Here is a 69,417-nt window from a genome sequence, read left to right on the forward strand (position 1 = left end):
GAAATAGTCACCGCCGGCTCAGTGAAAGATTCAGTAAATATGGCACTGACAGCCGGCGGAGATGTCATCACAGTTGGAACAGTTGGCTCAACTGGGTGAGCAACTGAACCAACTGAAGCAGGCGCAGCCGCCTGGGTCATCGCCTCAGGTAGGTTGACCAAGCCTACCGTCATGGGTCCGGAGGTTCTCCTCCCCGCTCCACCCTGGAATGCGGCAGCATCCACGCCTGTACAAAGAAGATATAAGTATATTGGCGGAAAGATAAGAAGTTAAAAAGTAAAGGAAGTTTGTACTTACGGGTTTTCTTGAGCCTAAAAGTGCGAACAGGCGGGGACGAACCCGATGGAGCCGGCCTCTTCACGCCGCTCACCGTAGTTGTCCTGGGCTGCTCGGAGGTGACGGTCGTCTCAGCCTCCGGAGCAGTGGTCTTATCACCACCAGGGTTCCCCGCCACTTCCTCGCTTTCGGTCTCTGAATCAGACCGATGCACTGGATCGGCAGTGGAGGCAACCTTCGCCTTCCCCTTCCCGCCGGCAGCCTTCTTTTTCCGCACCAACGGAGGACCATCTGCGGATTCCTCATCAGAAGACAAGATTAGAGGAATTCCAGCAGAGGTTTCAGCATTGAGAGGTCGAGGGTTGAATAACTCCTTACCTGGCCGCCTGGCGCTCAGGATCTCGTGGCCTGGCGGGTAGACCTCCACGAACCGATCCGCCGTCTGTTCAAGGATGGGCAACTCGTTCTCATCTAGAGCACGAGTACCCATCCGAGCGGGACCATCACTCTCCCGCGGCTGCAGGAGAGACTGCAAGTCGTTCCCCTCTGAAATAAAAAAGAAACAGTTAGAAGAAAAACCTATATCAACAAAGAAGACAGAGCATACCGTAAGGGACAGAGTTCAAATCGTATTCGAGGACGATGGGAATCTGGGACGCCTCCTTCCACACCCGGCTCATCCCAAGCATCACCATCCCAGACTCCGCAAAGCGGTACACCGGAGTCTGGATCCGGGAGATCTTGGCGAACCATTCCGCCTCTTGGTAGTTTGGGGCGTGAAGGGCGGGGAGTGCTCTCCCATTCTTAAACGTCATCGCTATCGGGACGACGCGAGCGGAGATATAAAAGAACTCCCGCTTCCACGAACGAAGACTGCGCTCGGTTGCGCAGATCTTCAACCCCTTGATCCGATTGACCAAGGTATACCACCCCTGGATGCACCTCCAAGAATAGAAGGTCATCAGGCGGTCAACATGGGGCTCCACGCCCAGAATGAGGCACACCCACTCAAAGTGGCGGATCTTGGCGATCGCCATCGGGTGTACCTCCGTCAGATGCACACCGTGCCTCTCCAAGACACGGTATACAAACTTCGTCAAAGGGAACCTGAGATTTCCATAAACGAAGAATGCAGCGTACACCCCTATCTTGCCCTTCGGGGCATCGTACACCGTCTGGTGTGGCTCCGGAAACTCTGGCTCGAACGGCTCGAGCATGAACTTCCGGACGATGTACTGAAAAAGCTCGGCAGGAAGAGCGCACTGGCACTCGCCAGCAGTGCTCTTGTCGTCCTTATCAGAAGTGGACGACGGATTCTCGACGAGCACGTCAGACTCCTCGGCAAAAGAAGACATGTTTGGATGAACAGAAAAACGATTTCAGAAGAATGCTCGACGGAATAGTGAGTATTCGCCGGAAATCGTTTAGAAGATGAAGAGAGAAGTGAAAGTGTGGATTGCAAAGGACCCTCTCCCCCTTTATATACTCATCGCAATTAATGCGATGAATTTAATGCGAAAGAGAGAGAAATCGCAGGTGCAATGAAACTATGACACGTGGCAAAGAGCAAGCTGGCAACAGCTGTTGAAAGGATGCGTGCCATTAATTTCGCGGCCACGCGCCCGAAAAATCGCGCCCACGCGCCTGAAAAAGCGTCTGGAATGACCATGTACTGTCACGTCACCATAACTTCCTGCACGTCCTGACACAGTCAGAAGAAACCGTCGGACGACGTTTCAACAGTTTCGACTGTTCTTATCCTTTCACCAACTCTTCGAATTTCAAAACTTCAAAAAGATTCAAAAGTAAGCGGGAAAATACCCCTTACCTTGGCAACCAAGAAACTATAAGACAGGTGCGAGTACAGTGTTAAGGCAAAACCCTTCACATACTTAGCACCTGCAGGGAATTGAAGCCAAGAATACCTAGGCAACCAAGTAACCATAAGACGGGTGTGAGTACAGTGTCAAGGCAAAACCCTTCACATACTTAGCACCCGCAGGGAATTGAAGCCAGGAATACCTTGGAAGTAAAGTAACTATAAGACGAGTGCGGGTACAGTGTCAAGGCAAAACCTTTCACATACCTAGCACTCCGCAGGAAATTGAAACCAAGAAGGATCTTCTGGGCAGTACTTGCGGAAACGGGAATAACATTCCCGCATAGCGGGAACGTCGAGAACTAGATTGTTTGAACCTCCAAGATGGAATTGGTTTAAACATAATTGATCACTATGTTCAAAACTACCAAAACCTCATGGAGAATCTACACAAGTGGAACTCAACGCTCCTGACTTGCGAGGAGGTTACACACCTACCCGCATCACACCCAAAAATCAAGCAGAAAAGTCGGGAATTTCTGCACGTGACATTAGGACTTCCGCGGGAAGAATCCCCATGGAAAACCTTAAAACTAAAAACCCTTTTCAAAACCCTTTGCTTAAGTCCAAAAGTTCACCTCACTTATTAAACATTCATGAGAAGAACATTGGACTGGGGGACTTGAAGAGGTAGGTCCCAGCAGAGCCCAGTTGGACCCGCAGGACTCACCTTGAAGAGAGACGTCTGCGCAGAAACCAACTGGATCCGCATGACCCACCATGCTCAGAGACGTGACGTCCTTACGCGCAGTACGCAAGCTGTTCCCGCAGGAAATGCCTCCCAATGGTGAAGTACTCCGCATGTTCCCGCAGCTGCGGATACAAGCTATCAGGGAAGGCCACCCGCGCAGCAAGGCTACACGCACAAGGCACTTAGCTCTCAAAATAATTCAGTAATGTCACCTGAAATGAGCAAAGCCGGGAACAATCCCACACAAAGGCGGGAGGGAGAATACTCCCGCCCAAATGAGCCAGTCCGTACGATACTGGACGATCTTTTGTACTGTACCTGACGAGGTATGGGCAAAAGATCTGACCAGAGATACGACAGCTCATTGACAACAGTATGGCGAGCAGCATGCTCTTGTACTGTATGTCACTATTAGCCGCTGCCTACTCACCAACTCCTGTCATACCACGTGCATAGCCTGCAGTTGGTGGAAAATGAATAGTACACAGCAGGCCTGGTCACTGTCAGCCGCTGCCTACCCACCAACTACCAGCATGGCACGTGCGTAGGCCACAGTTGGTAGAAGAGGAATACTATTCAGCCGGCTATACCTTCTTGGAAACCTACCTTCGGCTATAAATACCCCAAATGGTATGATCATCTTATCTTATCTTGTATCTTATATCTTATACCTGATATCTGCTCTAGCAATCTCTTAATATACACTTATATTCAAGAGAAATCTAGTCTGATTCTCACGCCGGAGGGTGGTCACAAGAAGGTACCCCCCCCCCTTCTCAGTGACGAGCTCACGGTGTCTGTTTTGCAGGTTATCAGAAGAACCATCTTTGCCAGATCTAACCCCTCGTGGGAAACATCTATTTAACCCCCAGATTATCAGTAATCTGCCCGGGGTCGATTAGTGTTTCTTCAGTACGCATGGTGTTGATACTAATGTAGTTATCGTATCTTACAAGTTACAAGTGAGTGTTCTTGCAAAATAAGTGGTAATCTTTGTAAAATAAAAATTTTGTTGGTAGAATGCATTTTTAAAGGTTAAGGATTTGCACCATCCATGATTATGATTAATATAGATAGATAGATAGATAGATAGATAGATAGCAAAGCTTGATGTTACAAAAGGTTTTTAAGGCTATTATTTTAGCTTTTTATATAATTACTTTCAATCATATGTCAATCTATCTATTTGGTTCAATGACTCTGATTAACTTTTCCAACTCTCTTGATCTAGTTTTTGCTAAGTTCAACTTTCTATGGTAACAACTTGATTTTTTTTATTATTTATTAGTTATCCCTCATTGTGTGTTGTGATAGGTTTTTTATTAGTTTTTTTTGGCAATGGTTATTCACACACCGTTTTGGATATTCACACACCCTCTTAACATACATATTATCTTTTTTTTTCCATGTACATTATTTATTAATTTGGTTTTATATATATATATATATAGGGTAAGGATCCTAAGAGAACCCTTTGAAAATTGAGAACTTTGAGAACCATTTTGGACCACTAAAAACACCTTTAACAAAATTATTTAAAAAATTCATAAAACAAAAAATAACAAAAATTTTAAAAAAGTAAAAAACCAAAATTCTTGTATTTCATTCCGGTTTCATTAAAAAAAATTAAAAAAATTAAAAAAAATAAAAAAAAAGTCGTATTATACACATATGTATAATTTTATTTAATCTTTAGTTACGTAATATACACATATGTACAGTATCATTTATCTTAAATTATACACATGTGTATAAAAAACATGTAAATGTACATATATGTATATATTATACATATGTGTATATAATTTAGCTAAACCGAGTTTTTTTATTTTTTTTAATTTTTTTATGAAACCGGGATGTTAAAATAAGAATTTTGGTTTTTTTACTTTTTTCATTTTTGTGTTTTTTTTTATTCTATGATTTTTTTTATTTTTAGGTTTTTTGTGGTTTAAAATGGTTCTCAAAGTTCTCAATTTCAAAAATGTTCTCTCATGATCCTGATCATATATATGGATCTAATTCTGCCATACGTTTCATTTTCCCCGTTTTCACAGAAAGAATTTGCTGTATACTTTCTGGGGGAAATATGTCATCGAATTGTAAAAACAATCGAAATATATATATATATATATATATATATATATATATATATATAGGATGAGTATCATTACAGAACTGCTAAATTGTTTAAGAACTTGAAGGAACCCTTGAAAACAAACTTTTTTTATAATTTTTTTTGTATGTTAATGTTATTTGAGTGTAGTATTATCATTTTTTATATCTATATTTATAATTAAAATTTTGAAAATTAGTTTTTTTTACATATCTATGTTTTGTTTTACATCTATGTATATTTATGGTATATAAATTTTACACATATGTAAACAAATTTTTTTTATATAAATTATGATAAAACTATTCTAAAATAATGTTAATGTATTAAAAAAATTAAAAAATGTTAGGTTGTGTAGAGTTCCTAATAGTTCTTAACTTTTTTAGAGTTCTTAAATGATACCAACCCTATATATATATATATATATGATAATGAGATAATCTGACAAATTTATTTTATAGGTTTGGTTCTCATGCCTGTAATAAACCTAATAGATACCAATGGAATTTGCGTCGACTCGCCACCGTAACGCCGGGTTTTTGTTTTAAATATGTTATCTTGACGGAACTATTTTGTTTGGGTTTAGTTCCGAACCATAACAAATATATCCGATATTGAAGAAATTCGTGTCGACTCGCCGCTGCACCGACCATGTTTTACTGACAGAATAAACGTTGTTTTAAATGTGTTATTTATTTATTATATTATTATTATTATCATTATTATTTTGATTTATTTACCATAAGAGTTGCTATTAGGCTAAGGGTAATAAGGCTTGGTTGAGCCCCAAGTGATCCAATCAAAACCCGACACGTAGGCGATGACATGGAATTGGATCAAGGCTCTCAACCAAGCCCCATAGGGTGTAGTGGGGCTTGATTGCCCACCCCCAAGTATTTAACCCACCCCATGCTCAAAAGCTTGAACAAGCCCCGTGGTCCGAACCACGGGGGCCGTCCGCGCCCCGGTTCACTTGGGTGGTGTAGTGGTGTGCGCTAGCCACCTAGGCTGCCACATGGATCACGCCCCCGTCCACCCCCACTACCCTCAGCCTTATTATGGGTGTTTACTAATTTGTGTTTAATGTATGTAGAAGTACGAACCTAACTGATAAAGGGTGGCCACCTAGTTATGATTACTATGGAAGTGAGCAATGTTGGGTTTATAGCATTGGACCATATGCTTGATTGGACCAGATCTTTATGGAAGAGCTTCACATGGTTTTAAGGTAAATGGAAACATTTGAATACACGAATATAAGTAGAAATAAAAATGGTTATCTAGTAGAGGTGACATATATCATGATTCATGACTATGAAGTTGGATTTGTTTTTGAGTGAAAGTTAAAAGTATATCATGACAAAATGTACAACTTGCTTTTGCTTTTACTTTCTTCTTTCTCTCTTTCTATTTCTATCAAACGTATTTTCTTATGGATCTGCAAGCACCTTTTCTCAACATAGTAATTCATGTTATGTTGTAAAACCTGATACTAGTTGCAACACTCCGGATTGTGATGCTTAATGATTACTTGATTTGTTGTTAACGGTTATACCAAGGCTTGATGTAACTTCATTTGTAAAGGTAATTTCACTTTTGTTTCTCTAATACTTTATAATTTAATTCCCTAACATGCAAAGGTGTCTACGCATGATTTTCCGGCAACCATACCAGGTTGGTGCACTACAGCCCTCCGACTATGTTTTGAGAGGGTTAATGTTTGATCGAAATCGAAGGCATCAGACATGTTTTGATGATGGCTGTTTGCGCTATAGTTTAAAACCATAAAAAAAGGGTTAAAGTTCTATCAAATGTGTTTTTATTGGGTATTCTATTGAAAAAAAAGAATATAAAATGTGGGATTTAGAATGCTTAAAACTTTTTGATGATTTACTTGAAAAAATGCAAAAAACAAGATACCCACCCCCGATGATGAGATAAACGTATCGAAAGATCATGAGGGGCATGATAGTGAGGGTCAACAACCGGATACTCTAACTGAGATTGCTAGCACTGAAACAAGTGGTTCAGAGAGGCGTGAGGGTGAAATCGCTGCCGAACAGATTGACACAAGTCAAACCTTTGACACCGTCAATCACTCGGAACCCCTATCTCAAAGGCATGACTACTTTGATAGAGATACCAGGATGGCAGAACCCACTAAAACCCCTAGGACTGAGTCTACTGAGTCTGAGGGTGTAGTTGGACCAAACCAACAAACCACAACAAGTCTAAGAAGATCTACTATAAAAACTACCGTGCCTAAAATTCTTGATGAATTTGTCATTGAAGGCAAGGTTAAATACGGGATAGAAAAAGTTGTTAACTATTCCAATCTGTCACTTGAATTTTTTTGTTTTGTGTCAAGTCTTAACAAAAGTGTTGAACCTAAGAATTATAAATTTGCTTGCAAAAATTCAAATTGGGTTAATGCCATAAATATTGAAATGGAAGCCCTTCTAAAAAATAATACTTGGGTTCTCACTGATCTTCTTAAAGACAAGAACCCATTGGGTGTAAACGGATTTATAAGATAAAATATAAATCAAACGGGGAAATAGAACGCTATAAAGCTAGACTTGTCGCCAAAGGTTACAGTCAAAAAGAAGGATTGGGCTTTTATGAAACGTTCTCCCCGGTTGTAAAAATGGCCACTATAAGGCGTGTCATTAGCATTGATGTCCAAAATATTTGGTCTTTGTGTCAACTAGTTGTTAATAATGTTTTCTTGTATGGGTCTCTCAATGAGGATGTTTACATGACACTGCCTAAAGGATATTACAATGAAAATGAAACCAAAGTTTGCAAACTAAAAAAAATCCTTGTACGGTCTAAAACAAGCCCCGAGACAATGGAGTGGCAGCATGTGAGGTAACATGGCTAATTAAACTTTTGGCTGATCTAAACATTAAAAGTCAATTACTTGTTTCTCTATTCTGTAATAATAAAGTTGCAGTTCTTATGTAGGCTAATCCGGTCTTCCACGACCGGACATAACACTTTGAGATAGACCTTCACACTGTTAGAGAAAAGGGTATGGCTGGAGTGCTTAAAGTGGAAAAGATTCATACAAACGATCAGCCATCAGACCAGTTTACGAAAGGTCTTGGTATCTCGCAACATAAACTACCTATGTGAAAAGTTGCAGCTTTTTGACCATTTCACACCATTCAATTGAGGGGGCATGTTGAAATAATCAATTTAAATGGTATGATTTATTTATGCTTTTTCATATAATGGTTTCGGGTGAGAAGGGGTTCGTAAGGAAATGGGCACGGGTTGAAACGGGCCGTTTCGGAAAAAGGTAATCAGTTACTTAACATTATCAAGATACAATAACAAATTGTTATAGTATCTATCTAATTTATGAAAAGTATAATATAAACATATATTTACCTTTTTTTCAAGATTTATGTAAATAAATTAATAAACACCAATATGATATTCTTAATCTTGAGATATTGGTGTTTATTTGAAGATTTAGTTGACAAATTCCAAACCTTTTTTTGTGTTTCCTAGTACTTTCTGATGCAAATAGAAGATTTCTGTACGATGTTGGAATTAGTGACAATGATGATGTTAATGACAACAATGTGAGTTCTTTGTTTATTTTCTTGTAAGATACTTATGTTCATCATAATGCCCTTTGAAAAACATCTAACATCAATAAATTTAAGATCTTATTGTATTGCCATAATCTGTGGTTTCTTCAAGTAGTTTGATTCAAGAAGTGAATTTAAAACTAATCGAAATGTTCACAACAATTCTTGATTGAATGGTTAATACAAGTTTATAGTTCATTCTATGGTAGTGTAATATTATTTTTAGTGTGCTAGTTAATTGTTTGAAACAAATACTTTTTTTGTTATTTGTATCATGGTGTTAATGCTAATGTAGTAATCATATCTTGCAAATGTGTGTTCTTTGCAAAATAAGTGTATCTTACTTCTAATTTGTAAAATACAAATATTGTTGGTAGATTGCATTCTAAAGATAAAGGTTACAAAGAAGCTTTTATTCTCTCTTTTTATAATCAGTTTCTTTCTATATGAAAAGTGATAAAGTATGGTACTAAGTTAATGGGCTCCATAATCCATAAATTTTGCTTTCCAATTTCTATAATAATATGTAGTCATCTACATAAGGTATCAATTCCTAAGGTTGATGGAGACTTGACAAGTGTTTCCTCTTGTATAGGAATCTTTAATCAACAAAAAAATATGTATGTGTGGTGTAAAATTGTTATGATGTTCAGTGTCATGATGAAGGAATGCATCACAATGGAGCCAAAAAGGAAAATGAGAAAATGTATGTTAAAAGACAAATGATTTAGACTTGTATCCAGAGAATATAGTCACATATGTTAGGTGACTTACAAGAACAGCTTTTGAAATCTAATCTAAACAAGATTGTATTGGTTTGTCATAAATAGAAAATGTTTTATTTTAGAAAAATAAATAAATAATGAAAGTAACGATTTTTAATAGTGTGATTATATCTTTAAACTTATGCAATCTCTAAAAGTCATGTTATACGTGACCTCCACTCGAGTAATAACTAGCAGAAAGACATGTGATTACGTGATGTGATTAATCACGTTTTAACTTTTAACTCGTGTATCATCCTCTGTCATTTATTGAACAAAACATTGTAACGAGTGTTAACAATTCGCATGATAACATTATTAGATGGCACCACTATGGAGGACTTGACTACAAATGATCTTCATAAGCTACCTATCCACAAGTAACCATTTAGAGGTCTCTTATGAATTAACTTTGTAGAGGTTGTTGGCTCCCCCAAGGGAAACCCACTTGCACCACCCATGATTATGATTACTATGGAAGTGACCAATGTTGGGTTTATAACATTGGACCATATGTTTGATTGGACCAGATCTTTGATGATGCTACATTGAAGAGCTTTACATGCTTTTAAGCTAAATGGAAATATTTTAATACATGAATATAAAATGGATATCTAGTAGATGTTACATTTATCATGACTATGTGGTTGGATTTGTTTCTGAGTGAAAGTCAAGTATATTATGGACGCGATAAATGCCACCTAGTTTGTTACATGTAGAGGTGAGAAAAAAAGTTCCAACAAAATGAAAATAACCGAACAAAAAAGTTTGAAGAAAATGAATAACTTATGGTTTCATACTTTCATTTTATATTTATATATAATCGACTATATCATTTGAGTTTTTGTTACACGCATAATACGCACACACGATATACAAAAGGCGAATTAATCAAATCGAAGCAAACTACTTGATAACCAAATCAAACCGAACTAATTACTGTACCTTTTTTAAAGACGGGAAACATGGAATTCCAGCATGTATTAAACCCGTTGAACTTTTTTTTACTTTGGAGATATGTAAAAACCTGAATCCATTATAAACTCTACACAACTCACTCAAGCCCAAGATTTAACAACCGAAAAACATACAATTAATAATAGCAAAAAAAAAAAATTACCATACCGTTCGTTTTACACTTTAATTACAGAAACTTCAAGACATAATTAAGACATAAAGTATATCTAAATGTTAAATCCCACACCTACTAAATATAAATATAAAAAACACACCCCACCCATAAAATGACTACATATGTTTATATTCATGTTGTACCCTTATCTAGATATCTACTTATCTCAACTAATAAAAACAAAAATATAACTTACCCCTAAAACAACTAAATACATATTTTTATATTTGATGTTGTACTTCTTTCTTTACCTAGTCAAAAGTTTTCAATCAAAACAACCCTCATTTTATCTTGTCTTGTTGTATTCAAATCTAAATAATCTATGCATCTAACTTCTCATCCATACATACACACACATACTATAATAAAAAACAAAAATATAACTTACTTCAAAAATAGCTACATATTTCTTTCTTACCTAGTCAAAAGTTTTCAATTAAAAAACAACCCTTGTTTTATCTTGAATTCAAATATATGCATCAAACTTCTCATCCATACACACATACATACATATATATATATACTCATACTGTACTTATATTTTTATTAGAAGATGGAGAACATGAAAGATAATGGGTGGGTTTGAGAGAGAAGTAAAGCAACAAACCCCATCTACATAACACACTACACACACAAGACAGCTAATTAATTTACCTTTGTAGGGTTTGTTTTCAACTTTCTTTTTTTTCTTTCTTTCTTTCATATAAAACACACACACTCTATAAACAACACCACAAACCCCTTTTCTTTCTACACTCAAGAACCGCAATGTTGCTTCATTTTTGAAATCCAATCCAAGATCCTTCTGGGTTTTCAAGATCTTACATTGCTCTCACTTGGGTAAGTCTTCAATTTCACTCACCTTCCCGATTTCGGATTTCCAGATTATTAGGGTTTTTGCTCGAATGATGGGTTGATTGTGATTTCGATTGTTTTGTGTGGAATCAGATCTGATGCGGCCTTGCATTATACTCTGATTGCGTTGTAGTTACATGGGATTTGGCTAAACAGTTCGAATTTTGTTGCTGATAAACAAACAGTTCGCATTGTTGGTTCAGGCTTTTCGTCAAACACCTGGTGTGCGAGGTGAAACATTGGGGGAAAGATGGAATTCGACACGCCGCTTGATTATGCAGCATTCCAGCTGTCACCGAAACATTCGAGGTGAATTCCGGTTTTGGTAATTGGGACTTCTGTTTGATTTTGTGTTGATCTTTTGGTTGCTTTTTGTGTAGATGTGAATTGTTTGTTTCGAGTAATGGGAACACGGAAAAGCTTGCGTCGGGTTTAGTGAAGCCGTTTGTGACCCATTTAAAGGTTGTGGAAGAACAAGTTGCATCGTCGGTTCAGTCTATAAAGCTTGAAGTGGATAAACGTAGAAATGCGGGCCTGTGGTTTACAAAGGGAACACTCGAGAGGTATTACTTATTACTAAATGGTTTATATGTTGTATTTTTATAAAAATTATTAATTTATTTCTATCATTACTAGGTTTGTGCGGTTTGTTAGTACACCTGAGATTGTAGAGCTAGTGATCACCTTAGATGCCGAGATGTCTCAGCTAGAAGCAGCCCGAAGATTATATTCTCAGGGATCATCCGAGAGCAACATGGGTATGTGATATGGACCGTGATTATTTTTACTTGATATGTGAAATAGGAAAACTGATTAGTGTAAAGACTTTGATACGCGTTATGTATCTGCCACCAAGTAAATAAAAACATATGCCATAGCTGCACATCGGCTTTTTAAAGTTCATATTAGGGATAATTTGGTGGTGCAAATATAGTGGGCTAATTTGGTAATTTTACTATTATCCAGGTGACGGTAGATCAAGCACAGCAGCCAGAGCTGATGCAACAAAGTAAACACTTTTCTATCTCTTTCTCTCACACACGCGTGCTGCATTTTAGCTAATTTGTTACATTTTACGGTGATTTATAGAAAGGAGCTTTTGAGGGCAATTGATGTGAGGCTGACAGCTGTAAAGCAGGACTTTGATACAGCGTGTGCTCGTGCTGCTTCTGCTGGTTTTAACCATGAGACTATAACCGACCTTCAGTTGTTTGCTGAGCGGTTTGGTGCTGCTCGTCTAAAGTAAGAGTTTTTACTTTTTCTTTAAATAATATTTTCATGTTTGGTTTGAAATTGTTAATATAAAATATACCTTATTATGTGCAGTGAAGCTTGCTGTAAATACCTATCACTTTATGAAAGATGGCCGGAATTGTTCAAGCACTCATCTAAATCCAACTTCGGCGATCCAGCCGCTATTCGGTGCTCATACAGCTCAGACATGTCAATCGATGACGAAGCACCATCTACCACCGTCCCCGCTGCCACCTCAGCTTCTCAGCCACCGCCAAACACATTTTCTTTACGACCCACGAGTAAAGATGAAACGGTTTCTGATAACCAAAAAGTAAAGAAAGATGATGCTGGTAGCGGTGCGGTCGAGGAACCATTGGCTCAGACCGCCCCGCAGCCATCTTCTAGGCGGCTCAGTGTGCAGGATCGGATTAATATGTTTGAAAACAAGCAGAAAGAGGTGGGTTCCGCCACCGGGAGTGGCGGCAAACCACCACCGGCTGTTGCTAAGCCTGATCTTCGTAGGCTTTCGTCTGATGTTTCACAATCGAATGCAGCCGTTTTGAGAAGATGGAGCGGTGCGAGTGATATGAGCATTGATTTGAGTGGTGAGAAGAAGGAAACCGACAGCCCGAAACCACCTTCGATTGAGTTCAACAAAAGTCATTCTTTTGATGTCAAGAAAAGTCAACCTGATTTGAAAGATCAGATGAGTACTACTACTAGTAGTAGTAGTAGTAGTCAACCTGATTTTGAGGTCAAGAAAAGTCAACCTAATATGGAGACGAGTTCTGTTAGACCCGAAGAATCTGTTGGGTCTAACCAACCGACTTCCACTTTGGAAAAGACACAGTCTTGGTCATCTTTAACCAAACCCGAGGATGATTCGTTAGAGGTGCAGTTAAAACCCAATACTCAGTTCAAGTCTTTTGTGAGTAATCAGGATGAATTCGGTGGCCCATTTGAGCCTGACTCCAAACCGACGAGTTTAAAGGCTCCTTCAAAGAGAGTCGGTTCCGGGTCAAAAATCCAGGACGCTGTAGCTGCTTCTCAGCATAGAGGGCTTGAGATCGGTTCTTTACGGGCCCAAACCAGGCCCAATTCTTCAGCAGAAACCAAGGAACCAATAGTGAAACAATCTGGTGAATCTGGGCCACAAAAAACGAAGGTTCAAAAGAATGTTTTGCGGGACGAAAGCAAATACGTTGACGAGTACAGTAAGACACCCCCACCTGGTAAATTTTTTCAGGTGGGGTCTGGGTCAACGCCGATGGAAACTAATGTTGACCAAGTCAGTAAGTCAAGGCCGTTAAAAGGAAATCAAGAACTGAACGACGAGCTTAAACTGAAAGCAAATGAATTAGAAAAGCTTTTTGCAGAGCATAAACTTAGAGCTCCAAAGCTTCCGGAAGAACCTGCTCCCGCTCCAGTTCCCGAACCAAAAACCGAACCAAAAACCGAACCTAAATCTAAACCTGACGATCAGAATCACCGGACTCCACTTCAGAGAAGCTTTTCCGATGCTTCAAGAGGAAAATCTTATAGCAGTTACATGAAGAAACGTGAAGAAAGATTAAAGGAACAATGGGGATCTAATAAAGCCGAAAAAGAAGCTAGGATGAAAGCTATGCAAGATAGCCTTGAACAAAGCAGTGCTCAAATGAAGATCAAACTATCATTGTCCGCAGGTACACAGGATCCCGTCTCCAATGCCCGCAGACGCGCCGAAAGATTAAGGTCATTCAATGCCCGGTCAGCTATGAAACGAGAGCAGCCGTTAGATTTCGGGCAGCTTGAAGACGATGAAGATGTATCCGAATTTTCAGACCTCAAGATTTCAAGTAATGGTGTTTCTCGTGGTAAAAAACCATTATCAATCAAGAATTCTTCTACATCTACACCACGGACCCCAGTTCCAAGAACGGGCTCCAAAGTAGCCTCGGGTTCCGCGAAACGGAGGGCGCAATTGGAAAATCCTCTCGCTCAGTCAGTCCCGAACTTTTCAGATTTGAGAAAAGAAGATGCTAAACCGTATTCTGTTGCCAGCAAGGCAGCCACACGGTCTCAGATGAGAAACCATACGCGTAGCAGAAGTAGTACCAATGATGAGGTTCCACCTGTCAAGGAAGAGAAACTGGGACGGCTGCCACCTGCCGTTTTAACACCGGGTGAAGGTGTTCATAAAAAGCCGTTTCATAAGAGGAATAACAGCGTTGGCGGGAAAATGAAGGTGCCATTAGTGGTAAAGGAGTATGAAGAAGACGACGTGGAAAACGAGTTTGATGATGTCATGGAAACCGAAGCTTCTCAAGATGTGGTAAACGAGAGCTTGTCAAACTCGGAATCTGGTAACGGGCAAACGGACCCCACGGACCCGAACTTGGCAACCGAAATACTGGCGGTGCATGATTTGCCCGGTGAAAGCCCGATGTCATGGAACTCGCAAATCCATTATCCGTTTTCTTATAACAACGAGGCTTCTGATAACGATGCTTCTGTTGAATCTTGGAATCTAAGTTCAACAGAATCTGATGTGGCGCGTATGAGGAAGAAATGGGGAAGTGCGCAAAAGAACATTCTTGTTGCTAATTCGTCTTCTGGTTTTCAATCCCGCAAGGATATGACAAAAGGGTTTAAGCGGTTGTTAAAATTCGGGAGGAAAGGGCGCGGGTCTGATAATTTGGCTGATTGGATTTCTGCTACAACTTCCGAAGGAGATGATGATACGGAAGACGGTAGAGATGTTTCTAATCGGTCATCTGATGAGCTTAGAAAATCAAGAATGGGGTATGGCCATGAAGGTAGCTTTAATGAGACTGATTTTTACACCGATCAAAGTGAGTATACGCTTTTCCGATAAATAACTGATTTTTTTTAAATAGTGTTTTAGTTTTTTCCATGAGTTATATGTTCTGATAATGTTGTTACTCTTTATCGTAGTGCATACATTGCAGACCTCAATCCCTAAACCACCAGCAAATTTCCGACTGAGGGACGATCACCTTTCTGGAAGCTCTATGAAAGGTATAATATGAACTTAAAGCTCTAGCTTGGCTCGTTAATAGTTTTTCAAGTTCGAGCTTGGCTCCTGCTGCTTAACCTGCTCACTATTTGTTAAAAGCATTTAATTATTCTACCGATACACATATATTATAATTTTCTGATATTTATAGTTATAATTGTGTGTGCATTATTTAATCATATATATTATTTAATCATTTTTATAATACTTTTATCTTTAATAATATTTATTGTGAATTTTTTATGTTTATGTAAATAATAAGCTCATTGGCCTAGTAAAGCTCAGTATGTGAACCTCAGATTGAGCTTTTTTATTAAATAAGCTCCAGTTTAAGTTCAGACTCAAACTCGAGCTCGTTTAAGCTCTTGGACTTGAACTCAAGATTGTTTAAGCTTGGCTCTTTTTGAGCTTTTAACGAGCCGATCTCGAGTAACTAACGAGCGACTTACACATCTAAGTCCTAACTTAAAGAATAAATCACTGGCTCTTTTAGGCTCGCGGGCCTATTCAAGTTAGGTATGCGAAGTTTAGGCTTGAGCCATTCATTGAATGAGCTTTAGTTTAGGCTCGGGCTTGAGCTCGAACTCATTTAAGCTCAGCTCATTTCGAGCCTTTAGCGAGCCAATCTTGAGTAAGTCATAAAATTAAAAAAAAATATTATTTTTGACTTATATTCAAGTAATTGTGTTTTTCTTTTTTCGGATAACTGCGAGTATTCGTCACTGAAAACTCACGGGAGTAAATAATGTCATATTGTTGATAGTTAACTTACAGTTTGGTTTGAACTCAACAGCGCCTCGGTCATTCTTCTCGTTGTCATCATTCAGGAGCAAGGGAAGCGACTCGAAGCTGAGATGAGAACGGTCGGTAGGTATATATTTAAAATAGAGAAAAATGGGTTGGCAAACATTTGATATGTTTAAGATCTACAGTGTGGTAGAGCTTGCTCATGTTTGTGGTAGTCAGCTTTGCAAGTATTTTTGGTTGTATATTGTATTCCTTCAACTAAATAGCCAATTGGCTAAACTTTATTGTTGAATTCTCTTCTAGTCTTTATGAAGCAAGTGTTTCTATTCTTTTCTTTTTGCACTATGTACACAAAAACTCGAACTCGGAAATTTGAATGGTTATTTCAGTTCTGGTTACTTGTAAACTTGCTTCTAAGGGTTCATGGATATGCTTGAATATGTTTAGAAATTTGCCAGGATTGTCAAGATATGAAACTATAGTTCCAAGTTAATCTTGGAAAGCATGACTCGTGCAGCTGTGGATCTATGAAAATTTTATATTGATGTCATTATGTTTCAATCAATGTTTGAAAATACTTTTAACTGGTTTGGGTCGGGTCAGTACAAATAATAATGTACGTTCTAGATTCAAGATATGTGTAGACAGTAATTTCTAATAACCGTGTGGTTTCGTTTCCTTTTGCTCAAGTATCGAGCTAACTTGGAGTTGTTAGAATTAGAATGGAATGATTTGGTATAGTTTCAATTTGTAATTTCATTAGTATCTTGTAATGAATGCATGGTTTGTTTCTGGTTTCTAGCAACTTGCCAGTTCGTTAATGAAGTTTCCGTTATCAAAAAAAATTAAAATAAAATAAAAACATAGATGGTAATCAAATAAATAATGTTTAGGCTTAACTTAAGTTAAGCGTCAAACAATGCTATAATTATTTATTTTTAATTTAGACTTGTTAAAGTTGAAGGATTTTAATCATTTTATGATTTTTTGATAATTAAATATACTTATTGTCATATGTTTACTAACATTAACTTATTCACTATCATTATTTTCTAATTCTAAAATATCACGAGCTTCAGTTTATATATTTTGTCATAACTGTTATTAATAGATAAGATATTCTTAAACCAGATTATATAGAAATTATAAAATATCCCTATAATTTTTGTTAACTAATTAATGAAAAGTATGTTGATAAAACTTACGTGCTGATAACAAATGGTATGAATCCTTTAATAAAAACAAGATACAAGTTACGTACTGATAACAAGCATGAGTAACAAATAGATCAATGATACTGACAACCTTCTTATAAATGTTATCGTCTGAAAATATACGATACCAGTTACCACTCGATTATCATATAAAAAATTACATAAATTTTTTATTACAGTTACATATGCAACGTGACACTGATATGATCCACCAATGTCGTAAACCGGTGTAAACGAAAACAACATGCCAAATTTCAAACTTTATGTTATATACATCACATGCAAATCTTATAATTAAAATATTTTGATTGATAAAACAAATATTTGGTTGTTGAAACTTCAAAAGTGAGTAAATTGTAAATTTTAAATTTAATAACCATAGGGACCAATAGACAATAGAGTTATATTAAAAGGAGCAAGTATTCAAATATATAATATAAAAAAATATTAATAATTATCTGTCATTTTACGTTTCTTCTTGAAGGACAAGAAAAGAAATCATTCCCAAATTCTCCAATTCATTCGTTCTTCCAAAACCCTAAAATTCAATTCATTTCGATTTGATTTCATTAATTCGATCCGTTATCTGTGCATTTTGTGCATTGTCGTTAGCCTCAATCATCGATTAATGCAGATCAATTAACCTAAATTACAATTTCAGGTGATTATCTTCTGTTTTTGTTATGCATGTGGTTTGTTATGCTTGATTTTGATAGGTTTAGATCGAATTGGAGTTACGTTTGATGCTAGTTTAGGTCTGGCTTTGTAATCACAGTTAATTTGTGGTTTAATTTTAAATGTTGTGTGGATTGGAAGATTAATTATGCTTGATGTTTGTTAGTTGAGAATTGAGATCACGTGCATTGATTGATTATATGTTGATTTTGAAGTTAATAATAGATCTGATTTTACATTTATGAATTGGTGAAGATGCAGGTTGTAGTATGTAGTGTTAGGATTGAATACAAAGCTTTTTGTAGTGTAATTACTCTAGTTCAAAGTTGTAGAGTAATCAAAAGTACTATAGTTGTTTGTATGTTTCCTAGATTAATTTCTAGGGGTGCAAACGAGCCAAGCTGCTCGCTAGCTACTTTAGATCGGATCAATAAAAAATTAGGACGAGCCGAGTTGCTCGTGGGCTACTCGAGATCGGATTGATAAACCCTTGAAACCAGCCGAGCTTGAGCCTCAAATTAAAGCTCGTTTAGTTATTGAGCCCAAGCTCGAGCCTTGTACGAGAAGCTCTTTTAGGCTCGTCGAGTGTTAACGAGCCTTGTGTATTTTTAAGTTTTCACCTCTTTTGGACTTCTAGATATTAATTAATTACACTGCTGATCTCTAGCCGTACTTTGGCTCGTTTAAGGTACTACGAGCTCAAGCAGGGCTTAGGTGCGTTTAAGGTTTTTCTTGAAATATATAAAAATAATTTAAAAGCGTACATTAATTAATTTATGATAAACGAACTCGAGCTTGTAAAAACTACTCAAGCCGAGCTCGAGCTTTAGAAAAACAGCTCGCATGACCCAATCTTGAGCTCTTGCAAGTCAAAATGAGCTGAACTAGAGCTCTTGTAAGCCAAAATGTACTGGAGCTCACCCTGTAGTCAGTAATCTGTGTGTAAATTTCTGAAAAACAAACCTTAGTGAATCACTTTGTAGCTTTCGAAACAAATTCATTTTGTTCTAAATTTTATTCTAGTTTTGGTAATAATACTCTTAATTTGCAGGATTTTTTGAATTTCATACAGTTTAAAGCTTCTGAAAGTAAACATGGTGAAGCTGACAATGATTGCTCGTGTTACCGATGGCCTTCCACTAGCTGAAGGATTAGATGATGGTCGTGATATGCAGGATGCAGAGTTTTATAAACAGCAAGTTAAGGCCTTGTTTAAGAACCTTTCAAGAGGACAAAATGAAGCTTCTCGGATGTCTGTGGAAACCGGCCCTTACATTTTCCAGTATTATCTATTCCATCTACCTTTGTTTGTTTTTTTTACGAAAATGCTATTGTATGTTATGTAATTCTTGTTGGTGGTAATTAAACTTTATATGTGGAAAATTTTCAGCTATATAATTGAAGGGCGGGTGTGTTATTTAACAATGTGTGATCGTGCTTACCCAAAGAAGCTTGCTTTCCAATACCTTGAAGATCTTAAGAATGAATTTGAGCGTGTTTATGGGAATCAAATTGAAACTGCTGCAAGACCTTATGCTTTTATAAAATTTGGTAAATGTTAGCTTTAATGATATTTGTTTACGATAATTAACATTTTTGTTGATTAACACATTCTTTGTGAATAGATACGTTTATACAGCGGACTAAGAAGTTGTACCAAGACACAAGAACTCAAAGGAATATTGCGAAGTTGAATGATGAGCTTTATGAAGTGCACCAGATAATGACCCGTAACGTGCAGGAAGTTCTTGGTGTTGGTGAAAAGTTGGACCGTAAGTTAATTATTTCTTTTAATTGCTACTGTTATATGAAGCTTTTGAAAATATTAATTTATATGATAATGATTTTTTACAGAGGTCAGTCAAATGTCAAGCCGATTAACCTCTGAATCTCGCGTCTATGCTGACAAAGCAAGAGATCTAAATCGACAGGTTAGAATTGATTAGTTTGTTGGTGGTTTTTGCTGCATCTTGGGGGTGTTTGGGATTGCACGTTACGTCTGTTTTAAGAGTGTTTGGGAATTGAGATTGCTTATCCAAGACTCTGAGTGAAATATGCAGATTGCAGCTGTTTATTTCAAAACAGAATAAGCAATTTTTGTTAATTTGTTTATTTTTAACTTGTAGGCATTGGTAAGGAAGTGGGCTCCTGTTGCAATTGTTCTTGGAGTTGTGATTCTGTTATTCTGGGCCAGAAATAAGATATGGTGATCAGTGGTTGTATTCAGCTGTTTTTTGGGCGGATTAAGATATTACAAGTTATTTGAGCCTTCAAGTAGAAAGGTTATAAATTATGACTGTATTTTCATCATATATAGTGGCTAGCTATATGGAGGTGGTTAATTAAAAGAACCTTATGCTTAGAAAGTATTTACTTGATCCTGTGTCGGATTAATGGATTTATTATACATGGATTTGGTTTGGTGTTGTGTAATGGTGCTTTGTTGTGTTAATGTCCTAATACTAACCAAGGAGATTTTGATAATTTTGATAATATAAAATGTTAATATAATATGAACCACTGGATTAAAACTCAATTTTGGAGCATTTGTTGTGTTTGTTCATTTGACATATAAAATGAAGATATTTAGTTAATAGGATTTTACTCCGTTCATCATTTTACTACGTTTGTTCGTGTTACACTACACCGACGATTAACTACAGTATTCGTTCTTGGATGATATATCGTTTCCTCACACCTCTTGATTCCACCATTTAAAATCTTCAAGAATGGCGAACTCTCTTTTGTTGATGGTCAAACGCTCAAACATCCCTCCTTGTGTTATTGTCAAGAATGTTTGTCCTTAATATGGTCAATATCAACAACTTAAGATCATCCTCTGTAGAGAAGACATTTATGATTTACCATAACAAGTAAAATTAAGGTTCCAAAAATTGACAAGCAGTTAAATTTAAAGGATTAAAGTCTTAACACATGAATAAACCAAAAATCTGCAATAATCCACATGAGGATTGGGTGGGGTCCATGTTATCTGTGATGACTCATGTGTCTGATTATTGTATATGGGGCCCACTAAAAAATTTAACAAAAATAAGTTCTCACCTGACACTTACATTTATATCACATAACCTCCTCCACTGCAGATTAATAGCAGTTTAAGGTATGATTTCTATGCATATTAATATTAATATTCTTGATTCAGTTGATGTTTGATTATGTTAGAATATATATACATCATGTTAATTTGTACTGTTCATTGTCTAGATTTTTAGGGTTTTAGACATGCAACATCACTACATATATGTCCACACCTTCCTTTTAAGATGTTTAAATTATTAAATTGCAATTAACAGTTGTGAAAGTTTATTACTTTGGGCAATTTAGAAACTTCAGTAAAATGATCTAGGGGTGTTAAACGGGTCGTCTTCGCTGTTTGACGGGTTCAACCCGACACGAACCTGAACACGACCAAAATCCAAATTCGTGTAAGACACTTGAACACGAACATGACCCATTTGACTTGAATTTTTTATTTTTTTTATTGTTTTCGCATATTAATACTTTAAATTTACACTTTTATAACAAAAAATACAAAATTTATATAAAGTGCAACTTCACTTTCGGGTGGGCAAAAGTGAAGTTGCACTAATTTTGACGCTATTTTACTAATCTTGTGAAAATAACGTTAAAAGTGACGGAAGGTTAATCAAGCATCACGTGGTGGCGTTGATAGCCGAAAGACAAGGGTACGTGCACTAATCGGCCGGTGTCCCGATGGTTGATGTTTTGTGTCTTATGTCCAAGGCTTGATGCAAAACTACTATCGAGCCGGGGGTCTCACCGGAAGCAGCCTCTCTATCCCTATGGGGTAGAGGTAAGGCTGTCTACATCTTACCCTCCTCAGACCCTATCATAGCGTTGCTATTGGTGGGATATACTGAGTCCAATGATGATGATGATGATGATGACAAAATTTATATAAAACAATTACATTTTAATTATAATACAAATACAATGTGTCAATTTCCTTTTAAGTTTTAATTTTTTCATAAGATTCCCAACCGATTTAATTTATTAAATAAAACACATTTTAATAAAATAAAAAATAAATGGGTTAAACGGCCCACTATGGCTACTTTCGTGTAAAAAAGGTGATTTTTAAATCCATGTTAATACGATTAATATACACATATACATATATAAGCTCAAACTAATCATAGTTCTTGATACCAGAAACAAAAGTGTTTAGAATGGGTGATGAACCAGTGAATGTGAAGGAAAATCAAGAACTGGCAAAACAGGCTCTTCCAAAAATGTATTATGACTTCTTTGCTGGTGGAGCTGAGGATGAACACACACTCAGACAAAATGTCGAAGCATTTAAACGAATTACGTAAGATATTATTAGCTTTATAACATAGTTATCATATACATTATTATTATCTTTTTAACAACATTTTATTTGATCAACAGTCTTAGGCCTAGAATTCTTGTGGATGTGAGCAAAATAGATATGTCAACAACAATATTGGGTTACAAAACTTCTGCACCAATTATGATTGCTCCAACTTCTATGCATAAGTTGGCACATCCGGGAGGTACGAAAATTCATAATTCACAGATTTCTTAAAACGATCGGGTATTTTATGTTACAAAAAGTTAGAAACTTATATTATGTGATAGTTTAAACAAACTGACTGTATATTTTATGAAAGAATTTGAAAGGGAAAAAATGAACACCAGGTTCTATAGTTTAAACATATATAACTGTTTTATATAAATTTGTTTATGTTACGTTATAAATTTGTAACTTTAAACTAAAATGTGCAAAAGAACACTAAAAAAATGGTTAAATGGGTCATGTTCGTGTTAACACTCAATTTCATGTTTAGCAAATATTTTCCTGCGTGTTTGTGATTATTGATTGTATATTTCAGGAGAGATCTTGACCGCCAAAGCAGCAGCTGCATGTGATGTCATAATGGTAATTATATTGCTACAACTGCAGCTTATAACTAAAGTACCTTTGTTATTTTATTATATTATTTATATTTTTCTGCTGCAGGGATTATCTTTCTCAGCTACATGCACAATTGAGGAAGTTGCTTCCAGTTGCAATGCTGTTCGATTCTTTCAGTTATATGTATGAAATCTCAAATCATGACTCCATTGTCGCATTCAATCAAGTTCTTAATCTTTGTGTGAAATGTTATGTTATTTTGGATTTGTTTTTAGGTGCACAAGAGACGCGACATATCTGCTTTGATGGTAAAAAGAGCTGAAACAAATGGTTTCAAAGCTATTCTTCTTACTGTTGATTCTCCTAAACTCGGTCGAAGGGAGGCTGATATAAAAAACAAGTAAAAGCATCGCATAACATTGTGTTTATTTTCGGGTTAATACTTTATACCATAAAACTCCAATATACTTTCTATTTCCCAAAGAAAGTACCTTTCCTAATTTTGGTATATGAAAGCCCCTCGACTTGTAAAAGAAACACATGATAAAATTCACAAAGCTAATCTTTATATTTTAAAGTCCGGGAACTTGTCTAAAATGTACATAAATAAAAACAAATGTAAAGTAATGCTTGTTAACTCTTAAAAGTCACATTATCAATATTTTTACAAGTTTAAGAGTTAACAAGACATCAGTTTAAATAAAAGTCAAAAGTACGTGTATTTTTTCCGATTCCATGGATTACGATACACAAAAAAATTGTTTATGACCTTGTCGTCGATTTTTACAAGCTAAGGAAATACACTGTTTTTTCTTTTATGATATTAACCCTTTGTTTTTTGTTAACTTTTATTCTTTTTCTAGATAACTAATTAATCTTGCAAAATTTTATGTAGAATGATTGCACCCCAGTTGAAGAATTTTGAAGGTCTTATGTCAACTGAAGTTCATGATGTAAGTGAAATCCTTATCTTTTGTATGTATTTATTTTAATGGTCAATACATTATATGTGATTTGCAGAGTAAGGGCTCAAATCTTGAAGCTTTTGCATCTAGTAGCCTTGATCCTTCTCTTTCTTGGAAGGTACAAAAATTTACTTTTGACATCAAGTCTTTAAATAACAGTTTATTTTTATTTTTTTACGGTGTGCTAGAAGTAGTTACAGATGATTTATTTTGCAGGACATTGCTTGGCTAAAGTCCATTACAAAATTACCTATTATGATAAAAGGTGTACTCACTCGCGAAGATGGTACGACCCGATTCACCTTATTTCTCAGCCGACACATCCATCTTGTTACCTCTATTCTTGGCTTGTGTTTTGTTGGCAGCCATCAAAGCTATGGAAGTAGGAGTTGAAGGAATTATAGTATCTAATCATGGCGCACGCCAACTAGACTATGCTCCAGACACCATAGATACTCTTGAAGAAGTAATTAGTAATTATCCATATTTAATCATCACTTAGCAAATTCAGTATTAATAAATTTATTGGGCTTGCAGGTAGTACTTGCAGTTCAAGGAAGAATGCCGGTTCTCTTTGACGGAGGAGTACGACGTGGAACAGATGTGTTCAAAGCTTTAGCTCTTGGTGCACAAGCTGTTATGGTACTTAAGAATTTAAATCCACTAGCATATAAGATAAAAGAATCTTATAGTTTCATTGATTTTATAAAACAATACTCGATAATATTGCAGATTGGGCGACCGGTTGTGTATGGGCTGGCTGCGAAGGGCGAGTATGGAGTTAAAAGAGTGATTGAAATGTTGAAGGATGAACTTGAGCTCACAATGGCTCTTTCTGGCTGCCCGACTCTCAACGATATTACCAGAAATCATGTCAGAACGCAGAGCGATATTCGCCATTGTAGACTGTAGTTTTAGATAATGAGATTAGCTGGAAGAATAAATTGTTACACATTCAATGCTAAATATTGGATATCATAGAACATTGATATGTAAACATTAGAGGTTATACCTTAAAATGTCCCAGTTTCAAGCATATATATATATATATATATATAGTTTTTAACCACCTCTAATTTCAGCATATATATAGTTGCTTGATATATAGAGGTGGTTAACTATTATGGTACTAAAACCCGGTTCTACGACCCTAAATCTATTATGTTTGGCTTATTTTATTATATGGACTAATACAATGTTATTGGGCTGAGGGGGTTTTGTGGAGGTAACCCTAACTGGGCTAGGCCCATTAGGGTACCATGATGGTGGCCATGAGACTCTATATAAGGAGGTTTCCACCTCGTTATTGAAGGTCATGCTCAATAAGAGCCACCACCACTTTTTTGTGTCTGTGAACAAGAAATCCTCAGGATATCTTAGCAGTCACCTCCACACCCCCAAAAAGCCATCGCAGGTCCGCCAGCAGCTGATGAAGAAGATCAAGACGTGGTTCGTTCATCTCGAAAATCCGTGGAAACATCGTCATGGATCAGGTCAGATTCATTTCATGCTTCGACATTGGCGCCATCCGTGGGACGGCAACGAACTACCCTTCGATCTTCATCTCGGCTGTCAGATCTCTCCCAGAAAAAACCCAGATCTGGAAGTTCTACAGAAAAAGGCTTCAAGGCTTGTTCTATTAAAGCCCAAAAAGATCCATAGATCTAAAAGAGGCTTCCATATCTGTGCAAAAAGAAACGGCCTGATTCGAATGATCAGGTCTCCGGATCTGTGATGGTTTTAAATCTGCTCCGGGCTTCAGATCTGTCCAGATCTGATTTACAGATCTAGGTCTAGATTACAGACCTGGATTTTAGGTCTAAAGTTGCAGATCTGACTCTAAAATTGCAGATCCAGAAAGTACCAGACTTCCGCCGCCATGTACGCGCGCCCGCGGATTCTCACTCCACAGCCGTGCATGTGCCGCCGCGGAAACCACCATCTGGGCTTTGCGCAAGAGACCTCCGCCATGCACGCGCACACGAGTCACCACTCCATCGCCGTGCATGTGCGCATCAGGCCTCGCGCCAAACTTAAAGGTTGGGAATCCTCATAATATCCCGTATGGCCTCGCGCCAAACTTCAAGGTTGGGAATCCTCATAATATCCCGTATGGCCTCGCGCCAAACTTCAAGGTTAGGAATCCTCATAATATCCCGTATGGCCTCGCGCCAAACTTAAAGGTTGGGAATCCTCATAATGTCCCGTATGGCTACGCGCCAAACTTCAAGGTTGGGAATCCTCATAATGTCCCGTATGGCTACACGCCAAACTTCAAGGTTGGGAATCCTCATAATATCCCGTATGGCTACGCGCCAAACTTCAAGGTTGGGAATCCTCATAATATCCCATATGGCTACGCGCCAAACTTCAAGGTTGGGAATCCTCATAATATCCCATATGGCTACGCGCCAAACTTAAAGGATGGGAATCCTCATAATATCCCACATGGCTACGCGCCAAACTTAAAGGATGGGAATCCTCATAATATCCCATATGGCTACGCGCCAAACTTAAAGGATGGGAATCCTCATAATATCCCATATGGCTACGCGCCAAACTTAAAGGATGGGAATCCTCATACCACATGCTCACGCATCACATATGCTCACGCATATCACACATGCTTACGCATCACATGCTCACACATATCACAGTCTACGCGCACGCGCATGCAACATCTGCGCGTGGCGCATAACACAAAACCAAAGTCTACGCGCACACGCATGCAACATCTGCGCGTGGCGCGGGACATAAAGTAGCTCGTAAGCCGCCTCACGCGCAAGCTCCACTATTATCACAACTCGTAAGCCGCCTCGCGCGTAAGCTGTTATTATTCTTATAGCTCGTAAGACGCCTCGCGCGCAAGCTGTTATTATTCATACAGCTCATAATACGCTTCCCGCGCAAGCTGTTATTATTCTTATAGCTCGTAAGCCGCCTCCCGCGCAAGCTTCATTATTCTTACAGCCCGTAAGACGCCTCGCGCGCAAGCTGTTATTATTCATACAGCTCATTAAGACGCTTCGCGCGCAAGCTGTTATTATTCTTATAGCTCGTAAGACGCCTCGCGCACAAGCTGTTATTATTCATACAGCTCATTAAGACGCTTCGCGCGCAAGCTGTTATTATTCTTATAGCTCGTAAGCCGCCTCCCGCGCAAGCTTCATTATTCTTACAGCCCGTAAGTCGCCTCACGCGCAGGATTTATTATTCATACAACTCATAAGACGCCTCGCGCGCAAGCTGTCATTATTCTTTTAGCTCGTAAGACGCCTCGCGCGCAAGCTCTATTATTATAGATCGTAAGCCGCTTCACGCGCAAGCTTCATTATTCTTACAGTCCGTAAGTCGCCTCACGCGCAGGCTTTATCATTCATACAGCTCATAAGACGCCTCGCGCGCAAGCTGTCATTATTCTTTTAGCTCGTAAGACGCCTCGCGCGCAAGCTCTATTATTATAGCTCGTAAGCCGCTTCACGCGCAAGCTTCATTATTCTTACAGCCCGTAAGTCGCCTTACGCGCAGGCTTTATTATTCATACAGCTCATAAGACGCCTCGCGCGCACGCTGTTATTATTCTTTTAGCTCGTAAGACGCCTCGCGCGCAAGCTCTATTCTTATAGCTCGTAAGACGCCTCACGCGCAGGCTTTATTATGCTACAGCTCGTAAGACGCCCCTCGCGCGCAAGCTTTATTACTCACAGCTCGTAAGCCGCCTCACGCGCCAGCTCAATTATTATTCTCAAAGCTCATAAGACGCCTCTCGCGCGCAAGCTTTATTACTCACAGCTCGTAAGCCGCCTCACGCGCCAGCTCAATTATTATTCTCAAAGCTCATAAGACGCCTCTCGCGCGCAAGCTTTATTACTCACAGCTCGTAAGCCGCCTCACGCGCCAGCTCAATTATTATTCTCAAAGCTCATAAGACGCCTCTCGCGCGCAAGCTTTATTACTCACAGCTCGTAAGCCGCCTCACGCGCCAGCTCAATTATTATTCTCAAAGCTCATAAGACGCCTCTCGCGCGCAAGCTTTATTACTCACAGCTCGTAAGCCGCCTCACGCGCCAGCTCAATTATTATTCTCAAAGCTCATAAGACGCCTCTCGCGCGCAAGCTTTATTACTCACAGCTCGTAAGCCGCCTCACGCGCCAGCTCAATTATTATTCTCAAAGCTCATAAGACGCCTCTCGCGCGCAAGCTTTATTATTCTTAGCTCGTAAGTCGCCTCTCGCGCGCAGGCTTTATTATTCTTAGCTCGTAAGACGCCTCACGCGCAGGCTTTATTATGCTACAGCTCGTAAGACGCCCCTCGCGCGCAGGCTTTATTATTCTCAGCTCGTAAGTCGCCCCGCGCGCTAGCTTAATTATTATTCTCAAAGCTCATAAGACGCCTCTCACGCGCAGGCTTTACTATTCTCATAGCTCGTAAGGCGCCTCACGCGCAGGCTATATCATTCTCAGCTCGTAAGACGCCTCGCGCGCAGGCTTTATTATTCTTAGCTCGTAAGTCGCCTCTCGCGCGCAGGCATTATTATTATAGCTCGTAAGCCGCAACTCGCGCAGGCTCTATTATTATAGCTCGTAAGCCGCCTCACGCGCAAGCTTCATTATTTTTACAGCTCGTCACCATCATGAAGAAAACCTCCCAAAACTCAGACAATAAAGACAAGGCCAAAGAAAAGGGAAAAAACCGCCTCACACCTTATAAAGTCCAGCGCTCCACTTAGACGCTTGCGCGCCCAGGAGCAACGCTGGACTTGGGGGGCTTGTAGGGGTATGGTACTAAAACCCGGTTCTACGACCCTAAATCTATTATGTTTGGCTTATTTTATTATATGGACTAATACAATGTTATTGGGCTGAGAGGGTTTTGTGGAGGTAACCCTAACTGGGCTAGGCCCATTAGGGTACCATGATGGTGGCCATGAGACTCTATATAAGGAGGTCTCCACCTCCTTATTGAAGGTCATGCTCAATAAGAGCCACCACCACTTTTTTGTGTCTGTGAACAAGAAATCCTCAGGATATCTTAGCAGTCACCTCCACACCCCCAAAAAGCCATCGCAGGTCCGCCAGCAGCTGATGAAGAAGATCAAGACGTGGTTTGTTCATCTCGAAAATCCGTGGAAACATCGTCATGGATCAGGTCAGATTCATTTCATGCTTCGACATATATATATATATATATAGTTTTTAACCACCTCTAATTTCAGCATATATATAGTTGCTTGATATATAGAGGTGGTTAACTAAATGAAACCTTTATGTTTAGAAAGTATTTATTTTGTTGGATTAATGGATTTTATATATGTTTAGAAAGACATTTTCGTTCTTTTACCCTTTGAGGACTATTTATTTGTGTAACATAGTTAATATTGTAATCTAATCAGACCATTTTAAAGGGGCTGTTTTTTGCAAGTTGGACCCATGTTTTTTTTTAATAAAACTTTCTTTTTATATAAACAAATTTAGAGGTTTTTTTTAAAGCAAAATTGGTGTTCATATGCAACAATCAATCACATGGGGTCCATGTTAGCTGTGCTGCGTTGACTCATTTGTCTGATTAAGTGATTATTATTGTATATGGATCCACTAAATAATTTCACCAAAACTAATCTTTGAACACTACATTTCTGCAGATCATCAACACAACAGGTATGATTATTTCTATGTATATTAATTAATTAATGTTCTTAATTCAGTGAATGCTAGATTTTAGTGTTTTAGACATGCAACATCACTTCATGTTACGCGGGTTAACATGAACACAACTAGTTTAACTAGAAACGAGTTGTTTAATTTTGTTACATGTTAATACAATAATACTTTAAACTCCTCAATTCACATATTATTTGTATAAAACACATTTAAAAAAAACTGAAGTATAAAACATACCGGATTTAGCTAAATATGTTTGTGGGTTCGACCCAAAATTGGCATGAAACCATTTAGTCTAAATTTGTTAGTTATAGTTATTATGGTTTCTTAGTATATAGCCCGTGACGGGTTCGTTAGTTTTCCTTTCCTGTATATTGAGAGTTCTCCTTCATTGTAATTTTCGTTAGTTATTCTAATCCAGTTTTCATGGTATTAGAGCTAAGGCTCTTGATACAAACTCTAGGAAACCATATTGCTCCATGCATTATCAACTTTGCCTCGGTTTAACGCATCCCGGTTAAACTTTACTCCAGTTTCAGTTTAGTTTATATTGGTCATCTTTTTAAATTTTATTTGTAACAAGATGCATGGTCATGAATCATGATTATCATTAATACTGCAACTTGAGTAGGAGTGTTAATATTACTTATTGAGGTTTTTTAGTCTATGGCCCGTAGGCCCGTAATAGGTTTATAGATTGAGAGTTCTTTTCCATTGACTTCGATACAATTTACACGAGTTATGTTCGTGTCTTGTTAGAAATTCACACCCCTTGTTCTATGATGCACGCGTAAAAGTGTACTAGATTTAAACCATAGACAAAACTCTCACAATCAAAATCAAAATGAGTTGAAACAACGCAATGCTTTCTTAAAAAGTGTGTCGGTTGGTGGTTAAAATGGTTCGACAGTTAATTCGGTTATCATATAGTAGGAACTACTTCAATATTTATTTGTTTTTTCTTATTAATTTCCACGAAAGAATGCGATTTCTGATTCCATTTTAAAAATGTTTATATACGCGTATATGCATATTGGCTCAAACTCGATAAAAAGGAACGATTAATCCTAATTCGTGATACCAGAAACAAAAGTGATCAGAATGGGTGATGAACCGGTGAATGTGAAGGAATATCAAGAACTGGCAAAACAGGCTCTTCCAAAAATGTACTATGAATTCTTTGCTGGCGGAGCTGAGGATGAACACACACTTAGACAAAATGTCGAAGCATTTAAACGAATTACGTACGTAAGATATTATTAACTTTATAACATTGCCATCATATACATTGTTTTCTTTTTAACAACATTTTATTTGATCAACAGTCTTAGGCCAAGAATTCTTGTGGATGTGAGCAAAATAGATATGTCAACAACCATATTGGGTTACAAAACTTCTGCACCGATTATGATTGCTCCGACTTCTATGCATAAGTTGGCGCATCCGGGAGGTAGGAAATTCATAATTCGCAGATTTCTTAAATTGATCGAGTATATTATTATGCGATAACTTAAACTGACTGGGTATTTTATGCCAAAGTTTTTTTTTTTAAATTATTATTGCGTGATAACTTAAAATGACCGGGTATTTTATGGCAAAGATTTTTTTTTTAAATATTATTTGTTATAACTTAAACTGTCCGCGTATTTTATGCCAAAGTTTTTTTTTAATATTATTATGTGACAACTTAAAATGAATGGTTATTTTATGCCATTCATCTTTCGGTTCATATCAGGGTCGACTCGTCAACCCGCGAACACAACCCGTTTAACACCCATAATCTCATGTTTAGTAACTATTTTCTTGTATGTTTGTAATTTCTGAATGTATTTTCAGGAGAGATCTTAACCGCCAAAGCAGCGGCTGCATGTAATGTCATAATGGTAATTTTATTGTTTTATCTGCAGCTTACTAAATTACTTTTGTTAGTTTAATTTATTTTAATTATTATTTTTTTTACTGCAGGGATTATCTTTCTCATCTACATGCACAATTGAGGAAGTTGCTTCCAGTTGCAATGCTGTTCGGTTCTTTCAGTTATATGTATGCAATTTTTTTTTATTATAATTTTAACTAGTGCGCACTCGCTATAGCAATCGAAAGAGAAACCCCGAAAATAAAGTCGTGATGTGCTCAAAAGAATATGGACATGTTCATCGACCGAAAGCATAGAAACAAATACTGGTAACGGTTCTGATAATATTGTGATACCGGTACCTATGTTTTAAATTTAAGTTAAGGAATTCAAATTATTAGAGGAAAATCAAATTGAATGATGAATTAATGAGTTAAAGGCGTATATTATATATATAGTATAGTATGAATGATAAATTAATATGCTAATTGTGATAATCAAGTAGAATAAATTACTCTACTTGTATATATAAGTATTTGATACAAACCCTACTTTTATATTATATAAATAGTAAGCATTAATTTATTTTGCATTTGTTTTTAGGTGTACAAGAGATGTGACATATCTGCTTTGATGGTGAAAAGAGCTGAAGTAAATGGATTCAAAGCTATTCTTCTTACTGTTGATACTCCTACAATTGGTCGTAGGGAGGCTGATATAAAAAACAAGTAAAAACATTGCATAAAATAATGTTTCTTTTTAGGTTAAAAGGATATAAAATCCAATATACTTTCTTAGTTTTAACAAAATTTCTCAACCTTATTTTGGTGTATAAAAGTTCCTCAACTTATAAAAAATTAAACTAAAAAGTCACTAAGTTAGTTTTGAACATTGAGGTCCCTAAAATATTTAAAATAATGATTTGTTAACTCTCTAAATTTGTCAAGATGGTATAGTTTTTTTTTTTTTTTTTAAAAAAAAATTGAAAGTCACTTTTATTTCATTTTTGATAAGTTTTAAGAGTTAACATGCCATTTTTTTTAGAAAAAATGAAAAGTACCTCCATTTTAGACACTTTGATATACAAAAATTAGTTTGTTGACTATTTTTTATGGCCTTTTCATTTTTGTTAACTTTTAACTTTTTTTCAAGATATATAACTAATCTTGCAACATTTCATGTAGAATGATTGCACCCCAGCTGAAGAATTTTGAAGGTCTTATGTCAACTGAAGTTTATGATGCAAGTGATATCATTATCTTTTGTATGTTGGTTTTTCAGGGTTCCTTATTATGCATATATGTTAATGGTGAATACATTATATGTGATTTGCAGAGTAAGGGTTCAAATCTTGAAGCTTTTGCATCTAGTAGCCTTGATCCTTCTTTTTCTTGGAAGGTATAAGAAATTACTTTTGGCATCTCTTTGTTCTTATGCAATCTTTTAACCAAAAGGACCCACAATTTGTATCTATGTGTCTTGACGCGGAGCGGAAGAAAATAAAAGAGAAAATAGTCTTAAGGAAAATTTGATATAATATTCAATAACTAGAGCATTACATTAACGTCAGTTCCACTTTGGTGGGATGATAAGGTGGTTAAGGTGTGAAATAGGAGGTCAAATGTTCAAACCCTGAAATTGATGTTCTAAATAAACGTGTGAATTACTTAAATCAAAGATTCACGTGTTAGTACATAGAAAATAAAATAATACAAGAAAAACCGTCCATATTGAAGTTGGGACTCCAAATGATGGAATTCGAGTTCGGTAGTTTGTCACATGATCCAACATGTCGAGATGTTTCCATCCATTACTTATGGTAATGGGGCCGGTAGCTCCCTTTTTTATGTTGGGGCTTTTTTCTACCTCGTTTGCCTTAGTTTAGGTAGTTCAAGTAGGAGTCCGCAAACTCTAGATGAGTTCGGTATCAGGTCTTTATATAATAGCTTTTTATGGTTTGCTAGAAGTAGTTACAACTGATTGGTTTGGCAGGACATTGCTTGGTTGGTGTCCATTACAAAATTGCCAATTTTGATAAAGGGTGTACTGACTCGCGAAGATGGTAAGACCCGATTCAACTCATTCCTCAGCCCATCCGACTCATCCATCTTAGCTTATTTTTCTTGGCAGCCATCAAAGCTGTGGAAGCGGGAGTTAAAGGGATCGTGGTGTCCAATCATGGAGGGCGCCAACTAGATTATGTCCCAGCCACCATTGATGCTCTTGAAGAGGTAATTATCCATAGTTAACAAATTTAAATTCACCTAATCACCATTGGTCAAGAAATTTATTGGGCTTGCAGGTGGTAGCTGCAGTTCAAGGAAGAATACCAGTTCTCTTTGACGGAGGAGTACGACGTGGAACAGATGTGTTCAAAGCTTTGGCACTTGGTGCACAAGCTGTTATGGTAACTTCACCTGCAAATAGGATACTTCAAAATTCCAGTATCTTTCTTATAATCATACTTAGATAATGTAATCCAACATTGCACAGATTGGGCGACCGATTTTGTTCGGGTTGGCTGCAAAGGGCGAGTATGGAGTTAAAAGAGTGATCAAAATGTTGAAGGAAGAACTTGAGCTCACAATGGCTCTTTCTGGCTGTCCCACTCTCAATGATATTACCAGAAATCATGTCAGAACGCAGGCCGATAATCGCCATTGTAGACTGTAGCTTCAGATAATCTTATCAAGAATCATTTCATAATAATATGCTAAATAAATAATCTGTAACAAATCCAATGCTAAATATCATTCAATCTTTTGGAATTGAACACATGATTTATGTTAAATGTTTGAAATCATATAACACTGATATGTAAACACTAGACCTTAAAATGTCCCAGTTTCAAGCATATAAATATATATCTATACAAAATACTATTCTCCATTACACAAACTTGAAAAAAGATAAATAAACAGTGAGCATGTATGATTATTATGGCTAGCTGCTCTTATTAACACCCTGCATATCCATTGGTGAATTAGTCATACTGCTGACCGAACCCATGGTCTGTGAGCTCAGCTGTGGGCTTGCAGGACAATTAGCCTCTTGATTACCTGCACTCATTGGTGGGTGAATCGCACCAGAACTTAACTGTGGGCTCATCGGGGTCCGCTGGCTCATCTGTTGAGGGCTAGCTTGTTGTTGCAGTCCCATTGATGGAGAACCAACCTGTTGCTGAGGTGGCGAGAGAACCGCCTGTAAGGGAGATGATGATTCTTGCTGCTGCTGCTGCTGTTGCTGCTGCAGTTGCTGATGTGGCAATTGCTGCTGTTGTTGCTGATGTGGCATTTGCTGCTGCTGCTGCTGTTGTTGTACATGCATCTGCTGTTGCTGCTGCTGATTTGGCAATTGCTGTGACTGATTCATGTAGGCGTTCATGCCGGACATTAATTTTGGTGGGGCCATAGCGGTTCGTTGCATTGGGTTCACATTGTTTGCCCGGTTCATACCAGGACCCGGCATGGAATAGTTACTTGACCCTGGATGCATCTGGCGGTTTGCACCCGGCAACCCGGTAATATTACCAGATTGCCCTCCCACCCCACCCATCATAGCTCTGTTCTGTTGTACCATTCTAAGCTTTGCATTCATCATTTGAGCTTGAACCGGTGTTATCACCCCATTCCTAAGTTGCTGACTTATTACATTACTAATATTAGACGCCTGGTTCATATTAATCGAAGTCTGACCCATATTATTCCCCATTCCCGACAGCACCCCCGACATCGGTGGTGAAATCCCACGATTGGCCCCCATGCCTTGAAGCCCAACAATATTATTCCCCATGCCTTGAAGCCCAACCATATTATTCCCGGTATTACCCCCCATTCCAACATTCCCAAGCCCCATCATCATCTTCCTCTGCATTTGAGGTTGTTGCTGCTGTTGTTGCTGCTGCTGCAACATTTGAAGTTGAAGCGGGGTGGTTTTATTCAACATATGACCTAACTGTTGCATGTTTGAATTCTGTCCCATTGCATTTAAATGAGATAACGGATTGGAAAGCATCATAGCCGATGATCTTTGCATCTGTTGTTGAATCAAGTTATGTTGATTTTGTTGAAACGATGGTTGTGACTCCGGTTGCATGGGCCGTGCAGGTGGCAATAACCCGCTTCCGCCTTGCGAGATTGGCATCGGTTGTGAATTTGCAGGTGGATGCATTCTTACACCAGATGAATTTACTGATGCATTATTATTATTATTTCCACTATCAGATGGCTTTGCAATTTCACTGCCTGAAACCGTATCTGACATTTCAATTTTTGGGGACAATACTCCAGACGGGTTATTATTTGGTTGATCACCGGAAGATCGAACGGTGTTGGCTGGTTTTGGTTGGAGATGATCGCCCGCAAGTTCATAACCTTCATAGGTTATAATATGATTATTATCTTTCATACACATTAAAAAGTAAAGAGATAATATTTTGAAATTAGTGAATTCAGTTTTTAAGATCATACCAGTGTCTGGAATTGAGCTGCAAGCAAGTCTGCAATATGCTGTAACATTAAGTCAAGTCAAAAGTCAGAAATACTGTATTTGTTAAATTCAAGCGGATAAAAAATTATAAAGAAATAAATAAGTAAAACTTAACGGTATTGGGAAGTGTAGGAAGGCTTTCTTCTGAAGCTAAGTAATCACAATCATCTAATTCTCCATAATGCATTGCAACTGTGCCATCGTCACGTTTCTCTGATAATATCAATCTAGTTCGTGATTTTGAAACTGAGAACCCGTTTCCTGGAAGAAAAGTCAGCGTATATGATCAGAAAAAAGTCAACATCTAATAAATATATATATATATATATATATATTTTACTTTTTATAGTACTTCAACAAACAAACCTTGGAGCATACGTTCTTTCTGCTCAAAGATCAAAACTCGGGTCTTGCAAACATTCATGCTCCCTCCCACAAGTGATTTAGACAGGGGCATGTCTTCATCTTTAGGGTTTTCATTATTGAGATCATTAAAGAGATGATGATTCAATTGTTGAGTGCTAAATGATGTATTCTCAATGTATTCATCAACCTTATTCTTTTTCATGTTTAACTGATACCTGCGATAAATTTAAAATTAATCATATAATCTCAACATCAATAAAAGTAATTAAAGTTAGTTTACTCTATATTTAATACCTGGCAGTCAACATTTCAATCTTTGAGAATTTGTCACGTATGCTTTTATCAGCCTCTTTTCCGACTAGCGGACTGGATGCATTAAAGGGCCCAGCCCCACTAATGTTACTTACACTAGCAGGCGATCCGACGCCACTCATAGCAGCAGGGGTTTTCGGAAGAGAGGTTGATCTTCTGGCTGCCATTTGAGCATTAGAAGTCAATGATCCGGCCCCGCCAACAGTTGGAACTGAAGTGACTGCTGACTTGTCCCTTTGGGGTGCACCGTACTGTGCGCCATGAGATCCACTAGAAAATTCCCCGGACTTTGATGAAAGAGGAGATTGAGGTAACGTTCCAGAAGATACACGTGGACTTTGTGCTGACTTTCTTCTTTGAAATTGTTCCTCTTTCCTAGAATTATCCAGAGTGTTCCATGGTGTTGGTGGAAAACTGGATCTTTGAAACTGCTGATTCAGCCTCTGTTGTTGTAGGCGCGGGTCAACATCTGAATCCACCATCTGCATGTTTCGGTTTAGCTCTGGGTCAACAGGCTCTTGTTTTAGATTGTATCTCAATCCGGGTTGACCCATTGTAAACGGTTCTTGATTGAAGCTTCCTTCAAATGGATACTTTTGCATTCCACCATTATAAGGTAGCTGAATCCCTCTACCAATTGATTGCTGGTGTTGCTGCTGCTGCTGTTGCTGCATGAGTGTATTTAATCCATCCATTTGTTGTTGACTTCCATCAAGACCCATTGAGTTTGACCTAGCTCTTTTAGTCAAACCAGTCATGGAAGACAGTTGACCATCTTGGTTTTCCCTCTTACCCAAATTTGAATTCATACTTTCAGAATATGAATTCATCATGTCTTGCACAGGCCCGGAACCATGATCCTGCATAACTCTAGGGTTTCCAGACCCGATTTGATATTTTGATTGATAAGATAGTGAAGGAGATGCTGGAACAACATTTTGGCCAGTCGAATTCACAAAATCAGATGGCTGCGCCATCAGCGCTGAATTTTGGTTTTCCGGGAACCGGTCAATGCAAATCTTCTTCCCGTTGACCGAATTGTCCGGTCCCGCCATTTGCCTCAACCTCTTCCGTCTAAGTTCTCGTATATTCAAATTTAGCTGTAACAAAATAATAAGTGATTATAAACAAAAAAAGTAAAATAATTTATCCACATCAGCAGGATTATTAACAAGTTTATAAAACTTACATTTGTGCAAGTTGGAGGTCTGCAGAGTCGGTCTAAGTTGGGAGTTGGATTGATATCCAGCTTTGGATTTAGGGCTATTAATATGCGAGCTTCAGCTTCCTACAGGCCCAAATAAATTAAATGTTAGATTGTAGTATATTTAAATATTATCATTTGATTATTAATTTATTACTCCCTCCGTCCCATTTTAAATGTCCTAATTTGATTTTTTAAGTCTTTCTTGTTTAACTTTGACCGACAATATTTTTGTTTGTGTTATATAATACTTGATGTAATATATATGAATGGATTGGGTTTTAAATGTATTTTACATTGATATAATTTTCATCAAGTATTATATAACACAAACAAAAATATTGTCGGTCAAAGTTAAACAAGAAAGACTTGAAAATTCAAATTAGGACACTTAAAATGGGACAGAGGGAGTATCATATTAAATAAAGCTCACCATTAAATCACCATAAGTCCAAGAACTATCAGAAATCAAAGGGATGTCCTTAACCACGTTCTCTAATGACATTTTAAGGCGTATTTTGGTGGTAATTGGGCGTGATGAATCTGCAGAAGAACCATTATTAACTCCTGGTTCTGAAGCAGAATTTCTATAATCTCTCACCTGCAATATTACCACATCAGAACTCAGAAGGAATGTGTCTTAACTTTAGTTCTAAATTTCTATAAAATGTGATCACTTACCTCACAAGCAACTGCCCCATTCTTATATTTGCATGGTATATCATCCAAGAAATCAGCAGGTAACAAGCCACGCTCAATAGCCTTTAAGTACCAATAGAAAAGCAGGTGTGTTAAAATTTCTTTAATAATCACTCATTTCTAACTTAACAAACCTTGAACACAAAACACCAGTAATTATCTGACAAACTCAAGCAACTTCTTTCTTCAGTTACTGAATTAGCAACTGGCCAATTAGTAACAGCCTCAACTTTCGCCAGATCCACTTCGATTCCTTTCGTATACACCATGTGACCAAGAAATGTTACTCCCTCCAAGCAGAATTCACAATTTAGAAAGTTTGGCAATTCTCAGCCGCGTGATCTCTGTGAAGGGAATCGACGTAGAAACACCAAAAGCTGAGACATTTACTAATGGCCAAGACCTAATACAGTAACTGGAGTAAGAAGTTTCTTGGTTATGGCAGGTTATTACCAACGCTTCTTGGAAGGTTTCTCATCCTTGGTGTTACAACTAACTCAATTGATAAGAAAAGGTGTGAAATTGAATGGTACGAGGGGCAGGCTATTAACAGTCCCGTTGACTAAGGTACTTTAACTCAAGATATTATCATACATTTAGATATAAGTATAGGTGCAAGGATGGATGGGTTAGGTATGGGTGAAAACATGTTTTAATTGAAAGGTAATTCTTTAGGAAACGCCACATGAGGTCAGGCTGACCCGCAAACACTTATTTACCAGTTTTTATACATAATAATTAATGTGTTGGCTATAATTACAAGTTACAATAATAATCCAATATTTAAATGAAAATGATTTCGATGGTTGCGCTAAAAATAGACTGGTTAGGGAGAAGGGGAGGGGGGGCTCTGTCAACTCATTTAACGCATTCCCTTTTAAACTACACTTATTTACTCATCTAACCCATTTGAGATGAAAACCCGACCCGATCTGATCATTTCATACGTAAAATATAAGTATGAAGATTAAGAATTACCAAGAATAGGCTTTCTGATGTCCGATCATATGGGTGCAAGAACTTTGGATCATCTTGTACAACAATCCGATTCTAAAAGTGTGTACAATGTAGTTAGTCGATTCCAAAGCTTACTGTTTTATAAACAAAACAAAATTCTGACATAATGTAGTAACAAACCTCAGAAGGGTTTCCAATTGAATATCCATCAGGAAAGAGGTTTATGAAGAAAGAAATATCAGCATCTGACAAAAGCAAAATATAAAATTAGCAAACCAAGTATCCGAACAGCCAATGAAAGCAAACATACATGCGTAAATTAATGTTCTTTAGCAAAATACCTGAAATTTCAGAATCATCTCTGCCATTTTCAGCAACATCAACCTACAGTTTCAGCATATATCATAAACGTTATATCAAACAAAGTGTACAAAAAGTTTAAAGTCTGGAATAGCGTAAGTTAATTATGAGCAAAGATCCTATCTTTCCAAGGGAAAGGTTCAAATAAAAACCATTAAAATACTTAAAAACTCGTGAAAACCACTCATAAACACTACTTTTTTTTCATTCTTTTAATATGTTATTAATCTTTACCAAAACAAAAAAAGACAAAAAAAAGAAAATATGTATATGTAGGGCTCGTAATCTACATATATGTATCTCGATCTACTTATTCTTTTCATTTCTTTTTGGTTTTGGCACAGATTAATAACATATAAAAAGAACGAAAAAATGAAAAAAAGATAAAAACATGATTTTGAAAGTGGTTTTCACTAGCTGCCAGGTTAAAAGTGGTTTCTACTGGGCTCTAATTTAAGTGTCCTAGCAGATTGTTACACCAGTAAACAAGCCAATGACTTCATTTCACTTTCTAAACAATATATACACAAAGCTTCTATAAATCCCTAATTCTTCTGTGGTCAATACAAATCACCTGCAACTCTACACAATTTCCCATAATCATCAATTTTGTTGAAATTTACGCAAATTTCTCATCAGATTGCACAAGCAAGCACGTGATTTAACCGATTTGAGAAAAAAATTGGCCGATACAAAACGAACAAGTATAATAACATATAAAAAATTAAAAATTACGAAAACATAAATAAAAATGTTTAAAAGTGATTTTCACGAGTTTACAAGTTTCATCATCATATTACACCAGTAAACAATCCAACGGACTCATTTTTTCACCTATTAAACAAAATTCATACAAAGTTATTATAAATCCCTAATTCTACTGAGCTCAATTCAAATCATCCGCAATTCTACACAATTTCCCTAAATAATCACTATAATCATCAACTTTGTAAGCTAATAGATTCAATTTGAGCTTAAATACACGTCAAACTGATCAAAACCGCACAAACAAACACACGATTCAACCGATTTGCAAAAGAATTAGACAAGATAAAACTGAACGACTTTATTAACATAGTACATAATAAAACTATATAAAAAAACATAAATAAATGTATAAAAGTGGTTTTCACGAGTTTACAAGTTTCATCATCTTTCCTAAACCCTAATTTAAGTGCCCTAGCATATTATTACACCAGTAAACAATCCAACTGCATTCACTTCACCTATTAAGCAAAATTCATATAAAAATCTTATAAATCCCTAATTCTGCTGTGCTCAATTCAAATCATCTACACAATTTCCCTAAATAATCACTATAATCATCAAAATTTTAAGCTAATAGATTCAGTTTGAGCTGAATACACATCAGATTGAATCAAATTGCACAAACGAACACGCGATTTAACCGATTTAAAAAGCAATTAAACAATTAGACGAAAGTGAAGGAGATGAATACGTACCGAGGGTTTAGGTTTAGCTTTTGCTTTTGCAGCTGAAACAGCAAACTGATTATTATTATTATTATTATTATTATTATTATTATTATTATTATTATTACTGTGAACATCTTGTTGTTCTTCTTCGTGTTGTGGATCCGATTTAGGCTTAGGTTTAGGTTTGAAGCGAGTACCGGTCTTGGAGACCTTGAATGAAACCACCATTGTGATACGTCTCGGAGCCAATCGGATAGTTTGAATGAATCTGAGAAACTGTGAATTGATTGACTGTTAAATGATGAGTTTTTTACATTGCGTTCGCCATATACGGAGCTCCGGAACGGACTGGTTATTGATTTGGGTCTTGGGGCTTTGTTAGGGCTATATAGCCTATATGTATTTATTTAAGGGGTTGACTTAAAAAATAAAAACAACTTATATTTGAGATATATTTTTTACTTTAATATATTTGTGTATAATTTTTCCGATATGGTGGCTCAATAAAGGACGTCCGGATTTTATCACTAGTGGGTTTTCGGGTGAGTGGGTTTTCCTCGGAATGGGAGATAACTTGGAGACGTTTAAGGGTTTGTACAGATGGGTTGGACCAGCTTGCGTTGGCCTTTTGTTATTGGGTCACCCTGTACGGAGTACATTGGTAATTCTCTGTTCGTTGGTTGTTCAGAAATATATGTGTACTTGTGTATAATAATTTTAATGGGAAAGGCACTCGTGCTCGTTTCAGATTGCACGTGTTATAACTAATGAGTGGTGAGAGGTTCAAAAACAAAGGAGAACTGTGATGTGAGTGTTACGTCAGCCGGAAAGCCACCCACAGGCGATGTGTTTGAATCTGGTGAATGATTGAGTGATATTTTTAAGAGAAAAGGTTTAATAGTTAAAAGATAATAAAAGGTTGAAAGGTTTTTGTACGCGGGGAATGATAGTTGACTAGTATGAGTACACTCATGGGATCCTCGCTCATGGGAGACTCACTCACATAAGGGCGGTTTAGGATTTTGTTAGGGACTAGACTATAAGAGTGCCCCAACACGTGAGTTGTTTTAAATAATTAAAGATATCTCATATCTGAGTGTTTTTTTTATTTAATTTTACGGTAGACTCAGTATAACAAATATAAAGGGAAAAGCTCTCTCATTAGTTGTGTGCAACTACGTAAGGACATGTGTTGTATCTAATGAGTGGTGAGGTATGAGAGTTATCACGTAGACGTTTCATTAGCTGGAAAGTCACTCACTTAACATATGTTACATCTAATGAGTGATTTATTTAATAGAAAAAAGTGTCTTACAATTGGAAGATAATAAAACGATTGAAGGATACGTTTCATTAGCTCCACGTACATAGGAAACAATAGCTCACTAGCGTAAGCATGCTCACTAGACAGTAACCACCCACAAGGGTGACGTGGTATTTCTGCTACAAGCTGGCTCGGTGGTGGCGAAATCGTAGGAAGGGTCTCACAATTCCCACAAAAGGTTCTCAAATGTGCAATGAGAAAACTAAAATTGAATTGTCTTGTGTAGTGGTTGATGAAGCCTCGAATTTTGACGGATTAGGTAGAAGAAGCCACAGCTTTTGACGGAAATTGATGAAGGATACGTCATTAGAGCTTTGCTGAGCTCTCATCTAAACAATTTTGCGTCACCATCTGACAAATTTAACAATCTCGGCGGTTTTCATCTATGTAGACTTGATGAATTAAGCCTTGAAGAAGTTGATTGATTGATCACAATGACAGTTATAGTTTCTTTATAGCAATTACAGTGTTGTTTTAAGGGTTTTAGATTCTAATCCACTTGTATAATAATGGTTCCGTTTGAGTTAACAATATTTCAAAAAAAGCATGTTTTGTTGAAGAGTCCTTCGGGCATTCAAGTGCCATTAGAGTCCTTAAAAGTCGACAACTTTGCCAAAAACTCTAGATATTTTGTTTAAAGCCGTGTTTTTAGCCGGACCCTATAAAAATTTCATTGTGAAAGGCATTTCACGGTCGTTGGATATCGGATCAAATAAACCAACAAGACACTTATTACAAATACAAAAGCCAGCTACCGCCATAACAAACATTAAACAGACATTACATGTATCCATACTCATGGCAAGCATATAGAAACAGAACAACGGGGTAAAGTTAAAAAAATAAAAAAGATAAAACAAAGCTGAACATCATAAAGCCTCCTAAAAGCTCATAAAATAAAATAATTGAAAAAAAAAACACAAACGCAAGCAGTAACGCCACGTAATCACTCACTGATAATACATGAGTTGTTGGGCAGCCGCAACATTCTGGAAACCACCGTCATAAATAGCCTGGCTTGCTCCAGCCGCACCCATACTCACACTACCCAGTGGTTTAAGCGGGTGCTGCCCTTGTGGGTGCATCAGCCCATGGACCCCAACCATCTTGCTTATTGCCAGCTGTCTCTCGTATGCCAACAAGTCAGCAGCCGACAGCATCGGTGCAGGTACAGGTGGCGGAAGTGGGTTTGAGGTTGTTCCTGGCGGGGTTGGCTTACTGCCCCAAGAACACTAAATTGCGAACAAAACAAGTAAAGAAATGGTAAAAAAAAACGAGATAATTATTTTCGAGAATAAATACACGTACGCACCTTAATTTGTTTACCATAAAGGATGGATTGTGTGTTTCCCATTTGAATGGCTAAAGCAGCCTCTGCGTGATTATTGTATCTCACGAAACCGAACCCTTTATCCGGTTGGACCCGGACTTCCTCGATTATTCCAGCACCAAGGGTGTGAAAGTGGCGATGGAGCTCAAGCTGAGTAACCTGAAACACAATTACGATCATATCCTTAGTTGAAACAATTATAAGTATAGCTACACGGCTGAAGGAATATTAGTTCTTACTTCTGGAGCAAGGTTGCCGACATAAACAGTGGTATACTGTGGGTTATTTTCAGGAGCATCATTATTAACAGGCTCTTTATTTTCCTCGGCAAATTATAAAAAATATTTATATTAAAACAAAAGTATGACAGTTGAAACAAAATATTTTAAAATGTTATTTCTGTTGCGTACCTGAAGACCCGTTTGTTAGCTCCACGACACTTTTAGAATCTGAGGCCTGTTTTTCATCACTGGTACCGGCACCTTTGGTAGCCCAGTTGCACCTTATTTGCCTACTGCCAAGCCATTTCCCTGATAATGATAAAATTAAATAAGAACAAATGATAAAAGAATACTAGCATATATTTACAAATGAACGAATAAAAGAACTGTTAATGTAACACTTACCAGTTAAGTCATTGATAGCACTTTGAGAGTCCTGAACAGTATTAGTAAGTTTAGATTGTAACTAAAAAAAATACTTTGCACAAAAATATATAACAAATTATGCTCATGATCAGTTATGGACTATAAACCTGTTGATTACGGAAGGAAACAAACCCAAAACCTCGTGAACGGCCAGTTTTCTGATCCCACATAACCCTCGCGTCCCTACATCAGACCAATAGATATTATATAAAGTATATGACTATATGGCGAACGAGTGTGTGTGTATGTGTATAGAGAGAGAGAGAGAAGGTGATGTACTTACGAACAACTACTATAAACAGAGAAGGATGCATACAACATAGCATCTGTAACCTCAGGGCTAAGATCACCTACAAATATGTTGTAGTGACCTGCAAACCAAAAGTGTTAATGCCATGAGATTGAATTATTAACTTATTATAAAATAGTAACGCCTGAAGATGACTACACGTATTAACCAGACAAAAGATAAGCACCACATAAAACCGACCTGATGTGTCCTCCCTTTGTCCACTGGCATATGCCCAGTTAACTTTAATAGGTTGTCCAAACCTGAAAATTACATTGGCAAAAGGTGGTTATATGAGATAACAAGGAGCACATGGATCTATTATCAAAAACTTACAAATGCCTCCCATTTAAAGATAATATGGCAAGCGCAGCTGATCTACGGTCAAAGTAGTGGATGAATCCATAAGATGACTGCACAAAAAACATAAAACATAAAACAAAAAAATTGATAAAAACCTGTGACAATTCAACATATATTAACAAAAAATACGTCTACCTTCTCTTTTCTTATGAGTTTGCAGCCTTCAACAGGACCAGTACTTGCAAAAACCTCTTGAAGAAGTGGTTCAGTCACTTGTATATGAACGTTCCCGATATAGCTGCAACGCCTCAAAAATTAAAGAACTAGAAATTTATATAAAAAAAATTAGCTACACAATACTACCCAGTTTTTGGTACATATAACAATATAGTCATTCTACATTTGACACTTTGCCTATAACAACTATAAACCTAGGTACTGTATGTCGGTATGTGCATTGAAGGATGTGAAAAGCAAATTTTACAAATATAGCTAACTATAAACCACATAGCTGGTTAAGAGAGGCTGAACAAGGTGTTTGTCATGCTTGAACGTGCAAATAAAAAAGGGTAAAAAAACTGAAAAAATCGTCTGTAAACCACTCACACACTGCGGCATGTATTTGGATCAAATCCAGGAGGCAGATTTCCACTTGGGATTGGCTCAATCTGCAAAATTAAAAAGTGAAAAAAGGAAAACCCCCAAAAAGAATAACAAACTAAGTGAAAAGAAAAGGATAAAACCCACCCCACTAACTAGAGTAAATCAGCCCTAAAGAAAGAATAAAAAGGCAAAGAAGCACACTAAGTCACTAAAAAAAAATAAACAAATGTCCACATAGTTCCCCTATGTAAGCTTATAAAATATAAAAGTATAAGAAAATCCAAGATTAAAGGACTTGCTGCATTGCTGAATTCATAATAGGTTCTAACTGCCTTTATTCCTTACAAACGCTTTACAGTTCTTATACATCTGATTCAGCATTTTAATTTAATCTGCACCCATTGTGGCTAGCTAAAAAATGAAGCATCCACTAAAACACAACAGAAACAAAAATGCTTTTGTCGTCTAGAAATCTTTTTTGAAATCAAAATATGGACTTCTTTAAAAAACTGGCAATAGCAATGCGATTAGGAAAATCCCGCAAGGGTAAATCTTCAACAGAAGAAACTAACCAAATGCTTAAAACCCAAGATTAAACTAAAAACCTTTCCCTCCCAAAACTGGAATGATCACATTTCACAAAAGAATTTTGAAACGAAAAGAATCTAATAGTGGAACTTATGTGAAAACATAATAAAAGTTGCATATTAGCCAATCATATGCCTTATGTGCAAAAAACAAGCTCACATTCAAAACCAGAACTACTAACTTCCTATTTCCACATCTCCCACAACCACATAAAAACCCAGGGCAGGAGCAAAGGTTGCCAGACCCCCTATTATGATGAAAGGGAGCCCACATGCAATAAAGCAAATAAAAAACATGCTGCCACACACTATGAAAGCAAATAGTCTCTTGAGAACAGGGTATACACCTAATTTCCTAAAAGATAAGCCACTAAATTGTCAAACTGATCAATAAAGGACCACATAAAAAACCACTACACACTCTCATTATTTCTATAAAAAATGCAGCATTGTCATCATGGAAGCGCCTCCAAACGCCATTGCACAACAGCTAACACCCTTATCCAATGCGTCAAGAATCAAGACAAGAAAAAACATTCCGTGACTAAAAAACCATTAGTTTCAAGAGCATAATATAATATGCAAAGAGAAAAAAAACATTTTTCAGTCAGAATTAAACAAACACCAGCTAAGCCAAGCAAAAAGCTACCAGTTCACTTTAGAAACTCATATCAGTTCCGTAATATGCGTTATTTAAAGATTATTACAAATTTACTTATGTTAGTTTTAATCTAGTAAGAAAATTCAAATTAATCTTGCATTTCAAAAATAATTGGTTAACTAGCATACAGTTAAAAAAACAAAACTCATTTCGTCGAAAATCGATTGCGATAGACCATCACAGGCTCACAGCGTTACATTTCACAAATAATCAATCAAACAATTCGAAATTCCTTGCAAATTACACGCATATCGGTGATAATCCAACGATCAATCATTCAATCACAAATTACAACATTATGACCAACACATAACGAATATACATTACATAATCAAAACAAATGACAGCATATAAACCTGTGGAGGAGCTAAGAGGCCAGGATGATACATCGATTGTTGTTGAAGGAGAGCTTGTTGCATCAACGCCTGTTGCTGCTTTAGCCTCTGGTGTTGTTGCATTATTATTATTATTATAATTGTGATGAAATGAAATGATCGAGATAGAGAGAATGAATTATTGTATGGTGAATTTGGGGGTTAGGGTTTCAATATAGTGAATTGAATAATAATATTATTATTATTAAGATCGAGAGAGAGAACAATCGCCCTCGGGAAAATAAAAATGAAGGGATGCAGAGAGTAGTACCAAATGAAGCTAGATATTTATTTTTTTTAGCAGAAGTAATATTATTGGTTTGGAATTGGTTGTTACACTTTTTCTATAAAGGAAAGTTTTGTCCTTCGACTTTTTATCTTGACTATGCTTGAGCTTGGCTCGTTTTAATACTCAGAGCTTGAGCTTGGCTCATATTGATATTTATTTCTGAAGCTCAAGTACTGCTTTTAAGTAGTTTTTCAAACCCGGGGCTCATTCACTATTTATTAATTTTTATATATCTATAATTAGTTTTATTTTGTCAATTATAATTTAATATATAGCTTAGTATATATATTATTTAGTTATTTTTTCATAAAAATTAAGAAACGATAGGCTCGTTTAGACTCGTGAATTGACTCGAGCTCGACAAATGAAGCTCAGGTTTGTTTAATAAACGAGCTTACTTTTAGGCTCAAGCTCTGGCTCGTTTAGCTCAACTCAATCGGACTGTTAATGAGTCGATCTCGAGTAGATAGCGACCGGCTAGGATCGTTTAAATGTCGGATGTAGATGCCCGCGTTAGAAAAGCTCTAAGTGCAAGATTACATTTTGGTCTAACTTTATAAGTTGGATATAACTTTTCGAATGAAGAAAAGTATTTTAATATATAAGTATTTCATTACATTTTCTATTGGTTATAAAAATGTTGAGGAATCCTTCTACACTTTGATAATACAATATTACATAAAACTTATGAAAATGCAACTATGGCTCTAACAAATTTACCTATCTCTGTATTTTAAAATAGTAAAAAAAAAGTTAGAGATTTCGTGTGTTGTGACGGATCGAACTTGATTCACGAAGAAACCCTAACGCATTCGTCGGTTGCCTCGTCAGAAACCAAGGGATCCATACTCTCTCTCTCTCTCTCTCTCTAGCTACTTCAAACTGGCGTGTTGCAATGGGTGCGTGGCAGATTCTCAATCGGTATCAGTTTGGTTTGTTATGATATCATCCAAAAAAATACTATGACAAAGTTGAAAGTTTGGTGGTCAAAGTATAATACTACTATAGAGAGAGAGAGAGAGAGAGAGAGAGAGATGCAACAATGGAGTGGGTGTTACTAGTGGAGAGGAAGCAATCAATTGGGGTTTGTCGGGATAGATCGTTAGCCATATTTTGTAGGTGAAGAAATATTATTAATTACATGTGTTGGATGTCGTATGTTGGATCGTGATATTAATAAAATGATGATGTTCCGTGCAATGACAAAGCCAAAAACTTTTTTCGTGACACTAATTTTTGGTTTACGGATGTCTATCACTCGATTTTATTATGTGTGAAACGGACTAATGCTTATATTTGTAGATATTTCGTTTAAATTAAAAATGTTTAAAAAATAAATATATTAAAAAAATAAATAAAGAAGAATATAATATGAGCTGTCTTTTTATGGCCATTGTCAACATATTCTGCATTTAACTTTTTCCTTTTCATTGACCCATTTCCATTTGGTATTTTTTTTGTTCTGAATTCTGATAATGAATGAATATATGCAGTGAGTGGTATCAATGAAAGTTCAAACTTATTTTGACGAGTTCACAAAATATTTAGATGACTTTATGAATCTAAAGAAATAATAAAATATAAAGTTAAGAAAAACTTATATATATACGCACTCGGTATCTTGACATGTAATATGCCAGTTCATGATCATTAAACATCAACCCACACAACGGGGTGCAATGGCTGAGGTCCGGCTGATGTGACATTATGGCTAGGAGGCGGATGAGGGTTGGATGATCCATTGTGCTGCCCATGTACATGGACAAGAACTGCAGACCTCAAGGCGGGGGAGACCGTGAACCCCCCCCCCCCCCCCCCCCCCCAAAAAAAAAAATCTCTCTCTCTTTCTCTCATACATGCACACACATATGTATACACACACAAGTTTAATGATTTTTAATTGGGTTTATGAGGGTTTATAAAAGAAAATGAGAGGTCTAAGTAAAGTCTGCAAAGGTTTGTTATTATGGATATTATTAAGACATTCTTTGGGTCGAACCTGAGCTGATGTGGTTTTTGTAAAGGTTTGCTATTGTGGGCGTTGTTAAGAACCAACATGTTAAGATACCTGATCAAGATCAGCACATGTCAAGTCAAGCTTATTTTTTGTACTACCTTTTATTTGTTAAAAAAAGGTTCTACAGTTAAATTAGCAAATAGCCAAATATCTACATCTCTTTAGGAAATAGACATGGGCTATTTACTAGTGTACGGGTTTGTAGATTATATTTATATTTACACATTATGGATTTTTATATATATCCCCTCCCTAATTTGTGTTCCACAACGAGTCACAATCCACAAGTAAAGACATAAAATATCAAACATACAACATATTATTTGTCACTGGAGAAATATCCCTAAGGGAGGATTTTATAAAATGATTCTTTTTACACTTCACATCAAATTATAACTTTCTAAGCACAAAAATAAGTCTTTATGTGTAGCGATCTATTTAAAAAAAATACATATATCAAAAGAAGTTGGGTAAGATATGCGGAAAATTATAGTTACACGACAAAAGAAAAATAATATACAAGTAAATGAGTCGTGTTGAGTTTAAGTTTAGGTGGGCTCAACTTGACTCGTCTTGTGTACACCTTATTCAAGATTAATGAAAAATCTTAGAATATATGTACATGTTCATATATTGAGTCAAGACCGCTAAATATCAAGCCACCTCATTTTCTATACTACTTATACGTCATTGGAAAAGTTGTGCATTTAAGTTGACAAATATCAAGTCGATTAGGCCCGTTTCTTTTAGGAATAAAAAACGTGGGTCATTTACTTGTGTACGAGGATCTAGATTAACTTTAGATGATTATAGGTGTCTCATAATGAGCCACACTTTATTTGACAATACTCGAGTAATAATATTCACGAGGGAGAATATTAGCAAAATAATGGTCTTTCTCGTGAAGTTTATAACTGTCCTTAATTATACACGTCTCAACCTTTAAGAAAATAATGAAAATGTAAAAGGATATTAAATACATAAATAACAGGCGTCGATGGTTGATTGGGTTCTATGCCTAGTGGCATCGGGTTTTATCCTCATCGAAGGGGGCGTAGATTCGAGTCCCATGCACAAAGCGCACATTTGATATACTTTAGGGGTAAAGTTTAGCGAGTGTGTGTTTTTATCGCTAATAAAACATAAGTAACTAACACGCAAGAACATCAAGTATTAGTAAAAAATAGTAAAAACCTAGTCGTTTTCGTACATTTGAAGACATTTTTTATTATACATAAACATAAAGTAGATGTACGAATAAACTTATGTATTCTAAATGGATGAACAATATTTACAAATGTATTACGTTGTTTATATCACGTGTTCTAAATAATATAGTTGTTGCTACGCTTTTAAAGCTAGAACTAAAGTTACAACATGCCATGTTAGATAGGGTGCCATGTTAGATTGGCTCGTGAAAAAGCACAATTAAGCCAAGCTAAAACGAGTATGAGCTTCACTTATCGAGCTTAATTCGGCTCACGAGCCTAACCGAGCCTTATTTATATAATTTTTTAAAAATGTATATTACAATTATTAATATATATATATATATATATAATGTTATGAAAAATAACTAAATAATATATACTATATATAAAATAAAATTGAAAAATATATATATACAAAAATTAATTGAGTCGAGCTCAAGATTGAAAAACTACGAAACAAGCCGAGCTCGATCGTTAGAAACAAACATTGAAACCAGTCGAACTCGAGATTCAGCTCTGTGTTAGTTAAACGAGCTGAGCTCGGGCTCAAATCGGTTGGTTTGCACCCCTAGATGAACTGATATTTTTTTCAGGGTTTTCATTCCAAATGCATGACAATATTGGCATGGCCAAATGTTCTTTATGTGTCTTTGGTCATCATCGATCTTATTTGCTTGTGACTAAGAAGAAACTTGATTAATTTAAAACCGACAGGTTGTCACTCGCACCATGCAAGGAGAATTTATATTACAAATTAAAAGGGCATGCGATCTTCATACACCACCTTGGATCTCCACACACCATTTTTCAAATATACGACCCATATATGCTTATACGAGTCGTATAGGGCCATAGGCCCTGAGCTGATGAAGACCTATACGGCTCGTACAGGGCTATACGGGCCGTATAAGCCACAAAAAAGTTGTTTACTGTGTCCCCTCTGTACACTTGTCAGTCATGTGTGGCATATACGGCCCACATAGCTCTAAACGAGCCGTATAGGCCTGTACAGTCACCATGGGGGTGGTATATGAAGATCACATCCCATTAAAAAACCTTTATTTATAAATTATAATAATAGTGTTTATTACAAAACAAGAAAAAAAATACTCAAAACAATGTTATGTTTAAGTACAAATAGTATCCAAAAAAAAATCTGAAATATTATAATCTAAAATATAAAATTTAGTATTTATTTTTGTGTGAAGACTATATTTAAGTAAATAAAATTATAAAAAAGGCAAAATAAATTTAAAGAAATATTATAATCTATAATATAGCCGCGTGTCATCAAAATTCAAAAGTAATAGCAGAAGCAAAAGCAATAGCGGTAAGTAGAAGCCGTAGTCGGATTGGAGCTCACCGTTTTGCGATAGGTTTATAGAAGGGTGCTAACAAAGATATATTTGTTAATTGGTATATCGATTAATTAATATAGATTATCTAGGCTTCATAAATTATAATTGTCGAAACACGAGATGAATCTTACCTGATCCATGACGATGTTTCCACGGATTTCGAGATGAATGAACCACGTCTTGATCTTTTTCTCCGGCTGATTGGGATCTGCAATGACTTTTTGGGGGTGTGGAGGTGACCGCTAAGAAATCTCCAGGATCTCTTGTTCACAGACACAAAAATATGGTGGTGGCTCTTATTGAGAATGACCAACCCCTAATAAGGAGGTGGAGACCTCCTTATATAGGGAGCCTCATGGCCACCATCATGGTACCCTAATGGGCCTAGCCCAGTTAGGGTTACCTCCACAAAACCCCCTCAGCCCAATAACATTATATTAGTCCATATAATTAAATAAGCCAAACATAATAAATTTAGGGTCGTAAAACCGGGTTTAGTACCATACCCCTACAAGCCCCCCCAAGTCCAGCGTTGCTCCTGGGCGCGCAAGCGTTTAGGTGGAGCGCTGGACTTTATGAGGTGTGTTAGGGCGTGAGGCGGTTTTTTTTTCCCTTTTCTTCGGCCTTATCTTTATTGTCTTTGAGTTTTGGGAGGTTTTCTTCATGATGGTGACGTGTTGTGGTTTTTATGATAATGATGGTGCACTAGCATGAATAAGATATAGCACGCCGAATAATAAAAGCCTGCGCGCGATGCGACTTACGAGCTATGAGAATAATAAAGCTTTGCGCGCGAGGCGACTTACGAGCTATAAGAATAATAAAAGCTTGCGCGCAAGGCGTCTTACGAGCTATAAGAATAATAAAAGCTTGCGCGCGAAGCGTCTTACGAGCTATATGAATAATAAAGCGTGCGCGCGTGAGGCGACTTACGAGCTGTAAAAATAATGAAGCCTGCGCGCGAGGCGACTTACGGATCTATGAGAATAATGAAGCCTGCGCGCGTGGCGTCTTACGAGCTATAAGAATAATAAAAGCTTGCGCGCGAGGCGTCTTACGAGCTATAAGAATAATAAAAGCTTGCGCGCGAGGAGTCTTACGAGCTGTAAAAATAATAAAGCCTGCGCGCGAGGCGACTTACGGATCTATGAGAATAATGAAGCCTGCGCGCATGGCGTCTTACGAGCTATGAGAATAATAAAGCTTGCGCGCGAGGCGACTTATGAGCTATGAGAATAATAAAAGCTTGCGCGCGCGGTGTCTTACGAGCTATAAGAATAATAAAGGCTTGCGCGCGAGGCGTCTTACGAGCTATAAGAATAATAAAGGCTTGCGCGCGAGGCGTCTTACGAGCTATATGAATAATAAAGCGTGCGCGCGTGAGGCGACTTACGAGCTGTAAAAATAATGAAGCCTGCGCGCGAGGCGACTTACGAGCTATGAGAATAATGAAGCTTGCGCGCGTGGCGTCTTACGAGCTATAAGAATAATAAAAGCTTGCGCGCGAGGCGTCTTACGAGCTATAAGAATAATAAAAGCTTGCGTGCGAGGCGTCTTACGAGCTGTAAAAATAATAAAAGCTTGCGCGCGAGGCGTCTTAGAAGCTGTAAAAATAATAAAGCCTGCGCGCGAGGCGACTTACGGATCTATGAGAATAATGAAGCCTGCGCGCATGGCGTCTTACGAGCTATGAGAATAATAAAGCTTGCGCGCGAGGCGACTTATGAGCTATGAGAATAATAAAAGCTTGCGCGCGAGGTGTCTTACGAGCTATAAGAATAATAAAAACTTGCGCGCGCGGCGTCTTACGAGCTATAAGAATAATAAAGGCTTGCGCGCGAGGCGTCTTACGAGCTATGAGAATAATAAAGCTTGCGCGCAAGGCGACTTATGAGCTATGAGAATAATAAAAGCTTGCGCGCGCGGCGTCTTACGAGTTATATGAATAACAAAGCTTGCGCGCGTGAGGCGTCTTACGAGCTGTAAAAATAATAAAGCCTGCGCGCGAGGCGACTTACGGATCTATGAGAATAATAAAGCCTGCGCGCGTGGCGTCTTACGAGCTATAAGATGATGATAATGACTGGCCCACAAGGGCCTCCTCCGCGCAGGGTGGATATCCCGGCCTGTTTTCAAAATAATAATGGCGCGCAAGTGGCCAGATAATAATAATGATGTCATAGGTGTTTGTGCGGCTCGTAGCCGAACCTGCAAAAACATGTCAACTAAAAGTAGATGTATTGCATGGTTCCCATCCTCGGGCAAATTATGAGGTGTGCCCAACCTTTAAGCTTGGCGCGTGGCCTACGGGTTTATGAGGATTCCCAACATTTAAGTTTGGCGTGTAGCCATATGGGATATTACGAGGATTCCCAACCTTTAAGTATGGCGCGTAGCCATATGGGATATTATGAGGATTCCCAACCTTTAAGTATGGCGCGTAGCCATATGGGATATTATGAGGATTCCCAACCTTTAAGTATGGCGCGTAGCCATATGTGATATTATGAGGATTCCCAACCTTTAAGTATGGCGCGTAGCCATATGGGATATTATGAGGATTCCCAACCTTTAAGTATGGCGCGTAGCCATATGGGATATTATGAGGATTCCCAACCTTTAAGTATGGCGCGTAGCCATATGAGTACAATCGTGGTTGTTCTTATCCTGATTTGGATTAGACTGTTCATTTGTTATGTCGCTTATGCGCGGCCTGCGCAATGTCTCCTTTATTCTCACGCGCAGATGTGGTGCGTGAGCGTGCATGATGCGTGAGCATCTAATATGCATGAGCGTACGTGAAGCCCAATAACATATGAGATGCGTGAGCATATGTGGTATGCGTGAGCATGTGATATGCGTGAGCATACGTGATGCGTGAACATATGTGGTATGCGTGAGCATACGTGATACGCGTGAGCATGCGTGATGCGTGAGCTGTGGCGTAGAGTAATCGCCGGGAGCGCGCGTGCGATCCGCTGTGGCGTAGAGTAATCGCCGGGAGCGCGCGTGCGATCCGCTGTGGCGTAGAGTAATCGCCAGCGTAGAGTAATCGCCGAGAGCGCGCGTGCGATCCGCTGTGGCGTAGAGTAATCGCCAGCGTAGAGTAATCGCCGGGAGCGCGCATGCGACCCGCTGTGGCGCAGATTGATCGCCGGGGGCGCGCATGCGGCCCGCTGTGGCGCAGAGTGATCGCCGGGGGCGCGCATGCGGCCCGCTGTGGCGCAGAGTGATCGCCGGGGGCGCGCATGCGGCCCGCTGTGGCGCAGAGTGATCGCCGGGGGCGCGCATGCGGCCCGCTGTGGCGCAGAGTGATCGCCGGGGGCGCGCATGCGGCCCGCTGTGGCGCAGAGTGATCGCCGGGGGCGCGCATGCGGCCCGCTGTGGCGCAGAGTGATCTCCGGGAGCGCGTATGCGACCCGCTGTGGCGTAGAGTGATCGCCGGGAGCGCGCATGCGGAATCCGAAGTTGATCCACAGGGAGCGATTTTGATCCGCGATGGCGCGCACGATCTAGAGATTTTGAATATCCACATCAGGTAGGTTTTATGTAAAACCAACAGATCTAATAGGATTTATAGAACTATGAATATGAAGTGTGACTGTTGCTCAAACGAACCCAGATCTGAAAAGATTATAACTAGATTTGGTATATTTCACTTAGAAAAAACACAGATCTAAGGGTTTTCCCCAAAAGTTCGGTGGTATTTCTTCCTGTGTATTTCCAGATCTGGAAGTATTTTTAGATCTGCGGATTTTTGGATTTCCATAGAACATATCTGAAAGAAGAAACCGTAGACCCGAGATATTGATGAACAGATCGGAGGGCCGAGACGAGAAGCGAAGCGTGGTTCATTGCCGTCCCATGGATGGCGCCAATGTCGAAACACGAGATGAATCTTACTTGATCCATGACGATGTTTCCACGGATTTCGAGATGAACGAACCACGTCTTGATCTTCTTCTCCGGCTGATTGGGATCTGCAATGACTTTCTGGGGGTGTGGAGGTGACCGCTAAGAAATCTCCAGGATCTCTTGTTCACAGACACAAAAATATGGTGGTGGCTTTTATTGAGAATGACCAACCCCTAATAAGGAGGTGGAGACCTCCTTATATAGGGAGCCTCATGGCCACCATCATGGTACCCTAATGGGCCTAGCCCAGTTAGGGTTACCTCCACAAAACCCCCTCAGCCCAATAACATTGTATTAGTCCATATAATAAAATAAGCCAAACATAATAAATTTAGGGTCACCTCGTAGGGGTATGGTACTAAACCCGGTTTTACGACCCTAAATTTATTAGGATCGTAAACAAGAGATCCTGGAGATTTCTTAGCGGTCACCTCCACACCCCCAAAAAGTCATTGCAGATCCCAATCAGCCGGAGAAGAAGATTAAGACGTGGTTCGTTCATCTCGAAATCCGTGGAAACATCGTCATGGATCAGGTAAGATTCATCTCGTGTTTCAACAATAATGAAGAGTAATTCATAAGTACATTAATTCTTTGACTTTGTTATGCATTTACACGGGGTGTTAATATCTGATAAGATTTTACAAATATCTTTTGCTATAACACATGTGAGAAATTTTAACATGTCAACTTTATATCCATGTATCATTATAAATGTCTTCAAAGTTTAAGATATACACACTTAGTTCATTTTAGAAAATGAAGAAAACCGAGATGAGTAAATGGATTCATGAGAATAAAACAAATATATAGACTTCCATCTTTAATTAATTACTATATCATACTTGTGATATAACCATAACTTTTTAATCGAACATATCATCGTAAGTTTCTTTATCTAACTATTACAACTAGAGGGTCTAACTCATGTTTTTCATTAAGATAAAACACAAATTCATATATAAAAATTCATAAATTTTGATGATTAGCTATCAACAAAAACTCTTGACTCCCCTTGTTATTATTATTCATTTACAAATTTAATTGTTTGGCAACAAGATACTCATATTCATTTTTTGTCAATTGTTGTTACTTTTTTAACATGCAGTTTAATGTATATTATTATTTACTAAACATCAAGAGGACAATATAAGAAAAGAAAACCAGTAATTATAATCAGTAAAAAGTAATACACTAGTAAAACCTGAAATACTCATCAACCATAAATTCCAGTCTTAACATTTAGACCTAAAAAAATGATGAGCATTCCAGATTTAAAAAAAAAAAACAGAACAAACTTATATTACATGAAACTAAAGATTAAGTGATTAACTTATTATCCTTAGATAAACATAAATATTTGACTATAAGTTGAGATCAAACTTATGACTTAAAGGTTCACTTGCTCTATCCTTTCTCTTGGCCAAAAACATGTGAAGTGATGCCCGTCTCGCAATTGGTAAATCCGATTCATTCGCTTCTGATTCGAAAGCGTCACGAGGAGAAACTAAAGGTGAAGCCGATTGAATTCGATTATGAAGTTTAATACCGGAAGCTGCTGAGATCATATCTCTCGCTTTATTGGCGGATACACAATCAAACACCAATACTTGTGATCCGTAGAAAATTGTCATTTGTCCCGTTTTGGAATCCGTAGCTGTAACTAGTTCACTGGAATCCACTGAGTTACAGAAGGAATCTAAGCTAACATATTGAGGAAGATTATTAACTGATGTCTGGACCGAACTTTCCATGTTGCTTAACAAATCAACAGTTGTCGTGTTCTTCCGTGTCGCCGGAGAAGATATTCTAGGTTTTCCTGAAACAAAATCATATTATGTCTTCTTCTATAAATATTATTTTTAAACAAATATTATTTTTAAACGACTTAGTTTAACTAAAAAATAACATTTCAACTACTATGTCGATGTAAACACTACTCTTTTTTTTATATTTTACAAGATAAAACAAATCCAGTCAAAATCATGCAAAAACCTAATTAAAATGAGGATAAAAAATCAAGATCTATACCTTTCACATCGATTCAGAGATCTCTTGGACTACGTTTCTCTTTCATAAACGAACTCAAGCGGTTGCAAGTCATCGCGAAACTAGGCTTTTCGTTGCCAGTGGCGGAGGCCGGAAAATACTTTTTAGCCATAGACACAAGCAATTTAATGAAAGTTAGCCAGAGAATGGAGATGAAAGAATGTTATGAGATTAAATTTTGGTTTTGGAGATTTATTATATAAGATGCTATATGATTAAAAATGGGTTCACAATCACAAATACACGCAACATTTTGTACAGAAGAAAAAAAAAGCACATGTTAAATTGGGTTAAAAGAATTATAAATATATGCCCCAAATTTATGGTGGAGAATATATAGATATTTTTTTCTAACAAAACAAATTTTTAAGAGTGAATTATTTTTTTGGGATATGTCAAAGAGAGGAGGGAGTGGTACACATTAAGGTAAGGGAAGCTTATGTGGCAAAGGAGTGGAGCGGGAAACACGGTCCCACGCTCGTGGCTTCGGGTAGGTGAGAGGGAGCGCGGGTCTGTCTTGCCGAACAACCCTACCATTTGAACCTCTTGCACACGTGCATGTACATGTGTTATGTGTATGCATTTGTCACACATAACCTATACACGTGTAGGTAAACGTTTAAAAGTGAGAATAAAAGAACATATTATGAATGAAGCTCATATAGAAGTTGCACCGGCTTGTGGTGTCTGATTGTCTGTCTGATCCACGAATCAAGCTTAGACTGAAACACTTGGAACCCGGGCAACATTCTTTCTCCTTTAGATATTTGCAAATTGTGCATTCTTAAGCAAGAAAGAGTTCTCGTGATTAATGTAAACATGGAGTGGTAAATATGTACGATTACGTGAAATAACCATAAAGAATTGGGGGGGGGGGGGACTCATTTCATTCATATCTTTCTTTTTTATTTAATTAGTTTCTTTATTTACTTTAATTTGATTAATGATAAATGACAATAAAATAATTATTTTTTTGAAAGACTATTAATATAATTATTAATAGTATGAAATATTACTTAGTTATATTTTTTCTAACACATTTAGCATTAATTTTAAGTTTAGTAATAATTAAATTGTTGATATTAAAATGATAAAATGTTATGATATGTGGTGAAAAAGTAAAAGGTGTGTATATATAAAGCATAGCCTTGATGTCGATATTGTTATTATGATGTAAATTACTGCATAAATAAAAATATTGTATCACACTATAAATAACCATTTCCATATTTCGTTTTCTTTTTGAATTATACTCGTGCTATAACAAATACTATTTTGTATTTGTTTGGTCTGGAATCGCATCAATGACACCAAACTAAAGTAAACATCTAGCCGGACATTAAAATTATTTATTCTAGGTTATCAACTAAAAATATATATATAGTTAATTAACATGTATTGTAACGTTTAGGTGTAAACAAATCAATAATAACACGTCCATAAAAGATTTACATTGTTATTATTTAACATTTAAAATAGAAAAACTTTAACCATCAAACAAATTTATTATTTATACGAGCAATATTAAAATGTTTTAATCAAACACATGTTGATTTTTTTTCTTTAAGAAGTAGACGTTCAAGCATGTTTGTTTGGTAGTGAAATGTTCCTTTTAAGAGGTTTTGTCTATTTCGGTGAACGAAAATATTGCTTGGCCGGTTGATAAATAAAATATTGTTAATAGTCATTTTACTAGTCTCGAAGTTGGTTAGTTGCAAACTTATCACGATACAACTAAGTGATTGTACGTTCAATTGCCGCAAAGTACATGTATGATGATTTTAGAAGTTAAATAGGTTTAGTGTAGAAAACGTATGTTCGTCGAAAAAATATAAAATTAAACGGATGTTTATTTTAATGTACTTCTTTTCTTTATATTACATAATTAACTATTATAAGTTCATTTATTTTAGATACGTGGAGTAACTATTAGTCCTATCAAATGGCATCATGAGCTCATGACTACACTTAGCTCGGAAGTGAATCGTGTGTGTTGATACCGTATGAGAAGTCAGTCAATTCATGCTGCTTGTATTGGATTTCAGAAGTTCGGTTGATGTGAAACCATGTGTAAATGAGTAAATCTCGTTATCCATTACACCTCATACTGTCCATTTGCTCACATGAAATTTAAATATATGTTTTAGTTACTTGGATGGAGACTTAAGGTCGGCATCCTTGAACACCAAGCAAGTTTAAATGCGTGTTTCTTCTCTTAGCCGGTATATCCAAATGGATTGGTGATGTTACTATTTATGAATACATGATATCTTTTGTCCGCAACCTACGTGAGATTTGCCTTTAATGTTACATGATAAGTATTTGTGGTATCACAAATTTTGTTTACATGATCTCATTAATTCATAGTAAATGCATTGAATGGTGTTTGCTAAACATTGTTCTTTTCACAACCACAACAAATCAGAGGACACTGATAATAACTAAAAAGCCTAGTAGAATGCTCATTTAGAATATTGTTTTCATAACTTCGATGGATCGTCCGTCGCAAAGCACTCTCCCTTGACATCAACTGAAAATCCCAGGACAGTATGATCATAGCCTTAAAGTTAGCTAAAATAGTCATTTTGACGAAATAGATATCCAAAATAGCCATGAAAGTTTTCTTTTCCAAAACTAGTGGTTGTCAAATAGTGTTAGGGACCTATGTAGCTTAGAAATTAAGGTGGAGAAATAAAGTCAATACACAATTCCCACGCATTCATTAAAGAAAAATTGGGCACAATTGTGACCTAAACGTTGAAGGAATGATTTCACTTTAGCCGAAGCTCAAAAAGGCGTTGCCACACCAGTCTTTCATGTTTTTTCATGTCGGCTCAGATCTCGGCTAAGGGAGTCTAACCAACTAATGTGCCCATATATGATTGACCTATTTTAACAATTTTATTCAAACACTCTTGACTCTCCTTGTTCCTCCCTAGCATAGCAAAAAACAACTTTTATATTATTCATTTACAAATTAATTGTTTGGCAACAAGATCTCAAATTCCTTCTTTGTCAATTATTGTTATTTCTGTAGCATCCAATTTAAATAAAATATTTAATCATCAATAAAAATATATTTCGGTTAGGCGTTACTTAGCGTGCAAGGTTAAGTAACGAGATTCAAGGAGTGGATAATTATAGATAATTAAATGTGTTTAGATTTAATTATTAGTATAATTATTATGTCCTATTATTTAGCAATCCTAATTGTAGTTTAAACGTGCTAGGTTAGATTATAAATACCCGTGCTTTGGGGTTAGAGATTGTAACAGTAATCAGGTAATTGAGTTTTGTGAAGTTTCTCAATAATAATATTCGTGTTTGGGTGTTAGCCAAATTAACGAGTCTGAGTTCGTGTTCGATACCCGGTACCAATTCCATTAATTGGTATCAGAGCGTTGTTAATCGACGACCTGGTAACCGACGTGAAGGTCGGACCTGTGCAATTAAAAGTCGGAGTCTCCTGTGACGTGAGGGAGCTCCCACCGGCCTTCAAGACACCATCCGTGTTCTTCATAGGAGCCGCTGCAATCGGAAAACTGTGACGTGAGGAAATTTTGGTTGATTTGTCTTGTTAAGGTGTTCGTTTGGCGTTTCATTCAAAGACCTGTGTTCAAGACCCGTGACGTGAGGGACAATTCCGACCAGTGAGAAGCAACAATCGGCGACCGGCGTGAGGATCGTTATTTGGTCGGCGACCAGTAGTGGTGATTAGAATCCTTTTCTTTTATTGAGGTGTCTTGTACGGAGGTACTGGTGAAGTTGTTGGTTTGCTTTGACCAAAGGGTTTTTATTGATAATAAATTATTCAATAAAGTGATTTCAATTCAAGACTATTGACATAATTTATTATCAATAATTCACCATACATACATATATTCAGTGATCAGGACGGCTAAATAGCATAATTGTGATTTCAAGGCTTGGTCAGTTGTGTTCGTCTCTGAAACCGAAAGGCGTGTTCGGGTCAGATTTGGAACTGGGTTTAATCGTGTCGGCTGGAAAAAATTGAACCAGTTACACCAAAGGATTTTTCAAAATCTTATAGTCGTAGAACCAAGATAGGTGATGCGAACCAAGCGAAAAAGGAGACGATCTCCGGGTCGTTTCAGTGTCCGCGTTTGACGAAAACAAACTACACGATTTGGAGTATGCATATGGAGGTTATTTTTGGGATTCATGGAGTTTGGGATGTGATTGACCCGGGCTCTAATGACGCGAAGCAAAATAACATCGCGAAGGCGCTTCTGTTTCAGTCGATTCCCGAGGAACAGATACTTCAAATCGTTAATTTTAAATTTGCAAAAGAGATGTGGGATGCCATAAAGTCAAGAAATATGGGCGCGAAACGTGTGAAGGATGCTAGACTTCATAAGTTAATACGTGAATTTGACGGTATGATGATGAAAGAAACCGAAACCATTGACGAGTATGCCTCGAGAATAACCGCAATCTCTTCTAAAGCAGCCACACTTGGACAATCGTATGAAGAAAGGAAGCTAGTCCAGAAAGTCTTCACAAGCCTGCCGAGCCGGTTTATCCAAGTTGTAGCATCCCTCGAGCAAGTATTAGACCTTAAAACAGTCGGTTTTGAGGATGTTGTCGGGAGGTTAAAGACTTATGAGGAGCGTATCAAAGGACACGTGTTGCATTCTGAAGAAGGTGAACTTTTGTTTAATAATTCTGAATCCCCTTCGAGTTCGAATCAGTTTTCACGCGAATCGAGTAGGGGGCGCGGGAAAGGTTCAAACCAAGAACGAGGTAATGGACGTGGTGGTGGACGTGGGAGTCAGAACCGTGGTTCACAAGAACGGTCCAACGAAGGGGATAAACGAAAGGGTAAAAAGGATTACTCGGAAGTTCAATGCTTTCGTTGTGATGAATTTGGTCACTTCTTTTCGAGGTGTCCGGAACGAATGAAAAAGAGGCAAACACATTTGGCCGAAGCAAAAGAAAAAGAGCCGTCCCTCTATATGGTGCAGTGCGTTCAAGAAAAAGTGTACTTGAATGAACAGAAGGATATACCAAAAGATTACGAGAGTGGTTCGAACGAACAAGACTTGTGGTATTTGGATAACGGTGCGAGCAACCATATGACGGGTAATTTATCTTTTTTCTCTGAGTTAAATAAGCGTGTTGGTGGCAAAGTTAAATTTGGAGATGGGTCTTATGTTGATATTTGCGGGAAATGGTCGATATTGCTAGTCGGTAAAACGGGGAAGCAACAATTATTGACCGACATTTATTATATTCCTAGTTTACAAAGTAATATTATTAGTCTTGGGCAAGCAACGGAAAGTGGTTGTGATATTCGTATGAAAGACGATTACTTGTTGATGTATGATGAACAAGGAAAATTGTTGATGCGGGTTACTTGTAAGGCCCCGTTACCGGTAACCCTACTTTCGTGTTGGATTTACTCATAAACACAGTTCTAAATATCAGAGTTAATTAAAAACTTTACGCGGAATATAAAACTTTCATAAAACATTACATATCGATTCATAATCATGTCTTAAAACATTCCTCTTGTCTTTCAAAATCAAAACATAACTTATAAAACATATCAGATCTTCAGATGCCAGGCTTTAGTCTTCTGCCATGTGTCCTCCACTCAAGCCAGCTGTCTCAACCTACTCACCTGCGTGCATACTAAAAGTCAGCTACGCTGAGTGAGTTCTAGTTAATCATACAATACCATACAATACCTTATTACATACATACGTACTTAACCTCATAACTTTCTTTCATACACACATAAGTACTCATGCCTTCATTCTTACTTACATACTTTCTTTCTTACTTACATACTTTCTTTACATTCATAATCATACGTTTTAAAGAGCCTTTCGCCCTATAACCTCACAGATATTATAAGGGTCTGGTCCCTAACATCACAGATATTATAAGGGTCTGGTCCCTAACATCACAGATATTATAAGGGTCTGGTCCCTAACATCACAGATATTATAAGGGTCTGGTCCCTAACATCACAGATATTATAAGGGTCTGGTCCCTAACATCACAGATATTATAAGGGTCTGGTCCCTAACATCACAGATATTATTAGGGTCTGGTCCCTAACATCACAGATATTATTAGGGTCTGGTCCCTAACATCACAGATATTATTAGGGTCTGGTCCCTTGTTTTCGAATATTAGTAGGGTTCGATTCCCTCTTCGTTACCATACAACCATACATCATACCTCGAGTATTATTAGGGCTCGGTACCCTTTTCGTAACCATACAACCATACAAGCATCATTTCCTTCATTTATTAACTTTATTATGTTCATACACATAAACATACATATCATACTTGCCAAATTTATAACGTTACAACCTGACAGTACGTGCAATATCCGAAGATCGTTCACGTACCATCAAGCAATCGTTCATACATATCATACTTACCATATTTATAACGTTACAACCTGACAGTACGTGCAATATCCGAAGATCGTTCACGTACCATCAAGCAATCATTCATACATAACATACTTACCATATTTATAACGTTACAACCTGACAGTACGTGCAATATCCGAAGATCGTTCCCGTACCATCAAGCAATCATTCATACATATCACATATATCACATATGGCATACACTTATCACTTAGGATAAATGTATTAACAACACATCAAGTATGCACACAGCCCCGAAAACATAACAAGGAATGGGGCTAGAAACTCACCTGGATCCTGTTACGCTCGCCGTTGATCGTAATTCCTTTCTTTAACTGGGGCCGGCTAACTGTATAATATTTACACATATCAATTAACTACTACTACTCGCTTTGTATTTCTATCTATATATGACCCACAACGAACGGGGGTCCGGGGGCAGCGCCCCTGGCAGCGGGGTTCTAGGGGCGGCAGCCCCTAGCGGGGTCCAAGGGGCAGAGCCCCTGGCTGGGGTTAAGCTGCCAGGTCAGCTTGGAAAAATTTTATTTTCGATAACTGCCTTAACACATTTTCCATTAGGTTTTTAATTTATTTTCTAAGCGAACTTCACTTTAGGCGAAGTTAAACCGTAGGCGAACTTGGCTTCAGGCGAAGTTAAACCTTAGGCGAACTTGGCTTTTAGGCGAAGTTAAACCTCAGGCGAACTTGGCTTTTAGGCGAAGTTAAACCTCAGGCGAACTTGGCTTTTAGGCGAAGTTAAACCTCAGGCGAACTTGGCTTTTAGGCGAAGTTAAACCTTAGGCGAAGTTACCATTTCAGCGAAGTTGCCATCAGGCGAACTTGGCTTCAGGCGAACTTATCATCAGGCGAACTTGGCTTGCAGGCGAAGTTCATCAGGCGAACTTAGCTTGCAGGCGAAGTTCATCGCTTTGAAGGCGAAGTTGCCCAGATGAAGGCGAAGTTGTCGCGCTGCAGATCTGTTTGCCCATAACTCCTTCGTTTCTTAGCCAAATAACTCGATTTTGGTACCCACGGAATCGTATGATCGGCGCCTACAAATCCCAACCATCAAATCGGCCTAAAATCGACGTTTTAGGGGTCCGATTTGGGCAGTTGTGTTTCGGGTCCGATTAACCCGTCAAATCCTAACCATTTTCAGTAATATTAGCTTTGCGGGATTAGTTCTTACCTTTCCAACTCAGATCTACCAGCAAAATCTCGGGTCTCGACTTCGGATCTCGGTCGGTTATGTGTGTGTTTTTGAGTGTGTAAAAGAGAAAGATGGAAATAAAATGATATCTTGGGCTTGGGATGGGTATTTATATCTCTCAAGCCCACGGACCCAAAGCCCATTCTCATTTAACCCATCTTACGTAATCTAAGCCCATGACCCGTTCCTTACTCGACATTAAATAACTAAAACGTGAAATCACTAAACATAACTTTCTTTTATTTAACATTATAAATTTTAGGATGTTACATTACTCGATCCAAGAATCGTCTTTATACGATTAAGTTAAAGACGGGGAAACCCGTGTGTTTACAAGCCCAGATTGATAGCGAGAATTGGCTTTGGCACGCGAGACTATGTCACACCCTCAAAATCCACTAACGGAGTTTTACCGTCAGAGGGTGTGAACTAACAGGATCGGATTCATTAGTTATAATCAAACCATAATACAAAGTTTCAAAACCATGAAAACGTTTACGAGTATTTAAATGCGGAAGCGTAAAACCATAAAATAAATGTTGCGTCACGCAGGACGACTTAAAACCCAATGATAACAGTTTAAAATAAGTTTGCATAATTAAAAGTGTTTCAGGCAATGCATGATCCTAAACCGCGCGCCCGCCTCGGCTACCTGAGAACAACATACTAAAAGTGTCAACACAGGGTTGGTGAGTTCACAAGTTTATATAAAATAAAGCGTTTAGCGTTTGCATTCAGCGTTTTGCGTTTTGCGTTTCAGCGTTTTGCGTTTCAGCGTTTTGCGTTACTAGATAGTGTTATGTCAATTATATATCTATAGGTAGCTAGCCTATAAAACAAGTATTACTAAGTGTTCGACACCGAAGCTGACTGTTTATCATTTGCCTTGCCACCAGGTCTATTCCGACCATGGTATGTGTTTAGCCAAGATTACACCCACTCGACCTCCAGTCGAGTTTAGCGTTGAGTGGGGTTTGTCAAACCCAGTAGTACTACTCAACAATGACTCGCTATTATCCAATATTAAACGGTTCGATGTGAATGAAGGACTTTAGTTATTGCGTTTGCCACTTAGTCTTTACAAGTGATATATAATCTATATTAACAAAATCTTAAATGCGTTTTCGGAGTATGTTATCTCCCCCAAGTGAAAAACGTTTGAAAACAGTTTAAAAGGGGTAAGTGAACTAACTGTTTGCGAAGTATTCCCAAAATAATTCACCAAGATGCGTGTCACAGAAAAACTCTCTCTAGCGTTCTAAAACAACAAAGAGATTTTTCTAAGTGTCGGAATATTATCGAGTCTCTAGACCCGGCACATAATACCTATGCACACAACATGTTTCGTGTTTCGTTTGTGAATCGTGTGTGACTTTAACAAGTGTATTTGTGATAAGTTTCATGTGTGAGCAATTATTTACGTATCATGTATTCATAATGTACATCACTAGCAATTACTCCCCGTAAGGGCAATTTGGTCAACACATAACAATTAACTAACAATTATTCCCCACGAGGGCAATTTGGTCAAATCTTGACAATCAATTAGCAATTATTCCCCGCAAGGGCATTTTGGTCAAAACACGACAATTAATTAGCAATCATTCCCCTCAAGGGCAATTTGGTCAAAACACGATAATAAATTAGCAATCACGTTGTTTCATGCAACTTTCACAAAATTCAGCAACTAGTTTCTTAACGACAGAATTCTACTTGAAAAACTAGTCTATCCCACCGATCATAGCATCACAATTAATTTACCAAAAATCATCACAAAAGCATATATGTCTTAGGTTTCCAGAACATATTTTATTATATTTTTATTCCACATAGGTTTCTCACAATAATCAAATCATTACAGCAAACTCATAACAGTCAAATTCATGCGCAACAGAATTTTATTTGAAATTCCCGTTAAACGAAAAATCCAATAATTGCAAGACCACTTGGGTTAGGTTCCTGACTCAACAAGTCAACTTTCAGAAGTGGAACCAACCCAATTGGTCTCGTAGTTCATGAGATATAACATTTACAAAACAACCTAACAGCAGGTCTAATAACTCAGCTTTGCACAACGTTTTTGTAAAATCATAAAGGTTAACTTTTACACCTCCAAAAATTGCAAATTTACATTTTTAGAAACTAGACTCAACCTAGTTTACTGTAGTATCAATTATCTCAACAAATTTTCACATTTACACCCCGTTACAGTCAATTGAACATCAACAACACAATCTGTCCAGAAACTGTTTGCATCTAAATTCAACAATTTAACTATCTATGGACCACAAATCATTCATATAACCTTCTAGACACTATAACCACTATCCAAGCATATCAATTACACCATACATACATAGTTAGGGTTTTATTTGATCTCAAAATCAAAGACACAACAATTAACATGCAATAATATCAAAACTAGTTATTAATTCATCATCAATACATCATCAAATCAAACAAGACATATGAACACAACCTATATATAAAAATCGGCCCCTCGGGTTTTCAATTAACCCATTAAAAATCGAAATTAAGTATAAAGGATGCAAGGAATAGTCGTTTATACCTTCCTAGCACCTTTATCTTCGATCAAACTTTAAAAATCTTGATTGTATGTGTGTGTGTGAAGGCCGATCGCAAGGGGGGGGGGGGTCTAGAGGTGCCGTCGGGTTTGGGAGGGAGAGAAAGAGTGGCTAGGGTTTAATATAATATTATTTAATAACAATACATATTACACTCAAGTCCCTCAACTTCCAAATGTTACTTCTCTAGCTTAAATAATTAGTTCTAGCACATTGAGTTAACGTTTATAACAATGTTATCACATAACACATAAGTCTAACACATAATTATCACATAATTATTGTTTTGACGTTTTTCGTTTATTCACCAATCGTTTGCGTCAACTCGTTTGCGTTTCGGTGCAAATCCTGAAAGACTACACATGTAGTAAGTGTTAAGCGTCATTTAAACCCTAGTTTAAATGTAATGAAGTGTGCGTTATAGATTCAATGATCTTAAGTTTGAATTGACGGAGTTGAGTTAACGGAGTTAACCTGAAATTGACGATTGTCACAGACTAGGACACCTAAATTTCGAGTCTATGAAACAAATGGTGAAAACTAATATGGTCATTGGAATGCCAAAAGTTGATCAGGAAAATCAAATTTGTGACTCGTGCTTAGTCGGGAAGCAAACGAGGAAACCGTTTCCGAAGTCAGCAAATTTTAGAGCAACCCGAGCGTTGGAACTAATCCATGGAGATTTATGCGGGCCTATTACTCTTAGTACCTTAGTCGGAAATAGGTACGTGTTCGTCTTGATAGATGATTTTTCTCGTTTCATGTGGACTTTTCTGTTGAAGGAAAAATGTGAAGCTTTCGACACCTTCAAGCGATTTAAAGTCA

At 37.5% G+C, this 69,417-nt stretch overlaps 8 protein-coding genes across 12 annotated transcripts in view; 5 read left to right on the forward strand and 3 right to left on the reverse strand.

The window, feature by feature from the left end:
* Positions 1-10,852: 10,852 nt before the first annotated feature.
* Positions 10,853-16,703, forward strand: LOC143529249 (uncharacterized). 4 transcript variants are annotated; one of them, XM_077025073.1, is made up of 10 exons: positions 10,853-11,297; positions 11,406-11,621; positions 11,693-11,875; positions 11,949-12,070; positions 12,279-12,321; positions 12,402-12,554; positions 12,639-13,237; positions 13,292-15,382; positions 15,486-15,569; positions 16,361-16,703. In XM_077025073.1, exons 2-10 carry the CDS (start codon positions 11,563-11,565, stop codon positions 16,423-16,425), a joined length of 3,399 nt encoding a protein of 1,132 aa, XP_076881188.1. In that variant the 5' UTR covers positions 10,853-11,297; positions 11,406-11,562; the 3' UTR covers positions 16,426-16,703. The 4 variants fall into 4 exon arrangements, with proteins under 4 accessions (XP_076881188.1, XP_076881185.1, XP_076881186.1 ...); XM_077025070.1 differs by having other exon boundaries at positions 12,639-15,382; XM_077025071.1 differs by having other exon boundaries at positions 11,498-11,621; positions 12,639-15,382.
* A 1,284-nt stretch (positions 16,704-17,987) lies between these two features.
* LOC143529190 (25.3 kDa vesicle transport protein SEC22-1) lies at positions 17,988-20,627 on the forward strand. Of its 2 annotated transcripts, none has more exons than XM_077025028.1 (6): positions 17,988-18,189; positions 19,255-19,485; positions 19,594-19,754; positions 19,829-19,975; positions 20,058-20,134; positions 20,330-20,627. In XM_077025028.1, exons 2-6 carry the CDS (start codon positions 19,298-19,300, stop codon positions 20,411-20,413), a joined length of 657 nt encoding a protein of 218 aa, XP_076881143.1. In that variant the 5' UTR covers positions 17,988-18,189; positions 19,255-19,297; the 3' UTR covers positions 20,414-20,627. The 2 variants fall into 2 exon arrangements, with proteins under 2 accessions (XP_076881143.1, XP_076881144.1); XM_077025029.1 differs by having other exon boundaries at positions 19,276-19,485.
* Positions 20,628-21,273: 646 nt separating this feature from the next.
* On the forward strand, positions 21,274-25,117 carry LOC143529252 (peroxisomal (S)-2-hydroxyacid oxidase GLO4-like). Its single transcript, XM_077025075.1, has 12 exons — positions 21,274-21,324; positions 22,398-22,557; positions 22,638-22,762; positions 23,102-23,148; positions 23,230-23,307; positions 23,400-23,524; positions 24,020-24,077; positions 24,145-24,207; positions 24,306-24,375; positions 24,455-24,555; positions 24,627-24,731; positions 24,822-25,117. Exons 2-12 carry the CDS (start codon positions 22,415-22,417, stop codon positions 24,999-25,001), a joined length of 1,095 nt encoding a protein of 364 aa, XP_076881190.1. The 5' UTR covers positions 21,274-21,324; positions 22,398-22,414; the 3' UTR covers positions 25,002-25,117.
* A 4,614-nt stretch (positions 25,118-29,731) lies between these two features.
* Positions 29,732-34,347, forward strand: LOC143529251 (peroxisomal (S)-2-hydroxyacid oxidase GLO4-like). Its single transcript, XM_077025074.1, has 11 exons — positions 29,732-29,748; positions 30,836-30,995; positions 31,077-31,201; positions 31,588-31,634; positions 31,717-31,794; positions 32,210-32,334; positions 32,791-33,004; positions 33,599-33,668; positions 33,737-33,837; positions 33,909-34,013; positions 34,100-34,347. Exons 2-11 carry the CDS (start codon positions 30,853-30,855, stop codon positions 34,277-34,279), a joined length of 1,188 nt encoding a protein of 395 aa, XP_076881189.1. The 5' UTR covers positions 29,732-29,748; positions 30,836-30,852; the 3' UTR covers positions 34,280-34,347.
* A 27-nt stretch (positions 34,348-34,374) lies between these two features.
* LOC143529253 (protein PHYTOCHROME-DEPENDENT LATE-FLOWERING-like) lies at positions 34,375-41,713 on the reverse strand. The gene is made up of 12 exons (XM_077025076.1): positions 41,456-41,713; positions 39,974-40,016; positions 39,813-39,877; positions 39,654-39,725; positions 38,658-38,738; positions 38,410-38,577; positions 37,962-38,060; positions 36,755-37,872; positions 36,461-36,675; positions 36,210-36,355; positions 36,071-36,114; positions 34,375-35,987 (listed from the first exon to the last, which is right to left on the reverse strand). Exons 1-12 carry the CDS (start codon positions 41,654-41,656, stop codon positions 34,550-34,552), a joined length of 3,690 nt encoding a protein of 1,229 aa, XP_076881191.1. The 5' UTR covers positions 41,657-41,713; the 3' UTR covers positions 34,375-34,549.
* A 1,777-nt stretch (positions 41,714-43,490) lies between these two features.
* On the reverse strand, positions 43,491-47,802 carry LOC143529254 (oligouridylate-binding protein 1C-like). Its single transcript, XM_077025078.1, has 12 exons — positions 47,529-47,802; positions 45,928-45,989; positions 45,517-45,619; positions 45,355-45,431; positions 45,220-45,281; positions 45,013-45,100; positions 44,837-44,912; positions 44,709-44,739; positions 44,496-44,612; positions 44,322-44,410; positions 44,065-44,241; positions 43,491-43,984 (listed from the first exon to the last, which is right to left on the reverse strand). The coding sequence occupies exons 1-12, from the start codon at positions 47,628-47,630 to the stop codon at positions 43,703-43,705; spliced, it is 1,266 nt and encodes a 421-aa protein (XP_076881193.1). The 5' UTR covers positions 47,631-47,802; the 3' UTR covers positions 43,491-43,702.
* Positions 47,803-57,700: 9,898 nt separating this feature from the next.
* On the reverse strand, positions 57,701-58,499 carry LOC143529222 (protein TIFY 10A-like). The gene is made up of 3 exons (XM_077025052.1): positions 58,384-58,499; positions 58,274-58,277; positions 57,701-58,155 (listed from the first exon to the last, which is right to left on the reverse strand). Exons 1-3 carry the CDS (start codon positions 58,495-58,497, stop codon positions 57,701-57,703), a joined length of 573 nt encoding a protein of 190 aa, XP_076881167.1. The 5' UTR covers positions 58,498-58,499.
* Positions 58,500-62,545: 4,046 nt separating this feature from the next.
* Positions 62,546-69,417, forward strand: part of LOC143529223 (uncharacterized) — a 7,538-nt gene continuing 666 nt past the window's right edge. Inside the window, exons 1-3 of the mRNA XM_077025053.1 lie at positions 62,546-63,726; positions 69,089-69,316; positions 69,375-69,417. The exon at positions 69,375-69,417 is cut by the window's right edge and continues 666 nt beyond it. Coding sequence (XP_076881168.1) covers positions 62,546-63,726; positions 69,089-69,316; positions 69,375-69,417 — 1,452 coding nt within the window. The remainder of the gene's footprint in view (positions 63,727-69,088; positions 69,317-69,374) is intronic.

Source organism: Bidens hawaiensis, unplaced genomic scaffold (assembly GCF_021521415.1).
Source record: "Bidens hawaiensis isolate Kalapana, Puna unplaced genomic scaffold, B.hawaiensis_p1.1 tig00008515_1, whole genome shotgun sequence".
NCBI classification, from domain to species: Eukaryota; Viridiplantae; Streptophyta; class Magnoliopsida; order Asterales; family Asteraceae; genus Bidens; species Bidens hawaiensis.

Bases quoted from the DNA above. Each gene is read 5' to 3' on its own strand.
- LOC143529251 (XM_077025074.1), top strand. From the start codon at position 30,853: ATGGGTGATGAACCGGTGAATGTGAAGGAATATCAAGAACTGGCAAAA. The intron at 32,335-32,790 runs GTAAAAACATTG...CATTTCATGTAG, and splicing joins GAGGCTGATATAAAAAACAA to AATGATTGCACCCCAGCTGA. The intron at 33,669-33,736 runs GTAAGACCCGAT...TTTTCTTGGCAG, and splicing joins TGTACTGACTCGCGAAGATG to CCATCAAAGCTGTGGAAGCG.
- LOC143529252 (XM_077025075.1), top strand. From the start codon at position 22,415: ATGGGTGATGAACCAGTGAATGTGAAGGAAAATCAAGAACTGGCAAAA. The intron at 23,308-23,399 runs GTATGAAATCTC...ATTTGTTTTTAG, and splicing joins TTCGATTCTTTCAGTTATAT to GTGCACAAGAGACGCGACAT. The intron at 24,376-24,454 runs GTACGACCCGAT...TTTTGTTGGCAG, and splicing joins TGTACTCACTCGCGAAGATG to CCATCAAAGCTATGGAAGTA.
- LOC143529222 (XM_077025052.1), bottom strand. From the start codon at position 58,497: ATGGCTAAAAAGTATTTTCCGGCCTCCGCCACTGGCAACGAAAAGCCT.
- LOC143529254 (XM_077025078.1), bottom strand. From the start codon at position 47,630: ATGCAACAACACCAGAGGCTAAAGCAGCAACAGGCGTTGATGCAACAA. The intron at 45,620-45,927 runs GTGAGTGGTTTA...GAGGCGTTGCAG, and splicing joins CCAAATACATGCCGCAGTGT to CTATATCGGGAACGTTCATA. The intron at 44,411-44,495 runs CAGGTACGCAAC...TTTTATAATTTG, and splicing joins GGAGCTAACAAACGGGTCTT to CCGAGGAAAATAAAGAGCCT.
- LOC143529249 (XM_077025070.1), top strand. From the start codon at position 11,563: ATGGAATTCGACACGCCGCTTGATTATGCAGCATTCCAGCTGTCACCG. The intron at 12,555-12,638 runs GTAAGAGTTTTT...TATTATGTGCAG, and splicing joins TTTGGTGCTGCTCGTCTAAA to TGAAGCTTGCTGTAAATACC. The intron at 15,570-16,360 runs GTATAATATGAA...TGAACTCAACAG, and splicing joins TTCTGGAAGCTCTATGAAAG to CGCCTCGGTCATTCTTCTCG.
- LOC143529190 (XM_077025028.1), top strand. From the start codon at position 19,298: ATGGTGAAGCTGACAATGATTGCTCGTGTTACCGATGGCCTTCCACTA. The intron at 19,486-19,593 runs GTATTATCTATT...GAAAATTTTCAG, and splicing joins ACCGGCCCTTACATTTTCCA to CTATATAATTGAAGGGCGGG. The intron at 20,135-20,329 runs GTTAGAATTGAT...TTTAACTTGTAG, and splicing joins CAAGAGATCTAAATCGACAG to GCATTGGTAAGGAAGTGGGC.
- LOC143529253 (XM_077025076.1), bottom strand. From the start codon at position 41,656: ATGGTGGTTTCATTCAAGGTCTCCAAGACCGGTACTCGCTTCAAACCT. The intron at 39,878-39,973 runs GTATTTTGCTAA...TGCTTTTGTCAG, and splicing joins AGATGATTCTGAAATTTCAG to ATGCTGATATTTCTTTCTTC. The intron at 38,578-38,657 runs GTAAGTGATCAC...GTAATATTGCAG, and splicing joins ATGGGGCAGTTGCTTGTGAG to GTGAGAGATTATAGAAATTC.